The following is a 64,986-nucleotide window of genomic DNA, read 5'->3' on the forward strand; positions in this document are numbered from 1 at the left end:
CAGCATCATAAATTGTTCAGCTGATTTTGTAAAACTTATTGTTAAACCGAAAAAAGAATACATTCTGATTTCGTAACGCTTGTTAATTGCACGCGTAATTACTATAATGATAATTGAAGGGTTGAAAAAACTTGATTTGATTGCATTTACGATTTTTACTTAATTTATTTTGAATCATTTCGGCAATTTCTATTTAAAGCTTTCAGTGACCAACCTTGTTTTTATGACCAACCTTGTTTATTTGTTTCTCATGCCTTGTCATTCAATGGGTTGAACAGAACTGTTGCAGGCAAATGCAGAAGGATGGTTGCAAAAAAACATATAACAGATTTTGACAAGTAATTGAGAACAACAAACACGGACGGCGGTTTTTGATGTCAATGAATTCATTTTGGATTTTTTTTTCAAGATCTGAGTTTTTGTTGAAAGGAATTTATGTTAAGACTACATTTGAGTGCCTGCGAGTGTTCTTTGAGGTATTATAAGTAGGCTGAAAGACCCAACCTATGTCGTAGTAACTTCACAGTCAAAGCGCCTGGTCTTATCAGAGAGAAAAATCAGCTGCAGTGCAAGTGGCACAAAAACCGCAGACATTTATTTTATTTAATATTAAAAAATTGATTATATTTTTTTTCAGAAAAATTGTTGAAGTTATTCGTGCCAAGGAAATTAAAAACTAATCATCAAAAACTATCATCGTGTGCTTAAACTGTAATTTGGGCTACTGAAAAATTTGTAGAATCCAAACGAAACGGCTGTTCAAAAAAGAACAGCTACTCGTTGGTCTTTAGGCCAATCAGCCCTTATTAATCTCGCAACAATTTCAAATTTTCTACGAATTTTTTCCGCGAGAAAAATTCATGATTTACTTCAAACATCTGAGTATAAACATATAATTCATATGCGCTTGTTATTTATTTTCAATTGCCATGACAATGCTAAATGGTCGGGTTGAAGGAGTTGATCATCTGTTTGCACAAGCAAATCTGTGGTGCGAACGAAGCGGTTTAGGAATTGCTAAATTTGAATTTAAAAGGAGGCAATGAAAAAAATGGGTGTCAGTGTACATAATTTGGTAACTAAAGTAATAGATCTTACGTCAACAAACATGAAGCTGAAAAACTATCAGTAGAAAAACCATGTCGAAATGCTTTAATCATACATTTAATTGGTTGAGTTCTAGATAAAGCATATGTAGTAACTAGTACCCTGTAGCTAAGTTCGCATTTTCATGAAAATGATTTTATCAGCAGCATAGCAGCATCATAAATGACTCAGCTGATTTTGTTAAACTAGTTGTTGATCCGAAAAAAGTCTATATTCTGATTTCATAACGCTTGCTACTCCATAACGAATTTATTTAGGTTTTTCAAAAACGTCCTGATGGAGGTGCCACTGTCCTACTGATCTCAAAAGTACTGCAGGACATTTAAGGGAAAAACACCGGGAAATTAGCCATCAGTATCCAAACCGAGATCCAATAAACTGATTAGCAGCCAAAAACCTTGTCAAATAACATATTGGAAAGAATTTCATGTAACTCCCACACAGGATCCACGGTAGCTATATAAATAGCGTATGCAAAGTAGACTAAATAATTTGAAAACTAAAGTGACAAAGCTTGCGTGGATAAGCATGAAGCCGTAAAACTATCAGTAGAAAAACCATGTCAAAACTCTCTTATCATAGATACAAGGATGTGAGTTCTAGGTACAGCATGAGTGGTAACTAGTACCCGGTAGCTTAATTTGAATCTTCAGCAAAAAAGACAGTCAGCAGCATAATAGCATTATAAATGGTTCAGCTAATTTTGTAAAACTTTTTGTCAAACGGAAAAAAGAATACATTTTGATTTCGTAACGCTTGTTAATCTCAAGCGTAATTACTATAATGATAACTGAAGGATTTTAAAAAATTTGATTTGATTGCATTTACAGTTTTTTTATATTTATTTTGAATCGTTTTGGCAATTTTTAATTTAAGCTTTCAGTGACCAACCTTGTTTTGATGACCAACCTTGTCTATTCGTTTCTCTTGCCTTGTCATTCAATGGGTTGAACAGAACTGTTGCGGGCAAATGCAGAAGGATGGTTGCAAAAAAAAACAAAATATAACAGATTAAAGATCCTCATCAGATTTTAGATTTTGATAAGTTATTGAGAACAACAAACACGGACGCCGGTTTTTCATGTCAAATAATTAATTTTTCAATTTTTTTTCAATTTCTGAGTTTTTGTTGAAAGGAATTTATTTTAAGACTACTTTTGAGTGCCTGCGAGTGTTCTTTGAGGTATTATAATTAGGCTGAAAGACCCAACCTATATCATAGTAACTTCACAGTCAAAGCGCCTGGTCTTATCAGAGAGAAAATTCAGCCGCTGTGCAAGTGGTACAAAAAGCGCAGACATTTATTTTATTTAATTTTAAAAAAATTGATAATATATATTTTTTCAGAAACATTGTTGAAGTTGTTCGTGCCAAAGAGATGACAAACTAATCATCAAAACTATCATCACGTGCTTAAACTGTTTTTTTAGAGAAGCCAAAAATTGTTCAATAATTTAATTAATAAACTGCACCCCTAAGCATTAATATTAGATAGCACCCCTATCCCGTAAAAATGCATGGTGACAAAAATATAGTTAAATACGAAGTTTTGTTGGAAGTTTGAAAGAGAGTCTTAGCTACGATCAATTTTCGTCCTGAGCTTTATCCAGGGAGGACGAGAATGGCGCCTCCGGAGGAGTTAAGTGCGAACGGTCCCGAATGAGAGGTCGCCGTTTAGGTGACTGTGACGATGGTTGCGCACTTGTGGTAGGCAATATGTTGGCTTCAATTTCCGGCGACTTTTCTTCTTCTACCCATTTGACAGAGTGGCGTAATGGGTCGCCAAAGAATTTTGGGGCCCTTTTGTTTCGAGATGAAGTACGAGTTCCCTCTGAATCATCCGTAGCCATTTGAGCTGGGATAGAGAGAGATGGGAGCGACGAATATGGGTCTGCTTGAGCACTCTTCCCTGGAAGAACTGGACCCTCGGAGTCGATGACGTCAAGTGGTAGCTGATGTGGAGCCGGAGCCAAAGTTGTAGGACTGTGAAACAGAGTTGTAGGGACAACAGGCTGAGTGGTGGGCGGAAGAGACACACTAGTATCTATTGAAGACTGGCCCGGTGTGAGGAATGAGTTGCCAAACGTGACAGGCAGTGATTCGTTATGCAATCGTATTTGTTTCTCCATTGGAGTAGATATCCGAGTTTCGTGCGAAGCGTGATGGTCGGGAGGACTCTCATTGGACGAATCAACGGTAAGGTCCACCACCGCCGGTAGCGACACTCACGTGTTAGCTGGCCGTTTTTCAAGCAACGTCGGATGAGATGCGCGAGTAACAGGTTTCATCCCTCCACTTTTTGATGACGTGCGGGAAGATTGAAGACGACCACCTAGTGTTGCTGAAAAGGCATTATTGAAGTTAGGCTTAAGGCAGACATGGTTGTTTTGATAAACTTTTCCCTTGTCAGTAACATGGTGTGATCGGTGATGCGAGTAATTTTGAATTTCGCAAGCTTAAAAAGAGGTTTGCCAGACTGACGATCTATAATTTTTCTAAACACTCTCACACAGTTAGGATCGGATAAAAGGAGTTTTTCTAGTTTACTTGTTTTGGACTGCCGACGGGGTTGAAGTGTCGGTAAACGACGAACAGTATCCGGAGCCCCTGGAGGCGTATTAGCTGATCGGTCTTCCGCGAAGCATAGCGTTTTGCGAGAAAGGCCTGTTTTTGATGACTGGGCCAAATCCGAATGGCGACTCGACAGCTCCTGTAGAACCCGCTTTCCCCCATCTGGCGGGAGATTCCTCTTCTGTTGTGTCCAGTTATTAGCCGCCCGGGCGAGATCAGCTAGCGCTTTGTACGGTTCACTCTCAGCAATGTTTCCCTCTAGTGAGAACATTGGGTTGAAGCGCGGAGTAATCTGAGGATTGAGACTGCCCCTTGGCACCACTTTGACACGATCCCGACTATAGTCCTGACTGGCAATTTGGTCCGGCGTTAAGAGATTGCGTTCGAGTCCTTGTGCTGAAGAATCAGAATTAACTATATTAAGAAAAGCTTGTGACCATTCAGTATTGGGCTTACGTCCGAAGTGCATTTCAAATGGTGACTTCTTAAGTGTAGAATGATTATTTTTACGAATATCTTCTATTATTCGATGAAGTACTTCTTTAAAATTACCGAAATTAGGGTCCAGTTGTTCAGTGCCTAACTTGCGTTTTATAGTCTGTATCATACGTTCAACGAGACCGGAGCCTCGATGGTCTCCGACTGGAGAAAGGATATGTTTGATGCCTTTACTAGAACAAAATTGTTGTACCATGTCGTTCTTAAACCCAGAGCCAAGATCAGTCCTGATAGAATGAGGTAACCCATGGATTCGGATATAAGATTCAAGAAATTTTGTAACCTTTTTAGCCCCAGTAGTTTTAGTGATAAGTACAGAAGGAAATTTCGAGAAGCGATCGATGGCTACTAAGAGGAATATTTTCACGAATTTGTCATCCAAAATAGGACCAGCAAAATCTAACTGCAACTCCTGATTTGGCCCCGTCAACTGGGGCAAAGATTGTGCGGAATGGAAAGTTTTAACGGGCTTTAGGTTCTTAGCATACGGTGTGCACTCGCGGCACTTCTCGCAGGTGTCGACTATCTGCCGGTTCAAGAACGGCCACCAAATATACTCTGAGGCTGACATCATGGCCTCTTGGCCAGGGTGCGACCGATGAAGGCGGGCAAGGACGGCTGGTCTCAAAACTTCTGGGATGGCCAGTTTGTTGTCAATTATCACACAGTTGTTGACGACCGCTGCCTTGGGCCAAAATTAGGCCATGTAAGATCCGAGTTTGTTAAAACTGGAAACGTCTTTGCTGTTAATAGCTCGTTTCATCGGGCCCAAAAATCGGTCTTCCTCCGTAAGCTCGGCTAGAAGGTCCGCGTCGAATAAGCCTGGTAGTCCCACAATTTCTTTCCTTGACTTTGATACAATAGGTTTTCCACCATTGATTGCGTACACACCAACTTTATCAGCAAGTTGGATTCTCCGCGGTCTTGATAATCGGCACTTTTTTATAGCTTCTAAAAGCTGGTTGTGTCCCTCCCTTCTAGAGGCAGTTCTAGCAGCCACAAATCGAGTCTTCGCAAAACGCTCTCCTGTCCGATTACGTTGGCGCACCTGGTCCAGGCAATAAATTCGTCCTACTTGACGAGATCTTACTGAAGGGCGCGGGCTAAGCCGACGAAAGTTAGGGGAACTCAAGGTGAAGTTTTCGACAAAAGAGAGAAGTTCTGCTTGATCCTCCATAGAACTGTGTGTTGGATGTGATTTCGTAAGGTTAGTTGATTGAGTTATTGGTTTGTCGTTAGTATGTTGAAGAGCAGAATGTGGTAATGCAGTAGGATGGGAACCAATAGGATCAGATGGATTCATGTTGTAGTTGATAGATGAGTGAGATAAAAGAGATTGATTTGAGTTAGAAAAAGATGAGAAGGAATATTTGCAACTATCTTTGAATAATTCAGGTCGGAGACAATGATTCCAGACAAGCGAATTTGGTTTACGATTATTAATTAGCATACCGGTTTCTGATTGGTCGATTGCGTAACAACATGGCTTAACGCCCTCACTCGGTGAGAGGCCGCACGCGCGAATTTGCATAACGTGATTTGATTGGTCGAGAAAACAGTTTGATTTCAGAGTTTGAGGCACAACGACCTCTTGCGACTGGGAACATATTATACTAGCCGAATCAAGTATATTGAATGTATTAATAAATGATAAGGCCGAATTAAAAGCCTCAATAGACTTTACAACAAAAAGTTCATCATAAATTGATGGCGCTGGAGCTGAAAAGGTTGGATGTCGAGAAAGGTAGTCCACAATGCCTAACGTAACCCCAGGCACGTGAATAACTTCAAAGTCAAAGGGTAGTAACCAGTCCGCCCAACGTGAAAGGCGCGACTGATAGGATTTGTTTTTATAATTTTCGCTTAGCGCCGAAATGATGGCTTTGTGGTCGGTTAATACTTGAAAACGATTTCCCAACAAATAAGTACGAAAATGTTCGCACGCCCAAACGATCGCCAACAATTCAAGTTCATTCGTACTATATTTTGATTCAGCATTATTTAGGAAGCGTGAGGCAAACGCAGTTGGAGCCCAAACCCCTTGCTCGATCTCCTGTTCCAAACAGGCTCCTAACCCGTTATGACTAGCGTCACATTTTACCCGAGATTTTTTTGAAGAATCATAATGGAATAAGTTGGGAATGTTAGCCAACAGGTTTATAATACTCTTGAAGGCATTATCTTGTTCCTCCCCCCAACGGAAAGACTAATTTTTGCATGCCTTTAAAGATTCTCGAAAATGAACGGTATAGGTGTGTAGGTCAGGTAGGAATCGTTGCAAATGATTTAACGTCCCCATAAACGAGCGGAGCTGCTTAAAAGTTTTGGGGGGTTTCAGTGATCGGACCGCATCAATCTTTGAAAATTTCGGAGAGTAACCGTGCTCATTTATAACGTAACCTAACCAAGTTAGCTGGTTTACTGAGAACTCGCACTTACTGAATTTCAATGCCCAGCCTTCTGCGTCGAGTCGCTGCATCACTCTCTCGACCAACTTATTGTGATCTTGGACATCTCCCTTCGTGACTACTAGGATGTCGTCCAAGTAACAGATTACACCTTCTAATCCGTGCAAGGTACAATCGATCGCCTTTTGAAAATCAGTTGGCATGTCAGTCAACCCATAGAACCCTGTCTTAAATCGATAAGTCCCCGTAGCATCTCCACACAAAATAGTGAAATTACAGTGACTGCTGGTAAATGATGACAACGGCAGCTGACTGAAGGCATATTTCAAGTCTAACGAGGTGAACCAGACGGTGCCAGGTACGTCTTTAGTGATTATTTGGGCCACCGAATCAACAAGTTCGTGAATCTTTGGCATCTGGTATTTATTCTTCCAGATTTGCGCGTTCATCGGTTTAGCGTTTAAGGCGAGTTTTATCGAGCCGTCCTTCTTGGCGGTTAGTACGATGGGCGCTATGAAATAATCAGTTGTATATTTATCCAATTTCTCAATGTGACCTTGTTTTACCAATTGTTTGATCTCTTTAGCGACTCTATCCTGGATGTGAATTGGGACTCTACGTCCCTTCACTTGACGCGGTACCAAAAGATACTTGAAATTTGTAAACACTTTGTGGTTCTTTGATCTTCCTAATCGATTAAACACATGCGCGTATTTTTTGGCGAAGAAAGAACTCCAATAATCAGAGATAGGATCTTGGCTCTGAACTTCAAGTTGCTGTACGTGTTCGGCCCTCAGTTGGGTGGTCACTAAACCCAGTTGGTCTTGCAGATCTAGACCCAACAGATTTCTTGTTCGGTTCTCAGAGACAAGGAAACAAGCCTCTTCCACTTTCCAACCACTAGACGAGATCGGGAGACAAACTGAGCCAAGGAGGCGAATCGGTTTTTTATTGTAATCGACATAAAGAGGTACCGTGCCACATCTCGAAATTGGAAAGACGGGTTGCGTTATAATATTAAATCGCAAGTACGTTTATTAATAAATGAGACCGGACTTCCAGTGTCGATAGTTGAATAGAAAAAACTCAATCCCGTACGCAGTTGGATACTGAGACTTCTTGGTTTTCCCTTGTTTGATCTGAGGAGCTCAATGCTATCTATCTGAACAGCACTTTCTAGCTGTAACACACTGTATTCGGGTTGGCTATCATAATCTGCATCTATAAAGTTGCAATCGATTGAGGGGTCTGTCACTGCCTCACTATCATCGACCAAATTGACACGCCGTCTTGATGAATTACAACATTTGGCAAAGTGATCTCGTTTTTTGCAAAGATTGCATGTAACCTCTCGAGCGGGACACGAATTTCTGTGTTCCAGGCTAAAAGGATTGCCACAGAAATAGCATGCTTTGTTGCTTTTGTTACTTTGTGTGTTTTGTCGATTATAGTTGTTCTGAGGAGTATTCCGCTTTCCTCTAGATGACTGTATCGAGAAAGTGGGCTCTTGTTTTACCTTGATGCCGGTAACCTGGTTATGCGGGAGTAGTTTTTGGAACTGGGCCGACGTGCTAGCTCCCTTTTCACACTCCAGGAGCTACTGAAAAAAATGTATAATCCAAACGAAACGGCTCTTCAGAAAAGAACAGCTACTCGTTGGTCTGAAGGACAATCAGCACTTATTAAACTCTCAACAATTTCAAAACTTCTATCAATTTTTTTCCGCAAGAAAAATTCATGACTTACTTTAAACTTCTGTGTATAAATATATAAATCATATGCGCTGGTGATTTTTTTTCAATTGCCATGACAATGCTAAATGGTCGGGTTGAAGGAGTTGATCATCTGTTTGCACAAGCAAATATGTGGTGCGTAGGAAGCGGTTTAAGACATGCTGAATTTGAATTTAAAAAGCTTTCAATAAAAAAAATGGGAGTCAGTGTTTTCTGACGCTGCAGTTTGTTTTCACACAATTTGTCCTCAGCATATTAAAATAATTAATTTTGACCAGAATTGATTACTCCCATGCTGTTGAAATTACTCCCATGCTGACTTATCGATTACTCCCATGCTGAGATCAAACGAGTTCTCCCTGATGCTGTAAACTAGCAAACATTACTTCAAAGTATGTTACAACTGAAGACAGAAATGGAAAAAACAAATGACTTTTTTCGTCTTTGAATTTATTTAGGTTTTTCGAAAAAGTCCTGATGGAGGTTCCACTGTCTTACTGATCTCAAAACTATCAGTAGAAAAACCATGTCAAAACTCTCTTATCATAGATACAAGGAAGTGAGTTCTAGGTACACATGAGTAGTAACTAGTACCCGGTAGCTTAATTTGAATCTTCTATAAAATGAGACAGTCAGCAGCATAGCAGCATCATAAATGGTTCAGCTGATTTTGTAAAAGTTACAGTTAAAACGAAAAAAGAATACATTCTGATTTCGTAACGCTTGCTAAATTCACGCGTAATTACTATAATGATAAATGAAGGGTTTAAAAAACTTGATTTCATTGCATTTACGGTTTTTTAAATTCATTTTGAATCGTTACGGCAATTTTATTTAAAGCTTTCAGTGACCAACCTTGTTTTGATGACCAACCTTGTTTTGATGACCAAACTTGTTTATTCGTTTCTCATGCCTTGTCATTCAATGGGTTGAAAAGGCCTGTTGCAGGCAAATGCAGAAGGTTGGTTGCAAGAAAAAAAAATAAAACAGAATAAAGATTCTTATCAGATTTTAGACTTTGATAAGTTGTCGAGAACAACAAACACGGACGCCGTTTTTCATGTCAATGAATTAAATTTAATTTTTTTTCCAAATTCTGAATTTTTGTTGAAAGCAATATATATCAAGACTACATGTGAGTGCCTGCAAATGTTCTTTGAGGTATTATAAGTAGGCTGAAAGACCCAACCTATGTCATAAATACTTCACAGTCAAAGCGCCTGGTCTTATCAGAGAGAAAATTCAGCTGATGTGCAAGTGACACAAAAAGAGCAGAAATTTATTTTATTTAATTAAAAAAAAATTGATTATATTTTTTTTTCAGAAAAATTATTGAAGTTATTCGTGCCAAAGAAAGGATAAACTAATCATCAAAACTATCATCAAGTGCTTAAACTGTAATTTGCGGTACTGAAAAATTTGTAGAATCCAAACGAAACGGCTGTTCAAAAAAGAACAGCTACTCGTTGGTCTGTAGGACAATCAGCACTTATTAATCTCGCAACAATTTCAAAATTTTTATCGAATTTTTTCCGCAAGAAAAACTAATGATTTACTTTAAACATCTGTGTATAAATATATTATTCATATGCGCTTGTGATTTATTTTTAATTGCCATGACAATGCTAAATGGTCGGGTTAAAGGAGTTGATCATCTGTTTGCACAAGCAAATCTGTGGTGCGTAGGAAGCGGTTTAATAAATGCTGAATTTGAATTTAAAAAGAAGACAATGAAAAAAAGGGAGTCAGTGTTTTCTGACGCTGCAGTTTTTTCATACAATTCGTCCTCAGAATATTAAAACAATTAATATTGACCAGAATTGATTACTCAATGCTGTTTAAAACTCTACAAAAAATAATTTAGAATAAATTCTGCTTTAATTTTTGTATCAGAGGTAAAGCTGAGCTTCACACCACTTGCAATACAACAATTATAAAACGAGTTCTCCCTGACGCTATAAACTAGCAAACATAACTCCAAAGTATGTTACAATTGAAGACAGAAACGGAAAAATAAGCGTATGCAAAATAGATTACATAATTTGGAAACTAAGTTAAACTAAAATTAAGACTACATTTGAGTGCCTGCGAGTGTTCTTTGAGGTACTATAAGTAGGCTGAAAGACCCAACCTATGTCATAGTAACTTCACAGTCAAAGCGCCTGGTCTTATCAGAGAGAATATTTCACTGCTGTGCGGGTGGCACAAAAAGCGCAGCATTTATATTTTTTAATTAAAAAAAATGTTTAAGTTTTTTTTTCGTAAAAATTGTTGAAGTTGTTTGTGCCAAAGAAATGATAAACTAATCATCCAAGCTATCATCATGTGCTTAAACTGTAATTTGGGCTACTGCAAAGTTTGTAGAATCCAAACGAAACGGCTCTTCAAAAAAGAACAGCTACTCGTTGGTCTGTAGGACAATCAGCACTTATTGATCTCGCAACAATTTCAAAATTTCTATCGAATTATTTTCCGCAAGAAAGATTCTTGATTTAATTTTAACATCCCTGTAGAAATATATAATTCATATGCGCTTGTAATTTATTTTCAGTTGCCATGACAATGCTAAATGGTCGGGTTAAAGGAGTTGATCATCTGTTTGCACAAGCAAACCTGTGGTGCGTAGGAAGCGGTTCAAGAAATGCTGAATTCGAATTTAAAGAGGGGCAATGAAAAAAAAAGTGGGAGTCAGTATTTTCTGACGCTGCAGTTTTTTTCATATAATTTGTCCTCAGAATATTAAAATAATTAATATTGACCAGAATTGATTACTCCCATGCTGTTTAAAATTCTACAAAAAAATGTTTTAGAATAATTTCTGCTTCATTTTTTGTATCAGAGGTAAAGCTGAGCTTCACACGATTTGCGATACAACAATTATAGAACGAGTTCTCCCTGAAGCTGTAAACTAGCAAACAAAACTTCAAAGTATGTTACAATTGAAGATAGAAATGGAAAAACAAGTGACTTCATTCGTCTTTGAATTTATTTAGATTTTTCAAAAAAAATCCTGATGGAGGTGCCACTGTCTTACTGATCTCAAAAGTACTGCCGGACATTTAAAGGAAAAATAGCGGAAAATTAGCCATCAGTATCGAAACTGAGATCCAATAAGCTGATTAGCAACCAAAAACCTTGTCAAATAACATATTGGAAAGAAATTAATGTAATTCCCACACATGATCCACGGTAGCTATATGAATAGCGTATGCAAAGTAGACTACATTATTTGGAAACTAAAGTGACAAAGCTTGCGTGGATAAGCATGAATCCGTAAAACTAGCAGTATAAAAACCATGTCAAATCTCTCTTATCATAGATACAAGGATATGAGTTCTAGGTACAGCATGAGTAGTAACTAGTACCCGGTAGCTTATTTTGAATCTTCTGCAAAATGAGACATTCAGCAGCATAGCAGCATCATAAATGGTTCAGCTGATTTTGTAAAACTTATTGTTAATCCGAAAAAAGAATACATTCTGATTTCGTAACGCTTGCTAATCGCAAGCGTAATTACTATAATGATAATTGAAGGGTTTAAAAAACTTGATTTGATTGCAATTATGGTTTTTTAAATTTAATTTGAATTGTTCCGGCAATTTTTATTTAAAGCTTTCAGTGACTAACTTTGTTTTGATGACCAATCTTGTTTATTCGTTTCTCATGCCTTGTCATTCAATGTGTTGAACAGAACTGTTGCAGTCAAATGCAGAAGGATGGTTGCAAAAAAAACAAAATTTAGCAGAATAAAGATCCTCATCAAAAATTAGATTTTGACAAATTATTGAGAATAACAAACACAGACGCCGGTTTTTCCTGTCAATGAATTAATTTTAAGTTTTTTTTTTCAAGTTCTGAATTTTTGGAATTTATATTGAAAGTAATTTATATTAAGACTACATTTGAGTACCTGCGAGTGTTCTTTGAGGTATTATAAGTAGGCTGACAGACCCAAACTATTTCATAGTAACTTCACAGTCAAAGCGCCTGGTCTTATCAGAGAGAAAATTTCGCTGTTGTGCGGGTGGCACAAAAAGCGAAGCATTTTTTTTAATTTAAAAAAAAACTGATTACGTTTTTTTTTCGGAATAATTGTTGAAGTTGTTTGTGCCAAACAAATGATAAACTAATCATCCAAACTATCATCATGTGCCTAAACTGTAATTTGGGCTACTGAAAAATTTGTAGAATCCAAACGAAACGGCTGTTCAAAAAAGAACAGCTACTAGTTGGTCTGTAGGACAATCAGCACTTACTAATCTCGCAACAATTTCAAAATTTCTATCAAATTTTTTCCGCAAGAAAGATTCATGATTTACTTTAAACATCTCTGTAGAAATATATAATTCATATGCGCTTGTGATTTATTTTCAATTGCCATGACAATGCTAAATGGTCGGGTTAAAGGAGTTGATCATCGGTTTGCACAAGGAAATCTGTGGTGCGTAGGAAGCGGTTCAAGAAATGCTGAATTTGAATTCAAATCGGGACAATGAAAAAAAATGGGAGTCAGTGTTTTCTGACGCTGCAGTTTTTTTTTCATACAATTTGTCCTCAGAATATTAAAATAATTAATATTGACCAGAATTGATTACTCCCGTGCTGTTTAAAATTCTACAAAAAAATGTTTTTGAATAATTTCTGCTTTAATTTTTGTATCAGAGGTAAATCTGAGCTTCACACCATTTGCGATACAACAGTTATAGAACTAGTTCTCCCTGACGCTATAAAATAGCAATTATAACTTCAAAGTATGTTACAATTGAAGATAGAAATGGAAAAACAAGTGACTTCATTCGTCTTTGAATTTATTTAGATTTTTCAAAAAAATCCTGATGGAGGTGCCACTGTCTTACTGATCTCAAAAGTACTGCCGGAAGAATCTTACTGATCTCAAAAGTACATTTAAAGGAAAAATAGCGGAAAATTAGCCATCAGTATCGAAACTGAGATCCAATAAGCTGATTAGCAACCAAAAACCTTGTCAAATAACATATTGGAAAGAAATTAATGTAACTCCCACACATGATCCACGGTAGCTATATGAATAGCGTATGCAAAGTAGACTACATTATTTGGAAACTAAAGTGACAAAGCTTGCGTGGATAAGCATGAATCCGTAAAACTAGCAGTATAAAAACCATGTCAAATCTCTCTTATCATAGATACAAGGATGTGAGTTCTAGGTACAGCATGAGTAGTAACTAGTACCCGGTAGCTTAATTTGAATCTTCTGCAAAATGAGACATTCAGCAGCATAGCAGCATCATAAATGGTTGAGCTGATTTTGTAAAACTTATTGTTAAACCGAAAAAAGAATGCATTCTGATTTCGTAACGCTTGCTAATCGCAACCGTAATTACTATATTGATAATTGAAGGGTTTAAAAAACTTGATTTTCAGTTTTCAGTTTTCATTATGGCCATCCTTGTGTATTCGTTTCTCGGAAAATTTTGTGTCTTGCCATTCAATGGATTGAACAGAACTGCAGAAGAATGGTTACAAGAAAGACAAAATATAACAGAATAAAATTTCTCGTGAGAATTCAGATTCTGAATGTTTATAATGAACGACAAACACGAGCGCCGGTTTTTTCACATCAATGAAATAATTGTAAACGTTTCTTCAAATTCCGATTTCTTGTTGAAAGGAATCTTTAAGAATACATTTGACTGCCTACGAGTGTTTTTTGAGGTATTATAAAAAAGCTGAAAAATCCAACCTACGTCATAGTAACTTCCCAGTCTACGCATGTGGTCTTAGCAAAAAGAAATGTCAGCTGCTGTGCAAGTGGCCCAAAAAGCACAGACTACGTCAATTTTGTTTAAATTGAAAAAATTGATCAAATAATTTTTTCAGGAAAATGGTGCAAGTTTTTCGTGCCAACGACATGCTAAGCTAATCATCCAAAAACCGCTTCATGAACTGTAATTCATGGAATATTTTCAAATTTTATTTGGTAAAACAAGCTACTGAATAATTTTTAGAATCCAAATGAAAAGGCTGTTCAAAAAAGAATAGCTACTCGTAGTGATTTTCCTAGTGCTTTTGAATTTAAGTTTTCAAAAATTGGTGCCAGTGTGTTATTGATCTCAAAAGTACTACCGGAAATTTAAAAGAAAAAAGCGGTAAATTAGCCGACAGAGTTGAAGCCGAGATCCAATAAGCTGAAGATCAACCGAAAACATTTAAAATATATAGGAACAGATTTTAGATAACACCCACACAGGATCCACGGTAGCTATATAAATAGCGCATCAAAGCAGACTTCATAATTTGGAAACTAAACTGACAAAGCTTGCGTCGATAACAATGAAGCCATAAAATATCAGGAGAAAATTCGTGTCAAAACTCTCTAATCATACTTCATAGAGTGTGTTCTAGATATAGCATGAGTAGTAACTAGTATCCGATAGCTAATTTCGAATTTTCATGAAAATGAGCATGTCAGCAGCATAGCAGCATCAGAAATGATTCAGCTGGTTTTGTTAAACTAGTTGTTGATCCAAAAAAGTCTATATTCTGATTTCATAACGCTTGCTAATCGCTAGCGTAAATACTATAATAAAATTGAAAAGTTTAAAAAACTTGAGTTTGACTGCATTTATGGTTTTATTTGATTTATCTTGAATAATTTAGGCAATTTTTCATTTCATGCTTTGATGCTCTCAGTATTCACTTTGACCAATCATGTTTATTCATTTTTCTGAAATTTTTATGCCTTGTCATTTAATGGATATAACAAAAATGTTGAAGGCGGATACAAAAGGATGTATGTGAAAAAAGACAAAAATATAACAAAATAAAGATCCTCATCAGAAATCAGATTCTGAAAAAAATTAAGACCTACACACGCGGACATCGGTTTATTTTCAAGTCGTTAAATTTATTTCAAAGTTTATAGGTCGTTAAATTTCAATTGAAAAATTAAATTTATTTTTTACGTCGTTAACTTTATTTTAAAGTTTTCTTCAAAATCCAAACTGCTGCGGAAGGCCCACCCTATATTATAGTAATTTCCCAGTCTATGCGTGTGGTCTTTACAAAAAGAAATTTCAGCTGCTGTGCAAGAGGCACAAAAGGCGCAGACTACATTTGTTTTTGTTTAATTTAGAAAAAAATGATCATTTTTTTCAGATTAATTGTTCAAGGTATTGGTGCCGAAGAAATGCTAAGCTACCATTTAAAAACTATCTGCAAGTGCTCAAACTGTAGCTTAAGAAAACTTTTTTAAAATTTATTTGGTAATAACAAGCTACTCAATGATTTTTAGAATCCAAATGAAACGAATCCTTCGAAAAAGAATGGCTACTCGTAGGCCTGGAGGACGATCAGCTTTTAATGTTCTCGCAACAATCTCAAAATTTCTATCAAAAGTTTTCCGAAAAAAATGCATGAAATATTTTCATAAAAGAACCACATCCCAGTGCAATTCATAAACATCCCGATTTTTTCTCGGTGGCATTTCTTGCTTAAATCATCAAATTTTGATCTAAAGATCTAGCACAGTGCACCTACTCGATCTAAATCCGACCAGTTCATGATGAATTGATCTGAAAATTAGCTTTCGAAAGTCAAAGGCTAAAATCTGATAGAAAGTCAATAACTTGACACCTATAATTTGATAATAAAAGGCAACGAAATTTCAAAAAATAATTTAGACCAAAAATACAGGGGGGATGCTTTGTAACGTTAAGGTTTTTAGTGCCAGGTTGCATTTCCTTTCATTTAAAAGTTAGTTTTCAAACACGATTACTTCAAATCTGAAGGATTTAATATCTATACGATCTTGTTATTTTTCTTGATTATCGAATGCAAGATGATTTCCGATTTCTATCAATCTATTTTTTCCGATATTAATTATTGACTACCTTTTGACTGCAATAAAGCGCGTATAACTTTTGTTTTGGCACCAAAACTAAATATTTTCCTATACTGCGCATGAATAAATTATTCAAGCGATCTTTCTATAAGCTTCAACGTATCGAACAGCTGATTTTGTTTTCACTACAATTAATTTTTCATCAAGTTTTCAATTTCCCATAGTAACCTCCAAAGCAGCAAACATGCATACCTTTACTCGCATAGCTTAAAAATTCATTCCTCTAACTTCCACTGTTTAAACAAGTTGCTTGTACTTCTCAATCAAAATTTTTCAATTGAAATAACCTCAATTTTTCAAAAACTGAACCAAAATGCGTGAATGTATCTCAGTTCATATCGGCCAAGCTGGCAGCCAAATTGGAAACGCTTGCTGGGAGTTGTACTGTCTGGAGCATGGGATCCAGCCGGATGGTCAAATGCCAAGTGACAAGACCATCGGAGGAGGCGATGACTCATTCAACACCTTCTTCAGCGAGACCGGGGCGGGCAAGCATGTTCCTCGGGCTGTCTTCGTCGACTTGGAGCCAACAGTTGTCGACGAAGTCCGAACTGGAACTTACCGACAACTGTTCCACCCGGAACAACTGATCACCGGAAAGGAAGACGCTGCCAACAACTACGCCAGGGGTCACTACACCGTCGGCAAAGAGTTGATTGACATCGTCTTGGATCGGATCCGAAAGACAGCCGACCAGTGCACTGGACTCCAAGGGTTCCTGTTGTTCCACTCTTTTGGAGGTGGAACGGGTTCTGGATTCACTTCGCTGTTAATGGAACGTCTGTCCGTCGACTACGGAAAGAAATCCAAGCTGGAATTCGCTGTCTACCCAGCACCTCAGATCTCGACTGCCGTAGTGGAACCCTACAACTCCATTTTGACAACTCACACGACTCTCGAGCACTCTGACTGTGCGTTCATGGTTGACAACGAAGCAATCTACGACATCTGTCGTCGCAACATGGACATTGACCGACCAACGTACACGAACTTGAACCGACTGATAGCTCAAATCGTGTCTTCAATCACCGCTTCACTGCGATTTGACGGTGCTTTGAACGTCGATTTGACTGAGTTTCAGACAAACTTGGTGCCGTACCCGAGAATCCATTTTCCACTCGCGACCTACGCCCCTGTGATCTCTGCCGAGAAGGCTTATCACGAGCAGCTCTCGGTCGCCGAGATCACGAATGCTTGCTTTGAACCTGCGAACCAAATGGTAAAATGCGACCCGCGCCACGGAAAATACATGGCTTGTTGTCTCCTGTACCGAGGCGATGTCGTGCCCAAAGACGTCAATGCCTCGATTGCGACTATCAAGACTAAGAGGACCATCCAGTTCGTAGACTGGTGTCCCACTGGCTTCAAGGTCGGAATCAACTACCAGCCCCCGACTGTCGTTCCTGGAGGCGACTTGGCCAAGGTGCAGAGAGCCGTCTGAATGTTGAGCAACACCACTGCTATCGCCGAAGCCTGGGCTAGATTGGATCACAAATTCGATCTTATGTATGCGAAGCGAGCGTTCGTCCACTGGTTCGTTGGAGAGGGAATGGAGGAAGGAGAGTTCTCGGAAGCCAGGGAGGATCTGGCAGCTCTGGAGAAGGACTACGAGGAAGTAGGAGTGGACTCGGTTGACGCCGAAGGAGAGGAGGGAGAAGAAGCGGAGGAGTACTGAAGTCCAGCAAGAAATGAGACGATGCTTAACAGAATACCGAAACGAAAAGAGACATACTATGTATACAAGAGACTAAAACTAAATATATATTACACTTATTTAATTATAATAAATATGAAACAAGGATAGTCGGTTAATGTGCACGTGCCACTGAAAGTTCCGCCCACATTAATCAAAAAAATAATTCGACTAACGAGCAAAAAACGAATAAAACTTCACTTTTTTCGAATATTTCTGTAGAAAGTTTTTGATTTTTCAAAACCTGGAGTAAAATGAAGCTTCAAAACCTGGAGTAAAATTAAATTTTTCACGGCTTAAATAATAATTTTTAGTCCTGTAGAAGAAATAAGCGCTGATTTAGCAAGAAAAAGTTAAACACATCCGAAGATGAATTTCTGTGGTCTGGCCAAAAAAATGGACGCTAATCTAAACCCAAGTTCGAATTCCGCCACATTTCAGCCGATCAGGTAAAGTTAAATAAATATTTTGCAGTAAAAAACTGCTTTAAAAGTAGGATCAGCTGAGCAAACACGTGCCAGCAACGGCAGCCACAATGAAAGCTGCAGATAGTTAACTGGTAATAATACATTTATTGTTCGTGCGGGGAGAAAACTGCTTAGCTCAAAACTTCAAACTTTTTCCATCGGTTAAAAACCAAATTAAAACAGAGGCGAAGCGGAGCTTTGCAGCACTAGCGATACAACACAATCATTTAAACATAAAAAATGAAATGTAGAAAAATCTAGGTGAAGTTTAATGTTCGCGTCTTCATAAAAGATAACAAGGGGCCCAACTAAACCTGGAGGTAGCAGTTTGATATTTTTGTAATTTGTTATACTGATGCCGGATGAAACCTTCAAAAGTTCGACTTTGCTTGAAACTTTAGTTCTTTCTCTAGTAAAACAAATTTTTGAGAAATTGCAATCTTCCCAAACATAAAAGGTCGTGACCACTAAAGCAGAGAAGAATTCCAAAAACAGGTTTCTCGATTGAACCCAAACACTTGACCTCAGAACTGGCAGGGTAGTTTTCGAGAAAAGTAAAAAAAATTCCAAAAACGGTCAATAAATAAAAAAAAATTTTTGGACCTTTTCGCTAAACATACCTCTGTTGTTTCGATTGAACGCAAAAACTCAAGGTTTGGGGCAAAAGTTTTCGTGAAAAGTCAAATAATTTCAAAAAACGGTACAGAAACCAATTATTGATTTTTCCGAAGGTCATAATTTTTGAGCCTTAAAAAATGTTCCGAGGTCCATTATGCAGAGGAAAGTCTCACAACCCGCTGTTTCGATTGAACCCAAAATCTAGGACTTCGGAGGGAAGTTCCTAGAAACATCAAAAAGAATAAAAAATATTTGACTATTACAAGGGCCATAACCTAGAAAACTTCGGGAGTAGCCGCTTATGCATGGGAGCTTCCCATATCCATTGAACCAAAAATTTCAGATCTGGGAATATTTTTTGAAAAAAAAAATTCCAAAAATACGGGTCTACAATCCCCCACACCCACAGACTTTTCGAAAGCTGTAGACAGTAGAGTAAAGTGAAAAAGACTACGGGAATATGCAGGCACACGGGATAGTAGACAATCTTCCATTTGATACGCCTTTTTTGAGATTCGGTAGAGTAGTTTTCTACTGAACTAAAAATTCGCCAAAATAACTTTCAGAAAAACTATTTAAAATCCGACTTGATAAAATGACAAATTACAGAACTTTCAATCATAGTACAAAAAGTTTAGATGAAAATAAGAGCTAGACAACCTAAATGATATCTTTTAGAAAACGGAAAGTGAGCCGACAGAAACTAAGCCGAAAACTGCGAGTCCGAAAAAAATCAAGTTTGAAGAAATTTAATTGAAAAATTATTACTGCCAAAACGTACTCCAGTTGTTAAGTCTTAGAAGAGGTAGTTTTTTTTATAAATTTTCAACAAATTGAGTCTGTCTTGAAATTTATCATTCCTCCAAAATTCTGCGAACAAAGTTAATTACGGGAAAATTTTTTTTTACTCGATTGCAAAACTCGTTTATTGCAAGGGTAAATAGAATCCTGTTAATCCAAATTGATCAAACGTTTTTGATAAAAAAAACTGAGCCAAATCATGAAATCAGTCATTTGAAGAATATATTAAAATGTCAACTTTCGAAGTAAAAAAATTTGGCCTAGACAAAACTATGATTGAAACTTTTTTGTACAAAATTAACTCAATTTGCAAAAACTGGATCAATAGATAATTTTTTATTCCGCCGGGAAATCTTGAAATTGAATGTAAATTGAAATTTCGAAATTAGAATTCCCCAACTTTACCAAGCCCAATTTACCCAAGTTTCAGCAGTTGAGTTTAAATTGAGCTCAAAAAAGCGTATATATCTAAAAGGGGTATACGACAACAGGCCGACGGGACTTCAACCTAAATGGACTAGAAGCCAGATTTAAACTTTACAAGCTCCTCAAAACCCTATTTTTCCATATGTGAAATATTAGCTTTCAGAAATTTACGCAAACTTAAGTCCATAATAATCAATATTCATGACAATGCACGTTTTAGGAATGACATCCGGTAGTTACATCAACCAGACTTTGAAATGCATAAAATATGTATATGAAAAACGCGTTCCACGATTTTTAAATATTTTACACAGAGGCGAAGCTCCGCTTTGCAAACACTAGCGAGAACATGACAAAAAAGCAGCTTTATAAGAAAGATAGAAATAAACCTCGAAATAGTAAATCTTTGTTGTATTTACTTCGAACCTGCGACCTTGAGAATTGGAGTCTCACGCCCAGCTCTCTCGGCCACGAACACTAAACAATCGGCAAACACTAGTCATAAATAAAGCAATTACATATGCTAAAAAATTGACAATACGAAGCAGCAAAAATGGCACTTAATACAAACAACCACAATTTTGAAATATAACAAACTAAACCCATCCACACTATTTTTGCAAGTAACAAATTGGACAGCATAAAGGCACGTTATTAATTATGCATTTCAAAAAATGCGAGATAAATTGAGTTGGAAAAATTCTGAAATCGAGTTTTTTCATTGTTATGTTGTTTGAAACAAATAGTTTTTTCGGTTCATTTGATGATTTTAAAATGCATCAACTGTGCGATTTTATTATTATGTGAATGTCAAAGCACATGCTATCAAAAAGCCGTAAGGCTGCCACCAAAATTTGCGACTTAGGTAAGAAAAAAAAGAAGTCGTACTATTTCCCAGACGCTCACTAAAGTTCGCTGGTGTAAGCAATCCTTAACATTAATTGGATTATCAAAACGTATGAACAAACCAATGTCTGGTAAAAATTCATCAAATAGAAAAAGTCGTCGAAGCAGTTTTGAAATTAATCGTATTTCCTAAGTTTTTGAGAAAATGTTCAGCTTGAAGTCGCTAATTTTACGGTTCGGCTTGAAGTCCTTTCGTCCTGTAGTCCGGCACTCACTCAAGTGAAATTATAAATGCATTAAAATGTATGAATGCACATCTGTAGTTGTTTGCATTTTAAGAATTTTTTCTACAAGCACTAAGACCTATATAAGAGTCTTCAATACGTTCATCGACTCTTAAACATCAGTGATTAGACGGGCAATTATGTTAGAAATTTTCAACCGAGTAATTTGTCGATTTCTTAGCCTAATATCAAAAGGCATTCGTTCACATATCATTTTTTTTGCCTCCGTCAGAAACCACCTACTTCAACTAATTGCGTTTAACGTTTTCTAGTGTTTCCAAATTACTTCGTGGAGTTTTGATGTTTTCTTGAGATGTACATTATGATGTTTACTTGCCTGTTAACTTTGCTTTCGTAATAAGTTTTGCAAGGTGTTTTTTTCCAATTATTCCAAGGAGAGCTTCGCGTCACTTGTGATACTCACAAAAACAGCATGGAAGTAGACCGACAAAAAATTGTTGAGTAAATATGGAAAACTAGGTCTAACACAATTTTCATACAATTACCCGATTTAAAACAATTTCGTGGAAAAGGATGTCAAAAACACATTGGCAAAAAAACTTCGAACCAGTTACCTAGAGGTTAAGAGTCTCACACACTAACCACTCAGCCACAGACGCTTAATAGGCACCAAACACAAGTAAAGCAGAGAATAAATGCTATGCAATTTACAAGTCTACCGTGAAATTTCCTAATAAGTAAACAGTTAATGACCACTTTTATTTGCGAGTTAGGTTAGTGCAATTTTTGTCCTATTGTATGAAACAAATAATTCGTAATTTATAACAAATAAAAAAATTATAACAAATAAATTGTTATTCATCAATTGAAACGAAATAGCTTTGCTGCAAAAATTCCACCAACCCAAAGTAGCACTAATTTTGGAGACGTAGTTACAAAAAGATTGGACTGTTGAAGAGAAACGATTCAGCGATTTTGTTTAACTGATTAACCTGAAGAAAAATCTATGCGGATCACAAGCGTAGTGAGATGTTCTTCTGCAAACGATACCTGCGAAAAATACTGTTAGCTTTATATTCGTGATTAAGGAACTTTCATCTTTTTTATCACTTCCTTAAATTTTCCCTGCTCATAAATTTTTGCTAGCTAGCCTACAAATGTGCGACTGGGTATGGCAAACCCCATATCAATCACGATGCAGCTTACATTGTTTTGAGTTAAAAATTGATTTTGACTTATAACTTCGTCTAATCAAAAAAACAAATCACTTCGTTATGACTTAGAGGCCTGTTTTCTCGAGATGCCTTTAACTAATGATAATTATTTTCGTTGGAATCTCGACTGTTTTAACGTAACATGAGAAATCATCCATCAACTGAGCTTAAATGTCAAAACCTCATTAGACAAAAATGTTAATTTATGATCACTATAAACACTTGTATGTAACTTAACAGAGATCTGATTTTGAACAATTTAATAGAAGTAAATGCGAAGAAGTTTATAAAGTCAATTAATTAAGCTATAAATTATACCTAACACCAATTTCCTCCATAAATTTAATAGTAACACCACGTTTATCTCATTAATAGTCTGTCACAGAACAACTGCCTCAAATGTACACAAAACTTAAGTATCAATACTCTACACTAACATTCTGATTTTGACAAAATTGTAAAAAAAAACATCGTTTCTTTCATTGATTTAACTATCTGCACTGGTTTGCTTTTGGAGCAAGTTTGAAATCATTGCATCTAGTCCTTTTTTTGCTTTCTTCTTTGGCGGACCCACTGAGCTTTGTTCATGTGACGATGGGGGTACAGAACTAAGACAAGAGGCCAAGAAACCCCCTACTACAGTACGTTTTGTTGTTGGCAAAACTTCAGGCGTCGGCTCTTCCTTCTGCTCATTTTGCTGTGCATTTGTCTCCTGAATCATAGCGACCAAAGAATTCTTTTCCTTGTCACTTTTGTCTGAATTTTGAGAAACTTCCTTTTCCTTTTCTATCGTTTCGGGTTTTCCGTTTTCCAAACTCGTCTGCAGATCTTTCTCTAATGATTGCACATCATTTGATTTCTCCGGTTTAGTCTTCTTCTCGTAACTCGGTTTGTCTGGGGTGAACGTATCGCACACTGCAATTCTCAGCTCAGCTGGCAGAACTGAAACTGCGTCGAAAAGAGGCGACACTTCGTGAACTACTTCGATGTCATCCTGTGAGTCCGGGCTCAGAGCTACAGTTCCGCACTCCTGGTCACGTGAGTTGTTTGGAGAATCATCTTCTTGTCGAGCAGGGACCATGAACATATCCATTGGATAGATCGGTTGTTCCTCTTTTCCTGTAAGAACATTTACATTCAAAGGCGCTGCTTCTGGAACAATGATTGCAAACTCATTGGAGTCCATTCCATCTCCAGGCACTGGCAGTAAGTCATCATAAGAAGCCTCCAGCTGATTCTCACAAGTTTCCTCCGAAGGCTGCGTTGTATTATGTACAGTTTTTGAGGAGCTTACATCGACTTGTTTACTTAGTCGAGTAAACTCAGATGTCGTAATCGCTTCTATATCTGGATCTTTAACTGATGGTATTCTGGGCTTAGTTTTCGTTGCCTTTGCAACTTCAACACGTGTGTTACTTTTCCATGTAGCTTGAGACTCGTATTTACTGAACCCTGGAGTTTCCAAGGAATGATTACCACGCATTTGTAATGCATTATACTCCGCAACGACATTTGGCACTTCTGGTAACACTGACTTACTGGGACTGGGTTGAATCTGCACCGAAGAATTACAGTTGCTTCTGACGTAGCCTGCCTTAATCCTTTTCTTGGGACGTTCCGTGTACGACTTCCCTAGAGAGCTGATCGCAACAGCACAAGAAGGCAAGCATTTAATAGTGAACTTTTCATTGTTGTGTTTCATAGTTCCGCCGTCTGGAAGCGAAATTGTTTTGTCTTTTTGAGGCAAATCACACTCTCCGAATCTGCAGAAATAGACATGAGAGGCAAATTTAGTTCCCGATTCGCTTTCAAATCCACAAAAACATTTCATTTTTTCTCCGTCGTCTAATTTACAATCAAGATCCGTAAACATACTGTCAGGCTGAGTGCTTAAATTAGTTGTCCATTTTGGTAGTCCATGTTTTGTGCCAAAATGATTAATTGCTGCTCTGGGACAATATGTTGAGTACGGACACAACTTACAGTCCATCAACTTCGTGAAATGTCTGTTCGGTTCATTCACATACGATCCGCACTCTAAACATCGTTCGAGCAATCCTGCTCTCCATAGATTCATTTTACCGCGCACTTTTGCGAAGCCTCCGTCAAACTTGAGAAACAAGGTCCAGCCTGGTTTGACAGTAACCATGATATCTGGTGTCGATTTAGCGTACTTGGTATTATTCAGCCCCTTAGTTTGATTCGTAGGTTGCACAACATTACTAGGTCGGCCAGTTCTTGGAAGCTGCGCAACACCCGTAAATTGTTGTTGTGGTTGATTTTGCAGCTGCAGCGACTGATAAGGCTGTTGCCGCGGCGGCCGATAAGCTTGTTGCGAAACTGGTGTTGGCATCTGCGGCAAAGCATGCATAGGTCTGACAGGAACCGAAGGCCTTTCAAAGCGCGTGGGGTTATACGGAACTGGCGCCCTAGCGAACTGATTCCGTCTTGCGTACCCATGCTTCTCATAGCGATCCATTAGGTTATTGGCTACAATCTGAGCTCTTTCTTTACTTTGGCTGTTCTGGAAATGATTGTAGCCTTGACTTGCGACTCTGTTCACCGTTTGGGCGATAGAATTCGGTTCCCACGTACTTGCAGGCAGAGACGGACGTCGATTCTGGTTTCCAAATAGCTGTCCTGGAATTCTTTGGATGTTCGGTTGTGTAGGCGGTCTTGATATAGAATTTTGAAATCCTAGACTAATTCCCTGATTCGTTGGCAATTGCTCTCGCGGCTGCTGACTTCTGGCAACACTATTTTGCGAGAATGTGCTGTTGTTCATAATCATTTGAGGAGCAGCATTGGAATTCATCACTGAGTACATGTCTTCTTGGGTTAGCTTTGCTAGTCCTTGATGATGGTAGCGCAAATGGTCGGCTTGGTTGCCAGCCTCTGAAAGACTATCCCCTGTTGTCGGTAAAGACGATTGCTTCACAAAAATCAATCGACACTTGGTGCATTTTACATTGTTTTTCCTCGGCAAATGATCTCTCATATGCTCACAAAACAACTCAGGTGTTGTGAAGACTCCAAAACAGAAGCGGCACAAGAAGTACTTGCTGTTCTGATGTTCGTTTCTGAAATGCGACACTAACTGCGCGTAGAAACTTGTCGCAAAGTTGCAGATGCGACATTTATAAGGCGTCTCGCAAACTTCATGCAACTCAAACATGTGTCGCATGTAAATCTCAGACTTACTGAAGGTGTAGTCGCATATTTGACACGCATGTGAGTTCCCCTTTTGATCAACTACATTTGAATGGAAAAAATCAACATGGGTTCTCAGAGTTTCGTGGTTTGGGAAGCGCATGAAACAAGATTTGCACGTGGTGGTATGTATGTCGGGTTGCAGAAATTCGGATTTCCAAAAATGGGAATCTATGTGGTTCATGTAGAGCATGTTCACAGAGAAGTTCTCGTCACAGAAACGAGAGTCTGAGGTTTCAAAGAAGCAGCACTTGAAGAGGTTCATCACATCATTGTTCTGACCATTCTTGTAAGGGGATTGTATAGCGGTTCGATCGTTTCGCACGGCGTAGAAACAATTTAAACCTAAACAGTATATTATATTTATCGTAATATGATGATAACACATAGAACCATTATGATCCCATCTCATTGTACAGAGGCGAAGCTACGCACCTTTGCTGACTCAGGCAACGAAAATATAAAAATATTTAAGAAAAAACAGTTTAAGACGCTATGAAAAAAAGAAGTTGCTCCAAAAAAGCTATTGAAGCGTTGTATTCGAACCTCTGAACTCCTAGTCCTAAGTATACGAGTAAGGCAAGTCAATAATCTCCACATTCAAATAAGTTAAAAACCTTAAGTCTATAATCAAAATTGTAAGTCAAAAAGTAATTTAATTTATTAGGTGAAGCAACAAATAATTAAAACGATAAATTGTCGAAAACATTTGTATTTATAAGGAAGCTCCAGTTCGTCGAGTGTAATTCACCATGCTAAATTGAACGTTACGTTACGTGGGAAATGCATTCCAACCAAAAAATCATGTCATAGCATATAACAAATCGGTATGGATTTCACAGCTACAGAAAGTTGGAAAAAAGTCAATGAAATCAAAAAACATAAATTTTCGAACATTTTTCAATTTTCGAATTCCGATGAGAAATATAACGTTAAAGCTTGGAATTTTAAAAGTCCTCTATGATTGGCACTTCATAAAACCAACCTAATCAGAAAAAAACTGGGTCAAAATTTTTTTATTCAGTTGAGAGTTCTAATACTATCGCCATTTTTGAAGATGAAAGCCATTCATGTTTTTGCACCATTTACACTTTCGTAACTCAAGAACGTAATATGCCTTCCATTAAAGTCAACTGGACGTAAAAAGAAATCATAAGTCATTCGGTAAAAAAAATTAAAATTGAGGATGAACAACTTTTATGACTTCTTCCAAAAAAACTTACACGATCTAAATAAATGTCTTCACTTCATTCATTTACACTTAATCGGCTATTTAATCCTATTTTAGACCTGGGCGGATCTAAATTTTTCTCGAGGGGAGGGGCGCATTTTCAAAAATTTTGTCGAACTTTTTTTAGGTCCACCAAATCGATTTTTCGAACGCTCCCAGAACACTATTGGAACCTGATCTAAACTACATTTTATGATTGGATAAACTAGATATTTTACCACTGTAAAGTATTTAATATTAACCAATCATGATCCATCTAACTAACAACCCACTTATTTGTAAGTGCTGGAATTACTTGTAATTTCAGCACCAGAGAGATTTGAATTTAACTTAGAAATTAGTTGACTCTCCAAGAAGACTTCAGCAGCCGCAATAAACCAGTATACCCTAGATCTATTGAGCCTAGCAGAGACTAGTTAAACACCCTGAGACTAGATAGTATAAGAGTAAGATTAGGATCGGTATTAGACTAAGAAGTTGCACGAATCTATCCGGCCGAAAATAAGATAGCGTGACGAGCAGACGGTGTACCCTATCCGAAATTACTCTATGAGTTAACCACATCGGTCCTAACTCATCTGGTGCGACCATAAGTCTCGAACAAGACCTTAATAGCTTAGAATTAACCAAACATAGATTAGAATTTAGACAAAACATTTTTAAAATGTTACACGACGATAATTTAATCGAAATGTCTCTACGACTCAATAGATCAAAGCCAATATTCCGAACGATAAGAGAACTGCCCGGAATTGGAAGAAGACCTCGAACCAGAGACGACATACGACAAAGTAGAAACTTACCAAATAGTTATATGATAGTACGGCAAAAGCCAACACAAACTTTTATATTTAGAATCTTATTAGCAATGAATTTAGATTTTCATTTGCAAACTTAAATCTTGAAGACAATTTTCATAATCATTTCAGGCGCTAAACAAAATATTAATATACAATAACGATTGATAAAAAGATCTCAGATCGTTTTCCTAAAATTCTGCAGTATTATATAAAACATGTTTGGAAAATATTTATTGAAAATCAAAACAAAAATTAGTAGCATGACAATAAACTGTTAGTAATAATAAATCATCCAATTGTCCCAGCTTCATCACCTAAAACATAACAGCAATCATAAACTCACTAATATCATTAAAACACTAAATCTTTTCCTTAAACAAATTTAAACCATTTTAAACTTCAATTCACTTAATTTTCAAATCAGATCATCAAGGCTTATCCTTGGATCTTAATTCATTTTCTATTCAATTAAAATTTAGAACTTGATCATCAAGGCCTATCCTTGGATCAAAAAGAACAATTTTGTTCTCCCCCACCCACTTAGCTAGTGTCTAACGACCTCAAACGTCGATTCACTATCCAACCCTTTCAAAAAACCCAAGACTAATAGAAATTTTTCAACAAAACTAACCATTCAAATTAGGATAAACAGTGAAGAACTTCGGTTATTCATCCTTCACTTGAACCCTCCTCTTATCAAGACCCAGGATAAATCTTAGACTTAGTAAGTTTAAAATAGTATCTAACGAACTACTCGCGTTCTAATTATACCTGAACCTTGTGGATCGATTTACTATTCTCCAACCCTTGAACACAATCACTACCCTTAAGTAAGATTAAGTAAGTTAACACCTTAGCTTATACTAGCCACGAGAAAGTAAAAAATCATTCTTCGGAATCGATATACTTTTCTCTCCAACCCTGAACAAATAGACCCAGGTTAAGCTAACCAAAAAATCGTAAGGACTAACAATTTAAGAAAATAGAAATCATCTAACAACTTTTTGCATCCGTCATCCTAAACCTTATGTCATTTAAAAATCTAGGAAACAAACAAACAATCGTTTTGCACAACTGTGAAATAGAAAACAAAAAATACGACCTTGTAATCACACTAACACGAAAGAATTTTTAGCAATCACCTTACCTTCATTTCCACAGTATACTTTGAACACCCCTACAGATACTAACGATACACGTAGCTTTGTAGATGAACAAGTTTTAATGCCTACACTTCATTGGACATCATATTATCATTTTACTAACCCACTTTGCCTACCTTTATCTAATACTCACATCGATATAGAACGAAATCAAGATATGCTATATCGACTCACTACACCACTAACACATAGACAATTTACTTACATCGGATATAAAAAATCACTAAAAACATACACTGCACCCCGAGCTAACGAATATACGCTAGAATATTACGATCATAACATCATCCGAACTAACCAAGACCAATTTTTAGATGATGATCGCTTCGCTAACCCACAAATCACAGAAAAATTTTTCATCAAAACACCATATGTTTTTACACTCATTATATTTGATCGCAAATTCGACCACATCATTTCTGAAGCACTAACCGACACACAAGCTTACGAAAGTTTTAAAGAAAGATTTCAATTATTTTCACTAACCTTTCATTTCCTTGCACCACATGAACGAGATTTGCACTGCTCACACGACATTATGTTACGCACTAAACAAACCCACACATATACATATTACCGCTTTATACAAAATCACTTTGACCTACACACTCCATCAAGACAACCACACCATCGTTTTCAATTTATTAACTCTAAATACACATCACCATTTTTTCTTAACTTCACATATTGCATCAAAGATACTAACCTTCACGGTATTCTTCGCAATTATGATCCCATAACCCAAATGTATATTTTTTGTCCCATCACAAAGACCTTCAACGCAGAAGAATCCAGACCCTTCCTTATCCCACATGAATTTGTTCAACCTATAGAAATCCCAATATTAGAATTCATCCACAACACTAAATACAACCACAAATTATATAATCTCATCCAAAACACACCTTATGATTTTGCAGTTGGCACCGAAGAACTAAAAACCATTAGAGCACTTCAATTGCTTTGGCCACTGCTTCAAACTAAAAACATCATTCGCATACTAGCAAAGTTACTAACAAATTCCGACATAATCCACGACATCTTCCCCCACGGTTTTTTCCCCGACGACTAACAGGTAAGTATAATTTATACATATTCTTAACTAATAAATTTAAAATAAAACACTAACCATTCTTTATCCATGTTTTATTTAGATTTTTAGTCTTCATCTCACGATCATCTGCAAAATACAATAAAGAAAAATACAAAATCAAAAACTTCTTCAAATTCTTAAAAACTCTATTAATATTTTACACTAGAAAATTCAATAAAATTCATACCAATGTAGTAAGTTAATTTATAAATTATTTCCCTAAAAGCAGTAATTCTAATAATGATGAAAATTTGTAACTTAATTTTTCCCCAAAACTAGCAGTAAAATTGAAATTCTATGTAGTAAATTGATAAAACGCAAATGCAGTACTAACCTTTTGATATTTTCATTCACTCGCACAAGAATTCTATCCAAACTCGCACAGCTCGCCCACGAAGAATTGTTTAAATAAAGAATTTCAGTTTCAAGCTTTCACACTCAACAACTCTAACACACGATAACAAGTTTCGAACTTTCCTTTTTATATACTAAACAAAGGAATTATATACTAAACAAAACTAACCAACGCAGCTTACTAAACACCACAACACATAGAATAACAGCATGACTAAGAAAAGGAAACAAACGGTACCCAAACCGAATTAACCCAGTTTAAAACTGGATAATTTATTCTTTTGAAGACTATTATAAAGTCTAAGAAAGAAATAGTAAAACACAAAAAAGTCGAAAGACAAACCCATACCAAAAACAATTTGATTTTTGAAAAAAGGACACAACCAACGAAACATAAGAAAAACCACAATAAACCCAACATAAAACGTTATCACATAACAGGACCTCTCACAGAAACCGCACGAAATCATACTCCCACTCCTGGCCTAACCCACCAGAGAGGACGTCCTGAGCATGCTCTATAGCCGGCCTAACCCACCGCGCTACATCCACGCTTTGTGACCACACTCCTATTTTTAATAAGAGGTACTCAAGGGTGAGTAACTCTTCAAAATAACCGAACTAAAACAAAAAGCTTTTGTGAAAACAACTAACCAAAATCATAATTAAAACACCAAACTAATAAAAATTTTATAAAATGTAAATTATACCTTGCAGTATATAGATCAGCATACAACACCAAAGACGAACATCCAAAGACAAAATGACCCCAATACACTCGAAAAAGAATGGCCAACCACAATCAATATGCCGCCCACAATCACAACTCAAAGGATTTAGAGTACGACTTGACTTCGCAGAAAAGGACTTCATTGAACTAGACCAATGACCACCTCGATGTTCAAGTATACGTACAGATCCGAGTAACCAGGCATCACCTCCACGCACAATCTCCACGCCATTCCCAGACAAGGTCAAACACAAAGAAGTTCTCTACATGAAACGAAAAAACCTGTCATAGCCAACCATTCTGAAATCAGATTTGAGTTTGTTGCGAAAACCCAGTCGTTGTCATGAGAAGACACAACGATTGAACCTGGAACTTCTCTAACAAGAGAACCCAGACGAAATATGATGTTCGCCAAATACCAACGTCCATCATCCATCATTTGAATTGCAGAAAGACTATTCTAAAAAACTCTGTAAAACCCGGATGGGTGGAACCTGATCTAAACTACATTTTATGATTGGATAAATTAGATATTTTACCACTGTAAAGTATTTAATATTAACCAATCATGATCCATCTAACTAACAACCCACTTATTTGTAAGTGCTGGAATTACTTGTAATTTCAGCACCAGAGAGATTTGAATTTAACTTAGAAATTAGTTGTCTCTCCAAGAGAACTTCAGCAGCCGCAACAAACCAGTATACCCTAGATCTATTGAGCCTAGCAGAGACTAGTTAAACACCCTGAGACTAGAAAGTATAAGAGTAAGATTAGGATCGGTATTAGACTAAGAAGTTGCACGAATCTATCCGGCCGAAAATAAGATAGCGTGACGAGCAGACGGTGTACCCTATCCGAAATTACTCTATGAGTTAACCACATCGGTCCTAACTCACTATAAAGACCCTATTTTAACCAAAAATTTTGCGCTGCAGGCAATATTTTGAAACAGGTCAAAAATGCGATTTTCAGTGCGCGCTGCCCTTCAAATCTAGTAAAAATTGGCGCCACAAGCGCCTTAAGAAAAAATTTAGGGTTGGTTGGCCTTAAATGGATGTCAAAAAACAATACCAAGGCAGAACCATGTAGTTGGTAAGGACCACCTACCCTCCACCCAATCCGCCCCCTGATTTAGACGCCTTTCGTTGGATTCTCACTTCATCAAATTTCACCGATTTGATGTCTCGCTCTCAAATCACTACTTTTTGTTTTCGGAAAAAGGCAGCTTCGTAAAGGCACACCTGAATCTTAATCTGCTTGTGCAAAGAACCTACTATATTTTTTCAAAGGCGATAAAAAGATTTTAGAGCAGATCCGAAGACTATGCTAAAACGCTCAATTACCTTTCTCCTTAACAATGGATAGCACAGTTTCTCTGGTGTAGCGACCGGAGGCCAAAAGCTTGTGTACTTTACTCCACAGAGCAGTCTGATCACTCGAGCTATTCGCCTGTTTCTCCTGCTGTCTTTGAACTTGAACCGCTGATGATGATGATGATGAGTTTGCAGATTTGTTGTTGGTTTGATTGCACTGATATGTTTCATTGCTCAAGGAATTTCGACTGAAAAAAAAAAACACATCTACTTGGAACTCTGGAAAAACAAAATGTTCTTAAATCTACAATCACATAACTTCCGACAAGCAGATATTTTTCGACTACCAGTCCATAGTATTTATGCATATCGACATAAGATGCTACTCAAAAATTTTAAACCATAAAATTTTAAAACAATTCGCTCAACTGATTACGTGAGCAAAAAAAAGCAACAGTCGAAACTGAGCTTCGCAACACTTGCCATACAAACATAGCCAACAGACAGTTGGAAAAGAGTCAATGAACGCTAGTAAACAGAAAATAAAACTGACTTGTTTTTTGAAAAAATCTCGATTTATGAAATTTCCATGCAAAAAACAGATGCCCTTAAAGCTCTTTGAATTTCTAAAACAATTTATGATTGTCACTTTTTGATAAAAGTAACCCCATTTGAGAAAATGAATTAATAGGAAAACTTTCAATTCGCTGGAAAATTCGATAATTAAATTCCAATTTCGAAACTAGAAGTCGATCACGTTTTTCGTGACCTTTATACTTTAGCTGTTTGATAGTGGATTTTGCCTGCGTTTTAACAAATTAAATAGAATGCACTCAAAAAGAAATCAGGAGTCAAACCGCTAAAAAAAGTAAGTCAGCGCGAGTAATATAAAATTCTGAACTGCGTTCATCGACTCGTAAAAACATTGCATTACAAGACAATGAATAGAAAGAGACAAAAAGCGGATTTTTTGAAAAAGTTAGTTGAAAAAATACTTGAAGTCTTTTACCGAGCAGCAATTAAGGCGACAAAATTTGGGTAGACCATTGTTGAGCCAAAAACAAAACTATAGACATAAAAATTTCTAATTACAAAAACTTTTCCAACTCGTCTGTGATGAAACACACAAGAGCATATATTGCCATAAAAACTACGCAATATAAGTTGAATTAGCCGATATAACATAAGCCAAACTCGTTTTATTTAAAAAACGGTTTAATAAAAAAAATCAAAACCAGACCTAGTTACTTAACCAAACTACAGAATTTTCAGTTATACTTAAAACTGTTTAATTTAAAATAAAACACATGCTTTAGAAAACAAGCCGATTAAAAACTACCAGATAATCAATATGTCATTAAAAATGTTATTTAAAAAAGCCATTAAATATAAATGTCATTTTTTCAAGAAGTTTATTACTAACTGAAACAAACCCCACCTATTTATTACCTAAATGATGGTAATTTTAATTAAAATTTCAAGAAATTGAGCGTGTCAGCCATCGAGCGCGGAATTTACCTTCCTCTTAAATTGACCATTATGCGATCAAAGTTAATTAATGAGGAAAAAACCTAATACAGGGTTGCAATACCCTTGCTAATCGCAAGGATAATAAAGCTGCATCAGACATAGAAAGAATATTGCTAAGCAAGCAGCACAGATGTTCCGGCCACTGCACTAGTCTCAATGAAAATGTGGTCGGAATAAAAGGCCATAGTTTAGAAAAAATATAACCACCTTTGGTTTTGTTTGAATTGCACGTTGTTCGCAGCAGCCGTAGAGTGGGTGGCATGACTCTGACTGTAGTAGGTTGAGGCGTTGGGTGAGGGGAGGTTCTTCCCCCTCGGAGGCTGTTGCATCATGTGCATGTTTCCGGCAGAAGAGGGGGGCGACCGAAGCTGCTGCTGCTGGTTGAGAATGATGGGAGTCATCTGGATGTTCACTTGAGTCGCTGGTTGACTACTGCTGAAGCAAAATGGAAAAACATTGAAAATTCGAATTTCAAAGAAAAAATATATGGCTTTTATGAACTTCGAGATCAATTTATTATGGTTGACAATTTTTTTATTAATTACAAAGCCAATTGGAAAATTAAACCCACATCTTCGTTCACTAGACGTCGTTCTCGTTTTGCGCCATTTTAGCCTTCGTAATAGGCGAGCAAAAAAGGGTAACTTTCCTTCATTTTATCAAATAGATTTAAATTGAACTTAAATAAACCAAAAAGCAACAAAAAAGTTTGCCTTTTTTCAAAACAAAACAAATAAGACTTTTCTTAATTTCGTTCATTGACACTTGATACTTAGCATTCGTGACGTAACAAAGCAGCTGAAAACAGGCCGGTCTATGAGCCGTTGGACAGAATTTTCTGACTACAATAAACTTCACAAAAAAAAGAGAAAACATAACAACTGACAGTTGGAGGAAAAGAGTAATGAACACAAGGAAACAGAAAAAAAATGACTTGTTTTTTAAAAGAAGTTCAACTTCCAAATTTAATGAAACAATATATTCCCTTGAAGCTCTTTGAATTTCACAAACAATTTATGGACCAAGTTAACATCCTCCCCCCTAAACACGTTTAGATTTTCAGCCAATCAGAATCGAGCATTTTACATGCAGCGCTAGACAAATTTAAGGGTGGAGGATGTTAACGCTGGGGTGGAGGATGTTAACTTGGTCTATTAGGGGGGAGGGGGGGGAGGATGTTAACTTGATCCCAATTTATGATTTGTGCTTTTTTGATAAATCAACCCGATGCTAAATAATTAAGCATGGCGAAAACACTGACAACTAAATTTCACTATACAAATTAGTTTTTGCACAGATAAAACGCTACATCTAAAAAGTCAAAACTTGAAACCGCATTGACGAAACCTAAAAAACTCATAAACTTCAATATTTGGGACAGTTTTCACGATGCAAATCTTTCATCATGAACTACATTCATAAACCAAAACTTCAACAATATTCGTAAAAACTAAAGCTTAAGAACCTTTTTTAACTATTCGAAATAGCGACAGAATTTAAGACAAAACAAAAAGGCCGAAGCATCGATAAATTTGAAATGTTTTGAAACCAACATCATAGCACATACGTCCAAATTTGCCACATACATACAAATGCACCACACGTGAAAGAAGGATCCAGTTGAGCAGATTTGATTTTGTTAAATTAAGTGTATACAAGAAAAAAAAGTCTAGCACCTGATTTGACAATTTATGGACCAAGTTAACATCCTCCCCCCTAAACACGTTTAGATTTTCAGCCAATCAGAATCGAGCATTTTACATGCAGCGCTAGACAAATTTAAGGGTGGAGGATGTTAACGCTGGGGTGGAGGATGTTAACTTGGTCTATTAGGGGGGAGGGGGGGAGGATGTTAACTTGATCCCAATTTATGATTTGTGCTTTTTTGATAAATCAACCCGATTTGAGAAAACTGGTTCAATGAGTAAAACTTTTATTTCGCTGGGGAATCTGATAATTAAACTCCATCTTCAAAATTACGAGCCCATCAGGTTTTTCATGACCTTTACATTTTTTGTTGTTCACTAGTGGAGTTTGCTTTCCTTTTAACAAAGGAAATGAAGTAACTTAAATAGAAATAAAATTTATAATTATCTTTTTCCCAAAAAAAAACACAAAAAATCACCAAGATGTTTATGAGTACTCACTACGCTCATTACTCTGAATAGTTTTTTTTTATCATATGGAGCGAGCGTGCCGGGAGTTCAGCATCTTACAGTTTTGTTAATATAAGCAACTGAACAGAAGGTTCTTTCACACCTTTTGTCGGAACAAATCTACTAAAAACTTTTTCGGTTTTTAAAAAAAGATGAAAAAAAGTAGGCGGTAGATGTGCAAGGTGTGCATAACTTTCTAAACAGAACGGTTCAGGAAAAGTAATTTAAAAAAATTGAAAAACATGTAAATCAATTAAAAAAAACTTCGCCAATTTTTCTGTTAATTGCCTTTTAATCAAGCGTCAATTGAACAAGCTCAAAAATTTCGTGTCATTAGGAGTGAAAAACACAAAAACACAGAGAATGTTTTCGACCATTTTTTAAAATTTGAATCACGGCAATAATTAAGCATGGCGAAAACACTGACAACTAAATTTCACTATACAAATTAGTTTTTGCACAGATAAAACGCTACATCTAAAAAGTCAAAACTTGAAACCGCATTGACGAAACCTAAAAAACTCATAAACTTCAATATTTGGGACAGTTTTCACGATGCAAATCTTTCATCATGAACTACATTCATAAACCAAAACTTCAACAATATTCGTAAAAACTAAAGCTTAAGAACCTTTTTTAACTATTCGAAATAGCGACAGAATTTAAGACAAAACAAAAAGGCCGAAGCATCGATAAATTTGAAATGTTTTGAAACCAACATCATAGCACATACGTCCAAATTTACCACATACATACAAATGCACCACACGTGAAAGAAGGATCCAGTTGAGCAGATTTGATTTTGTTAAATTAAGTGTATACAAGAAAAAAAAGTCTAGCACCTGATTTGACAACTTGCTACGTAAATCGCCTATATCAAAGCCCTCACAATTCTAAGAAAAATAGCCGCAACTGAAATATTACAAAAAAATGGCCGCAACTGAAACATAGCCAACAGACACTTGGAAATTTCGAATTTCTAAGAAAAAACAGATGCCCTAAAAGCTCTTCGAATTTCAGGAGAAAGTTATGATTGGCTCTTTTTCGATTAAATTAACGTAAATTGAGACACAGCGACGAAGCTGTCATTTCGCAAACAAGAGCGAGAAATCGGCAAAAATTCAGATGCATAAAAACTTTAAAATGCACATAAACTCAATTTTTGCATACGATAAATTGAAGTGTAATAAACTAAATGACACCAAACTAATTTTACAGGTATTTCAAAAATCTCGCGAAATATATCAAGTTGGAAGACTTCCTAAATGGGATTTTAACACAGAAGCGAGGCTGCGCTTCGCAAACACTTGCGAGAACACGATCAAAAAGCAGATCTATCAAGTCAAATAAGAAAAAATAGAAATAAGCCTCGAATAAGCAAAAACTCGGCTACGTGTAAGATTCGAATCTGCGACCTACTGCAATCAAGAGTTTTTGAGTCTCACGCATTATCCACTCAGCCACGGAAGCTTAACAACCCACAAACACTAGTCACGAATAAAGCAGCTACATATTCTAAAAAACTGCCATTAGGTTATTAGGTTTCAGCAAAAGTGGCACCAAATACAAATAGACTTATTTTTGCAAAAAATATATTAAAATACAAACAAACTGAAGGCATCCATACTAACTTTACTTATTATGTTTTTTGAAACAAATCACTGTCTTCGGTTCATTTGAGGAATTAAAAATGCATCGACTTTGTTAACTTATTACTTTTCGAATGTCAAAGCACATGCTATGAAAAAGCTGAAAAGGTGCCGTAAAGTGGCACCAACAATTGCGACTAAGGTTGGGTAAAAATAAGGTTCATACTAATACACTCGCTTCGCAAGTGTAATTATCATACTATTGTATGAACCAATATGCTTTTTCCGTTTCACTTATAGAATTAAAAAAGCATCTTTCAAAGCACAGGTTTTTATACTGCTGATGGTGCCATCTACTTCAAAAGGGCCAGCAAAAGTAGCATTTTTTTTGCGTCTTAGGTTGGAAAAAAATTGCATCGTACTATCACACTACGCTCGTGTAAAAACTGGATCAATAAGTAAAATATTTATTTCGCTTGGAAGTCGTGAAAATTAAATTCTACTTTCGAAACTGTAAGTCACGTATTTTGAGATATTTACACTTTTGCTGTTCGATAGTTGAGTTTGCCATTCGTTTAACAAAGGAAACGAACTGAAATTAAAACGAATTCAAAAGTCAAACCGCGAAAAAGTAAAATTGATCCTAAAAAAATCACGACCTATATAAGAGTCTGGACTACGTTCATTGACTCTTAAAAACGTCTAAACTGTCTTATGTCTACTCATCCTAAGAGACCACCCAAGCATTACTATTCTATGAAACTCTTCAAAAGTCTGAACATGAAATTCAGCAGAAACTAACCCGACAAAACGCTGACTCATGGTCGTGTTCAAAGAGGCAACCTCAGCCTTTTAATAACTTCTCACCCCTAATGGCAAAACTCTCGTTCAACTTTGATTAATTGTGGAATTTTGATGCTTGAAGGAATTTGTTTCGCTCATCAAAATATCTAATTCAAGAATGCAAGAAAAAATACAAAAAGAACTATACTCATTGGCAGAAAAAAACGAATTGTGACAATTTTGTTTAAAAACAGCCAATGTATTTACACTGCCGGGTTCCGTTGTTTCTTTATGGGAGGGTTAATAGTACGTTTTGAATGAAATAAGTTGAAACCACAAAATCTTTCTTCAATTATTTTGAATTTTCGCGCGGCTTACCTTTCGTACGATCCATTGAGTATTTGTATCGTGGGAGTTCCACGGCTAGCACCAGTGTAGAATGAATAGCTGTTCGCCCCTACCGGCGAAACCCTCGTTGCGTTCGGATTACTCGAGGGATTTTGGTATCTCGGCTTTCCGCTCGAACAATGGTGAGGTCTTATAGCACCGGACTGGTTAGTCGGTTTGGGGGCGATTTGAGGGTTCTTTCTCGATTCTCGAGAGGCGACAGGCATGAATTCTTTGAGAACCTCAATGTCACTGTCGCTGTCGTCGCCTCCTTGACCATGGCCCTGATTTTGCGCCACCGCGGGCGCGTTCATCTGATGATTTATTGAGCTTCCATTTTGACTGGCGAATGAAGCATTAGAATTGAAACCCAAACGGACAGAATTCATTCATCCAATCTGAATTTAAACCAACCAAATTTCCGAACTTAATCCAAACTGGGACATTTAAACCAAGACAAACGTAGCCCAAATTGCACAACGTTTTAACTCGCACTTCGCTTACATAAAAAAAAATTTCAACAAAACACTCTTGTCTCAAAAACAATTTAGAAGTCTAATATGTTTGTCTGGTCTTGCAACCATAGAGAGTGGTCTTAGAAAAGACGGATCGACCACTGCTTAAACGTCGAAAAACCCTCTCGTAAAAAATGAAAGAAAAAAACGTTGAAAAAGTTCACTCAGGATCGTGAAACCCACAATTAAAACTTCATTTATTCCTATTTGACGTTTAATAGAAAATGCAACACAGAAGCGAAGCTTGATCTTCGAACCATTCGCAATAAAAAAACGAATACCTGTGATTAAAATCAAATGAAAAAAAAAAACTTCAAAAATCTTTTTGACAATAAAAAATGCAACAAATGCGCAAAATATCCGCAAAATACACGCACCATTATAAACTCTACAATGAGTTTCAGAATACTAGAAAGAAGCCAATTTGTTTTTAAAAAGTCCTTTCTGCGGAACTAAGCCGACAAAAATAAGCAGACAGACTATAATCTAAAATAATCGAAAAATCAACGTTGCCAAAAAAACAGGTCTCGACAGGAATCAAACTCCTGGGCTTTTTCGTCTCAAGCAGTGTTACAGCACCTTGGAAGAAACCTGAAGCTTCGACAAATTGGGCTATGGGAACTAAGCTGGCAAAAATAAACAGACGGACGATAGTAAGAAAAAGCACAAAAATTCTTAATTACAAAAAACAGGTCGCGTTCGGATTCCAACAACCAGTATTTGCTGTCTCAAGCAATTGTGTTAAGTCGCCAGATGGTTGATTGAATTTAATTTATAATTACCAAGCGGTAACCAAGCCGAAAAAATCTGAGCAGAAGTCTTTCATACGAAAAAAAAATCAAAAAAGTTGTTAACTAAAAAAAATTTAAAACCCCTTCTCCTGAAAAACACACATATTTTTTTCGGTCATGACGCAATGAAAGGCCACCAAAATGACGCAATGAAAGGCCACCAAGTCGATATAAAATAAGTCGAAACCTACTAAGCCAAAAAAAAGTAAAATTTCAACAAATCGAGTTGGAAAAATATACAACCAACATAAATAATAAATTTCAAAGAAGACGGATACTTAAAACGCTAGCATGCGCAAAATATGCCTATTGCAGTAAAGTTGTAATAGAGATGAGTCGTGCGATAGTGCGAGTCCGGTGAGAGTTTTTTTCGGGAAAAAAGTCTAGTACACGATAACAAGATGTTTTCTTATCGCAAGTGTAGAAGCACCTTAATCCAAAGGTTTACGGGAAAACTATTTATAGTAAGCTCATTTCAAGCACACAGATTGAGAACCTCAGACAGGTGGGTCTAGGCTCTAGCCCCATGGTCTCAAAGATCCAAAAGACTATTTGATAGGACAAAAAACCACGCTAAGTAATCAATTTTTTTGCCAACTTTCAATAAACTACTGTGCTGAATAGTAGTTAAAAGAAGGAACAGATGATATTTCGTTTGAACTGGATGAGCCACAAGAAATTTAAAGGACAACTTTCCGACACCGATAAAATGTTTATCTGTCAATTTTTATTCATCAGTACATATGTTTCAGCTTTCAGGCAAATATGAATAAAACATAGAAAACAGACAGTTGGAATAGAGTTAATGAACAAAGTAAACAAAATACTCACTTGTTTTTCTTTTTTATTTACGAATAAAAAGATAGATTCCCTAAACACTCTTTGAGTTTCTGGAACAATTTAGAATTAGCACTTTTGATTCAATTCACGCAATTTGAAAAAACTGGATCAATAGATAAAGTTTTAATTCCGCTGGGAAATCTGAACAGTTGTATCCACTTTCGAAACTAGAAGTCGATCACGTTTTTTGTGCCCTTTACAATTTCGCTGTTCGATAGGACAGTTTGCCTCAAGAAAATCAAAAGTCAAACCACGAAACAGTAAAATTGAGCCTGAACAAATGTTTTAGACTTTTCTTGCAAGAAAACAATAAAATCATCAGGACTTCTATAAGAGTCTGAACTACGTTCATCGACCCTTAAAAACAAAACTCAAAAAATCGATAGATCAATCTTTGGATAAAAATCTTCCAACCAAAAACAACCAGATAGAATTTTCTTCATTATTGCCTTCGGAATATGCGACAAAACATACTACATTTTGATGGCATAAAACATTGCTCATTTAGTAAAAACACCGTTTTGAAAAGCAAAAGCCGTCAGTTTTTTTTCGCGGCTGTAAAATCAAAAAAATTTGCTGCAGAAAAAAATATTGGTTAATGTTTTATATGAAGTTTGACGCAATATGGATTTTTATAATATTAAAAATTTCGGACAATTCAAGAAATCGATAGATCAATCTTTGAATAAAAGTCTTCGAACCAAAAACAACCAGATGAAATTTTTTCATTATTGCCTTCGGAATATGCGACAAAACATACTACATTTTGATGGCATAAAACATTGCTGATTTAGTAAAAAACACCGTTTTGAAACTTAAAAGCCGTGTTTTTTTTTCGCGGCTGTAAAATCAAAAATTAGCTGCAGAAAAAAATATTGGTTTATCTTTTATATGAAGTTTGACGCAATATGGATTTTTATAATAGTAAAATTTCGGACAATTTTATTTTTTTGCGTTAGTTTGAAAATTTGACGTGAGGAAAACTGGCTTTTTTAAAATATTCGAGGAGCTGGCTTCAATTTAAATTATTTTCCACGCTTGTTTGATTTAATTCAGAATTTTTATCATCACTGATGATGAAATTTTTGATACAGCCTAATTTACTTGATTACTTGCTGTTTGATATTAGAAGCGTGTTGTAATTAGTAGAAAAAAAAATTAGTCAAACTCAACGTGCTTCTTCTTTAAAAGAGGCAAACGAATTCATGGACACTCTTGACGAGGATAAGGTACGTGAAATTAACACTACCTATCACCCAAATAATTATTTTCACGTACTTTATCCTCGTCAAGAGTGTCCATGAATTCGTTTACCTCTTTTAAAGAAGAAGCGCGTCCAACAGGTTAAAAGGTTTTGAATGATAAGAATTACGGCTTCACTATTCAGGTGGCCATTGCACGTCTAAGAGTTGAGCAATTACTAGCAGGACTTGGTTTTGGTCCAGCCGCAGTGCATTACGGAGACGTGCAACCGGAATAGCGAAACATTGCAGGGGAAGCAAAAAAAGGACAAAAAGAAGCGACCTCTAAAGAGCAAGGTAAAAAACGAGTTTTCAAAATTTGCGAGGGCAGCCCATATCAAAACTTTACAAAGTCTAGTGTGCCTAACGGTTCGTAGTGAAAAATGATAACAGGAATCTTAAGGGTGTAAAGTGAAGATACCGTGATGATTCGTGGCTCTGGGAGTTGCTTTGTTAAAATGGGTGAATGAGCCCTTTTTATATTTTACAAGCCGAAGAAGGAACAATACGGGTCTGTATTATGTCATAAATTTGCTATCTATGTCCAGGTTAAGACAGGGGGATGTTTTCACCTTCTGAAGGATTATTTTTAAGAAGGAAGTATTCTTGCAGGCTGTGCAGGACCAGAGGTCCAAGATGTTGAGAGTATATTGATTCAGGCATTTCAGACCGAGTGCTTCTGAAAGTTTGGTATCGGCGATGTCTTGGTTGGTTTATTGAGGGGTAAAAAAGGACTATCAGACAAAAAAATTTGGCAAAATTTCATAATGAAAACGTAAATTACACCAGAAGTTGGGAACAATTGCATAGCAACAGTGACAATATGTTGTTGTTGAATAACAAAACAAATTTTCGGCTTTTTGGAATGGTAATCCTTTTTTTGACTTGTCGGTCCTTCGGCTTGTTGGCCTACCACCGATGTATGTGTCCTCTTAAAATTGGGCTTTTTATTGACCGCTTTGGTTATTTCCACGAATAACTATTTTAAAAATAATTTGGATGGGTTGCCGAAACGTCACAGTCCTGGATCCATTAAAGTAGCATAGCACTTTCCAGAACTTCACAGAAGCGATAAAGTACATACAGGTCCCGAGAAATTGACGCCATATTTTCATTAAAACTTTGTTGTTTCTTGATTTGAGAAATTAATTGAGATAATTTGTTACTCTAGAGAAACAGCTGGTGTGAAATTGTGGTAACAATTGTGCTTGCTGGCATGCCCCGATCACTATGGAAGAATAAGGAACCGCTGCAAGAGATGATCCATAAAGAACCAAACAGGTTCCATAAAGAACCGCATTTCCCTTCTTCCTCGACCCAATGTTGAATCTACCCCAGGCATTTTATTTTATAAATTTGTCAATTGGTATTGCGTACAAAATGTATTACAGAAAAGAATAGGTGGTACTGAATCAATTTTTTAATTAAAAATTCAGAAAACGCCCTCCCAGAATACTTTACTCTCAACAACGAAAAAAATTAATAACCAAGTTTGAAATGTCTGTTTCTTTTCATAATCCCTAATGTAATGAAAAAGAGTGTAAATAAACAACCAGCCGAAGTGAAAACTAACTAAAAAAGGGTAGAGCTTAAAAATCAACCAAAAGTTAAAACACTTTAGTTGAAAATTGTCTGATTTTCGAAGCTGATGCTTATTTACTCATTATTTTTGGCTAGTTTATATGCTCAGCTGATTCACACTGGAACTGGTTTGTTTTCGTCCAGTAAAATAGCTCCAAATTAAAAAGACTGCATTTTCAAAGCCAAAAAAGGTAGCGCAATAAATTATTAAAACTTCAGGATAACTTTAATGTTCAAGGAAACTTTTGGCTCAATTTTGGCATAATATTAATCAGAACTGATCCGCAGTTGAAGGAAAACTGATAATTTTGAAAACCCAGCCAAGCAAAACCTTTTTTTTCCAAAACCCACCGTTATTTTTCGATCCCCAGCGAATCAAGTACTTCAAAGCATTCAGACTACTTTACCACCAAGCTGATAATCAGGCCGATTAGAGAAAGAAGGCGATTTCTGATTTTAAGTAGTTTAGGGCATATCTAGCTATTTCTGAAAGAATAGAAATTCTCCCAACACGCATGAAAAAAAACACTTGAAATTTTGAAAAAAAATATATGTTTGATGGACTTTTTGCAGTGAATTTCTGGTCACAGCATTCTCTGCTTTTGCACAGCAACCATGTGAGATTTTCTAAATTTACTGTTTTGAAAATCAGCCGACTTAAAGAACTAAAAACTTACTAATTGAGATACATAATACTTCCAGGCAATTACCAATCTCCGGGTCATCCCATCGATCACTTCAGCCAGCATTGTTTGGCTTTAATCAGATCCAACTGTCCTGGAATGGGCAATTATCTTCTCTATTTGGACTCAAAACCAGAAAAACTTTGTGACGTTGATTAGAAACTTCCATATCAATTTATCTTTTCAGTACCTGTATTGCAAACTTCTCAAGTTCATTGTAATTCAGAGCAGAAAAACCTGAAGAACTTGTAAAATTTCGTGTCCTAAAAATTTGAACTTTCCAAATATTTTAGATGAATTCTTTTAGCAACCTAATCAGATTGGCTTTACTCTCTCATTCTAATTCTATTAGAACTCTAACTTCAGCTGAAAAGATTCCATTGCGAGTTTAAATTGAAAAGTTTTTGCGTCATCAGAAGTCTCAGTCAGAATTGCTTTTTCAAAATGAAGGATACCGAATTAATTCTCCTCAGCAAATGCCCTTGCTTTTAATCCATTACTTAGCGTCAAAATCAGGGCGGGTCGTGATTTCTTAATTCAATGCAAGCTTTGTACTTACTTTAAGCTCCGAATCATACAAAACAATTGTGGCGCTTGCGGATCTTGCTCAACTAATATTTTTTTTCTGATACAAAAGATTTCACATTCAGTCTTACGTTGAGCTGAAAAACTGCCAGAGGCTTAAAAAATACCTTCAGATTTCAGATATAGGAGGATAACGTATTATCAATTATCGCGGTTCTATTGAATACTAGAACCCGCACTTTATAAATCTCTTCGCCTATTTTCCCTAAAGATCAGTTTGGTATAAACCCAACTTAATGAGCTCACTTTTTACCACCTCTGAATGGCGCCAAACAATCGTCTCCAGGGGAAAGTACGCGGCATTTGTTCAACTTTAGAAATTGAAATTCATTATTTCAAAGTTTAGTTTGCAGTTCCTAGCAATAAAGCAAATTTCTCCTTCAAATTTTACCCCGAATAGCCAACTGCAGCTCGTTTAATTCCCAAACGCTTCCTGTTAACAATTCAAAATCCAACAACTTTGACTTAAATTTAATATATGCACGTTCAGATACCAAGAGACCTATAATGCAATTGAGCAAAGCACTTTAGTCAATTCAAGGAAACTACTAACTTGTGCTGTTAAAAGAAAAACGAGATATAACGTTACTCCTAGCCGGCAAACAACCAGGCATTCCATATTAATAATTCAAACTTGCAACTGGAATATTCGCCACAAAACACTCACTAAATCTAGGTAAGAAGTTGACATTTTACACTTCATAGAAAGGTCACTTTTCCTCCAACAAACCGTGATTGCATAGGTATTCTTTCAACTCGTACACAAACGGAGATTTGAAACAAATGATGAAACTTTTTCAACATTTTCAACACAGCCTTTTCTGCAATCAGTAAAAAATCACAAAAAAACTTCAACAATATTCAAATTTCAGATCTTGCAAACCATAATCAACTACTAAAATGGCCAAACCTGAAGCAAACGACAGCCCTACTTCACCAAACCCACCGGGAACTAGAGAACAGGAAGAGGAGCTGCGAGATGTGTTCACAGTGTTTGACAAAGACGGCGACGACCGCATCACGACACTCGAGATCAAGCAAGTTCTGTCTGCTCTAGGACGAAAAGTGAGTGAGCAGCAAATCATGGAAATGATCTCGTCTGTTGACCTGGACAGTAATGGGTCAATCGATTTCGAGGAGTTCCGCGAAATGATGTCTCAAAGGCGTTCTGCCACTGACTTCGAAACTAAACTTCAAAATGCATTCAGGTAATTTTAATATCTATAAAATATTCATTTTTGACATTAGGCAAGCTTTACCTTTTTCACATAATTGATCTTAATCTAAAGTAACACACAGAGGCGAAGCAGAGCTCTGTATCATTTGCGACACAACAATAACATGCCAGCAAAAAATGAGATTGAATCCAATGCGTTAACAAAAACATTTCAAAAAAATGCCGAAGTATTAACGAAAAAATTTCCCACGTTTGTCACGAATTATGTTCAAGCATGTCGAGAGCATAACCGCCAACGTTAAATAAGCATTCAGAAACATTTATCGAGCGGCAACTAGGCCGACAATACTTGAATAGACGTCTATTGCGCCCAAAAGCTTTGAGTTATTGAAATTTTTTTTAGCTATTAAGCCATTTAACTCTATGCTTTGGAAAGTAAGCTGAAAAAGATAAGAAAAATGATTGGCACAGAATTCGGTTTACCAGTAAAAAAAATTCAATTTCCAAACAACTTTGGACCCCAAGACTCTCATTGTACCACTAGACCAAATGAAAACGGGCCGAGAACAAATTCAGGTTTTATAATGAAGCAAAGTATTTTTGTTAGATTTCTAAGAAAAATTATATAATACAAAGAGTTCCCTATTACACGTACACTTGCTATCGCAAACATGAACTCAGCAAAAGAGTTATTAGATGAAGTTGGGTTGCTCTGGCCTTTTCTAGGGGGATGAAACTTAGGATTGACTTTTTGCCAGTCAAACTATGACACCTTGTGCTTGATCATGTCAGGTACATTTGTAATCATTATGATTCTTTTCATAGACTCAAATAAGGATACAATTCATGCTACGAGCCTAACTATAGGGGCCTCAGCTTGTTAAAAATAGCACAAGTAAAGCTTAAACACTATTAAAATGTAGATGGATAAAAATGTTTAAACCATGAAAAAAACCGGTTTTGTTCAAAAACTTTTTACTTGTTTTCGACTATTTTATGCACAGCGAAAGATTTCGTCCTCCGCTTCAAAACATAATGAAGTTGACAGAGAGGGTAAAGGTCAGATACACAGAGCCTCCTTTTCGAATCAGCCTTCTAAACAACCACTTAGCGGTAAATAAGTTTTCAGCTAAAATCCGAAGACTTGTGTTTCTCACCACATCCAGGCATTCATATTGTTCCAATGGAATTATGGTCCAAAGTTTCTTCGCCTGATTTTGGGTACCTCAAAAAGCTCGTAAGAGTTCAACTAATATAATATAAAAGTTCTCTTGATCGAGATTTGGAATCCCAAAATAGTCCAAAATTTCTCCCAGCGTAGAGAAAAAAACTATTTGAAACTTTGAAGCATTTTCGAGACTGAAAATTACAAAATTATCCATTTCTTTGGTTAAATTAACTTGATACCTCAAAACTTGTTTCTTTCTGCAAAAAAAACGACCAAAATTTTTTTAAAAATTCTGAACATCCGAAAAAATTGTAAAGCATTTCTATTTCTACTTCATGTTTCTTTTTTGCAAAAATGACCAAAATCTGAGCCCAATGCAATTCTAGTACAGAAGCCTAACCGGCTAGACTACTTCAACACAGAGGCGCAGCTGACCGTAAAGATACTAGACAAGAAAGACGCTCTGTCGAAAGAATTCAAAAATGCCAAAAAAATAGATCTATCAAAATGAAAAAATAGATGCCCTTTTAGCTCTTTAAATTTCTAGAACGATTTACGATTGGAGCTTTTTTGATAACATTAACCTAAATTGAGAAAATTGGATCAAAAGGTGAAGTTTTCATTCCGCTAGAAATTTAAAAATTAAATTCCACTTTCGAAACTAGAAATCGTTCACGTCTTTTTTGCGTCATTTCCACGTTCGTATTTGGAGAGTGCTATTCACGTCACCTTCAGCAGATCAATATGAATTGAACTCAAAAAGTGCATATAAACTTATGTGCATTCATAAATGCATCAATATGTATCTATGCGCATATGTAGTTAATAGAGCATTAAGACTTTTTCGTGAAAAAAAAAACAAAAAAATCAGCAAGACCTATATAAGAGTCTTCACTAAGTTAATTACTCTTGAATAAAACTAGCCAAGACAATAGAATGTAAAATTAGCATGGAAAGAAAATTTACGAAGCGGTAACAAAGCCGAAAATATCTTAGCAGAAACCCTTTAAGCTGAAAAACATTTAAGACAAAAATTTATTGATTCCCCTCACCCTCAGCAAACAAACATTTTTTGCTTGTCGAACAACGAAATATGAGGCCAATAAACCGACATAATAAAGGCCGAAATCTACCAAGCCAAAAAAAAAGAAAAAAAATGAATTTTTAACAAATCGATTTGGTAAAAATACAAACGACATGGAAAAAATTTCGAACAGTACAGATCTTTAAAAATATATCTGTAGCGGTAAATTGGTTGCTAAGAAGCTTCCAGAAAATTAGTCCATATGAAAATAGTCATGTGAAAAAAGTTATTTACGGAAAACAGTCTAGTACCCGATTGCAATATCCTTGCTTATCGCCTAAGTGAACAACCCTTTGAGAAAAATTGTACTGATGTAGCATATTGTAATTCAAACAATATTTTTCGCTTTCAGACTGTTCGATCAAAATTCAGACGGAGTGATTGATGAAGATGAGTTGAAATGCGTACTGAACAAGCTTGGAATAGAAGCGAATGACGAAGAAATCCACGAGATGATTGTAGTGGCTGACCTCAACAAGGACGGAAAAGTGGACTTCAGTGAATTCAAAGCAATTTTATCGACAAAGTGAAGAATGCTTCCTGACAAACTATTGCCAACTTTTAATTATATATAATATACGGCTTCTTGTATGAAATATTTGAATAACTAACTTTTGTAGCAACTCACTCGCTTAGCTAAACTGTTAGACAACAATCCTAATCTTTAACACAAAAAAGAGGGACCATTCCTTTATACCACCACTATTGCACAGGATAGACGGGGTACCAACAACGCTGAACAAAAGTATTTAGAAAACAACCCATGACAAAAAATCCACGGCTTACCTGGTCATCTAAAATCAACCTTCTCTACACTTCTCTACAATTCCGAAATGACATGCCAATGAAAAAAAATTACAAGATTAAATCAATGCACAGAGCAAAACAAAAAGAAGTTTAAGTGCTTGTCTGTGGCGTGTGTGAAGTGCTATGAGCTATTTGCTTTTATGAGTTTCGCCCAATTTTCCAAAAATGCTACAAAAGGGTGGAAAAGGTAAAGTTACGTGAATTATAAGTATATTTTGCAGAAAATTTCTATCAGATGGGTAATTTGATGTGAATTAATAATTTGATTCACTTTAATTTTCAATTAGGGCTCCCCTATATTCAGGTTTATTAAGTTTCTATAATAATTTTTTCACAACACACAGTTGAACACAGCGTGCATTTGTAAGAAGATTTGAGCTTTTCACATTTAAAACCAATAACTTAAATATCAAAACTTATTTGAACATGAAGTTTATTAGATACCGGGTCGCAAATGACGAAAAACCGCAAGCACAACAGCAAAACAGCTAAACAAAATGTGCAACAATGTCCATGATTGAAATGGTTAATAGTTTTTGATCGATTCGAATGCTCAATTTTATTAAATAGTTAAACTTATTAAATTGTTTCTTATTAAATGATGGTTGGAAAGAGGTCTAACATTACCTCTATTGATGTGGATTTTGACTAGTAATACCTCTATTGATGTGATTTCTGAAAAAACTAATGGCCCAGATGGTGTTCCATCGATCTTCTACAAAATGTGCGCAAAGACAATCAGCAAGTCCTTGAGGCAAACCTTCGAGAAGATTAAACAAATTGCCACTTATCATTAAGTCTGGAAGCAATCGCATGTGAGTCCAGACTACAAGAAAGGCAATAGATCAAATGTGAAAAACTGTAGACCAGTCTCTCTTTTATGTATTGTCCCCTAAGTTTTCGAACGATGTATATTTATTCACTAAAATTCAACTATACCAACACTTGGAGCCATTTTTCAGTCGTTATCAATATGGTTTTCGTAAAAAGCGTTCATCGGTGAGTCAATTGGTTGTCTATCTGGAGAAGGTTTATAGGGCTTTAGAACAAGGGACTAAAGTAGATCTGGTAAATACAGACTACGAAAAGTCATTGTTGATCACGGTCAGTTACTTGATGAATTATCTTACCTTGAAGTTACCGGAAGACTCCTGCTGCTTACTGAATCGTATTTAACCGACAGGTCAGAACACGTAAAAACTGGGGGATATCATCTTCTCCGAAAGATGTAACAAGTAGAGTTCCTCAGGGATCCATAATTATGAGTTTATTTTTTAATGCTTTTTTCAACTACCGGCCGTACTGCTGTGGAAAGTGTTTGTCACTCTTCTGTACAGATGAAGCCAAACTTATTATTTTTGTGACATTCGACCACAATGTACGAAAATGCAGTTTCGCAATCGAATTTTTATCGATCAGAGAATGAACATCTAACCGGGAAGATTGATGGTTTTAGTGAACTAGCGACGTTAGTTGAACGATTGGACAAATCGGGAAGGGTTAGTTTTAACTGAGATGCTTATTTTTCAAATTTCGATTTGGACGTGAACGACACGTAACCTTTTTATATTTCGCACACACTGAACCGGCGAAAACACAACAATAGCCGCAGTGGAAACAACTACCAAAAAACGGCAACAGATTGAAATTGTAATTGGAGCTTGTCAGGAACCATTCCGAGTTGTAACAATTGTGCTGTTACAATCGTTACAACGTAGAACCCTAGAGAAAAAGGAAGGGTTGTAACATTCGCCCGGAAGATACATATCAACGGAAAACAAAACTAAGTCTTAAGACGACTGGCTAACGTCTGAACAGAGCTTTGCATGCTTTTCACCGTCTCTACCAAGCCAGTACTTTCGGTGGTCTTTCTAACATCGGGTCGACAAAAACGTTACTGTTCTCCGGCTCCGACCAGAACGCTCAAATTAACTTAATTACATGCAAATAGTGAGCTCATGGCTGGGTCTCAGTATCCCCAGACCACGAGGTCACTCCTAAATACAGGGTTACTACTTATTATATTACTATTGTTTTTGTTCAGTAGATAAAAATCATCATCTCCATCGAAGATGGATCAACCCTTTCCCCCAACTCCTAGCACCTCATCCTTGTCAAAACTAATCCAAATATCAGTTAAATTCAAGTCAGGACATGACCGGATACTAAAAGTTTATATAACAGGCTAAAAGTTTCAGTCCCGAAACCCTTCCGGATCCTTGAATCCACTGAATCAAGCTCCTTAAGTTCGATTTCACGGTAACACGGAAGGCTGGTTTTCACCCTTCACCGTTGTTCGCAACGGCCTTGCAACTATTGTAGCAGCACAATAGTTGCAACTCGGAACGTTCTCTGTAATTCGTTGTCGTTTTCTTTAATCTCGATTTTCGTTCTGTTCGCAATCACAGATAAAGTTGTTCTCGTCAGCGCAACTAATGTTGTTGTGTTTTCTCTCTCGTTTTTTGTTAAAATGGCCGTTTCAGCATTTCTCAGAAATGTGACGTCATCATTCGAATTTTTGAAATTTTAAAATACTAGAATATTCCAGCCCTCACCGTCTGGCCAAACGTTCCAATAACGCTCTTAGTTCTTAAAAACCACCAATCCGGAAGGCTTACTGCTAAAATTCCGAATTCTGCAGAGATTGCATTTTTGACATTCTGGTCGAATGTCACATACTCCCCGGACAGTCCGGTCAATGTCCTCATTGAATCGCGCAATGTTCATAAAATGGTTACAGTGTCATCGAACAGAATTTACAAAATGCAGGAAATTACTCTTATCCACGTCACCTCGACTCACTGCAGAATATAAATGGCATCATACTACATCATTATAGCCTTCAAATTCTCTCATTAATCTGCACATTGAGGATATGTCTTAAGATAAAACATATTTTCTGACTCCCAGTGTCAATGTCCCGATTAAAACTTTTTCTCTTAGATTTAAAAGGTGTCGGCTTGCAGGACAGTCCTGCCAACCAACAAGCTAAAATTATCCTACTATGCTTCTTCCCTTCGGAAATCTTGCTTGTTATTGTCCTGCAATATTAAAACTAAGAAACTTTGTGGTTAGAAAGAACAATGAAACAATCTCCCTCTTCGAGAGATTACTCAAGCCTTCCACGTCACCACAAAGTGATCAGTCTTCCTAAGTGATTAAAAACAATCATGCAGGCTGGAATATTTAAATATACTCTTCCCTTAAGCCTTTCCAAATAAATAATAAGTGAGTGTCTCTAAAGCCACTTCAACTAAAATCAAAATGCAAATTTATAAATGCAACAACTTCAAAACTCAACTAAATGTTTCAGTTTTCAATTACAACTTGGTTGCTTGGTTTCTCACTTGAGTTTTTCAAACACATAAAACAATTCTGAGTTTTAACTTTTCTTCATCACTCCTTTGTTCTCTTCTTTTTTCGTCGTTTAGAAGTTCTAAAACTTCTAAATTTTTCTAATTTTCTTTCTCGTTGCCTCTTGTTTCCTCGACCATTCATCAATGTTCCATTTCTTCCTCCTGTGATACTGACTCCGCACTTTCAGTTTCCGTATCTTGTAACACGTCGTTAGCTATCCTGACGCTGTTGGAAGCCGTCCTCCAACACTTCTGCTCTTCTACCCTCTGTTTACAGCAAGGTAGGGGATCCACGTTGGATTCTCTGTTTCTGCAGAAACTGTTGTGGAGACACAACGTCACGTTTATCTCCAAATCTTCTCTCAGCATCTCTGCCTTCTCATTTCCACTACGCTCACTCGTCCTGGAAATTCTTTTCACGGCGGTGGTCACTCAAGGTGTCACTAGGATCCGGGATTGTTACTCGATTTGTCTCTGCTGGAAGCCGTGTCTCCGTTGTTTGACTCATTTCTCGAGGTGTCAAGAGCTCCATCGGGGACTGCCCACGAGGAATATCCCTTGCAGGTATCACTTTCTCCACGGCCGTTGTCAACGCCACCTGCTCCGATCGCTCTTTGTATTCCTGCCTTAAGCGCTCGATCTCTTGACCCTGCTTTTTGTTGCAGTCTTCAAACAACTTTCTCCACATGTCCCGATCTTCCTCCATTTGGAGCATGCTTCTGGTCATCTCGTCCAGCTCCTTCTTTGTACTTTTCAGCTCATCGTTCATCTCGTCCAGATCTTGTATGGTTTGGTTCGTCTGAACCTTCTGTGTTACTTTCGCCCTTTTTGGTGGCACAGCTGCTCTCAGTGGTGAACCAGACGAGGTCGCCTCGCTGTTCATCTCCCGATGCATTCTCGTCAACCCAGGTTTAGGCTTAGAGGGCATTGGCATCTCACCTGGTTGGTAAGTCCTAGAACTTCCCAACCCAGGCTCATTCGCCAAGTCACTCCCTGAGAGAGCCCCGTTTCTCCACCTCATCACTCTCATGTTCGGGCGGTCTAGTACTCCTCTTTCTCCATATGATGCCATCAACAGGACTTCCGTGGGGCGGTCCCCACGGTTGTCGTGCCCCAAGATGTTGATCAGGGCGGTCAGCAACATGACCACCTCTGGGTCCTCCAGAGCGAAGTCTCGTTCGATCAGCCGACGATAGATCGCATCTACCATCGGTCCTACATATGCCTCTGCCAGGTCCATCAATTCATCCAAGTTGAAGTTATCCATTCTATTCTTTCAAGTTTGATTCGGTTTTGATTCCAAGATTTCGACTCAAGTGAGTAGTTAAATGATCAATCAGGATCTAGAAAAGAAGTCGCAAATATCACACTTGTCAGTTTCACCTTAACATATATCGTTAAAATTTGCTTATAAACAGTTCAGATAAAAAGATATTTATCCTAAAATTTATTAAAATCAATTGGTTTCTAAAATTTTGGAATTCGACCTAAGATTGGACAATCCAAACTTTGGATCTATTCCAAAGATCGTCATTTAGTTGTTCATGGTCACTAACCCCTACTTACCCATGATCTTAATAACCTAACACATAACATAACATAACACACATATCATACATTACACACAACTTGATCTTTGGCCTAACACTCTCTCGCACATCACTCAGCCTATACCTAAGTAATACTTCTTATGTAGATACACTCGTATGTTCGTATCAGAGAATATCACGTGTACAAGCGCGTACAATTCCCGAGGATGCAGTCTTCCTCTGTTTGGATCGTACACTGGAAGCGAGAGCTCCTTCACGTCCATTTCTACAAGGAAGTCCCTCAGCCTCGTCAAAGACAAGACTAGGTTTTCTGGGTCCACGTGCTGCTTCTCTGTCGCCCTCGTTACCAAGAAGCATAAGTATTTTCCCGGTATCTGCGACGCCGCCGGAGGTAAGGCTGCTACGCCCCCTATCCCTGGTCTTTGCTTCCAAAGGAAATCCACGTTTTTGTATTCTCTCTTAAAATCTGCCGCTAACGCTGTCCTAAAACTCATGTCTGCGGTGATTGCTATCGCACATGTTCTGTTTGTGAGTATGAAATCACTGTCTGTTAGTATTATGTTACTTGAATATTCATTTGGTAAGTTAAAATATGACTCAACTACCCTGCCTATGTCAGGTTTCTTAGGTTCTTCGCCTGTTTCTGCTTCTAAGTCTCCTGTTTCTCTTGCTATTCTCAATTTTTTTATTATCAGGTTTTCAGTGTGGGTAAGTCCTACCCTCACTCCCCGGACAAAAATATCCATCGGCGTCCCCGTCGATCGCATACCGGATATCAAATCAAGGTTAGAAGCTGGAATGAGGAGTTGTCCTTCCTGGGCAGCCCAGAAGGATCATCTCGTTCGGTCTTAATGTATTTCGCGCTTTCACGATCTACGTCTTGAATCGTAACGCTGGTCTCTTTAGGGTTTGATGTCATTTCGTTCAGCCACTCTAAGACACGCAGGTTCGTCAGGTCTTGTTCATATGACTGCTGTTGCTCATCGTCGAATTCTACCTCTGGTTTCGACCAGTCGTCAACCCACTCATCGGCGTGATCATCGACTATGTCAATGTCTTGTGACACAGTTATTTCCTCTAAACCCACTACTTCCTCCACTATTTTCTTTAGATCTATCCTATCCACTACAAAGTCGTCACCGTAAGGATTGTATTTCTTTCTTGGTCTCGTCCCGTTCTTCTGACGAGTCTGCATGGTGAGCGGAAGATCCGGTTCCAAGTTCTTGGGAACCTCTATCTGTTCTGGATCCTGCCAATCTTCCTCTGCGTAGGGTAAGGTTTCATCGTCCGCTTCGATCCGTTCGTTTGGATCCAGGTCCAGCGGTGTATCTGTACCTTCCTCTACGATTTCGTTTCCATCGTTCTTCTCCCTGGTGCCTTTTTCATTGACCTCACAAGCAGGATTCATCATTAGATAATCCCCTTCTTTCATGTCTGCAGGTATACACCAGTCTTCTGTCGATGGATTGTGTGGCTTGATGTTCTCGTAGTGGGCGGCTCGGCCAGTACTCAGTCTATAAAAGCGTCCCTCCTGGTGCACCTCTGTAATCATGAAGGGTCCCCTCCATTTTGTTAGGAGCTTTTTTGTCCCTTTCGGTGGTATAACGTTCTGAAATACCCATACGTAGTCTCCCACCGAGTAAACTTTTGCACCAGCTGCTTTCTTGTCGAATCTTTTCCTCTGCCTTGCCTGTGCCTGCTGAGTGTTTCGTCTACACAAATCGTTCAACTCCTGTTGGCGTCTGATCACATCCCTCACGTAAACCTGTGGAGATGTTTTCTTTCCCTCATACTCTGGGTAGAAGAATGTCAAAGGTAAAGACTTCTCGTGTCCCGTCAGCATCATGTGTGGACTGACTACAGTGGTGGAGTGTTGCGTGCTATCATAAGCTCCCATCACCTGTGGAAGGTATCTGTCCCAATCGGTCATGTACCTGGAACAATCTACCCTCAGCATCGACACTAACGTCCTATTCTGTCTTTCCACTAGGCCATTCGTTTGAGGGTGGTATGTCGTGGAGTGAGCCTGAGCGACCTGTGAGCGTCTCATAAGCTCTTTCGTAAGCTCTCCTACGAAAGCTGTTCCATTATCCGATTGAAACGTCATCGGACAACCATGTCTTGCTATCCACGTATTGATAAGGTGGTCGCATGTCTCTTCCGCCGAGGCAGTTATGCAGGGCACGGCCTCTGCATACTTCGTGAAGTGATCTATCATGACCAAGACTTGGTTATAACCGCTGTCTGTCATGCATATCTTCTGGTGATCTATCTGCACCACCTCGTTGAATTCAGACGACTCAATCGATTGTAAAGGAAATCGTAATTTCCTTGGATCCTTGACCTGTTGGCATGACAGGCACGCTGTTACCCATTTCTCACATGCCTTTTTCATTCCAGGCCACTCAAAACGCTTCAGGATCCTCTGATACACTTTGTCGGTCCCTTGATGGCCCATCTGATCATGTGACCTGAATAATAGTTCTGTCTGATAGAGTTGCGGTAACACTATCGCGTTATACTTGTATAGGACTCTGTCTTCCTCCCTTCTTTTGCAAGCCACAATCCCGTCCTTGTTCAAATATAACCTCCCTTCCTTTTGCATGAAGTATTGTCTCAGGATGCGATAACTATCTTCCTCGAGGTCCCCTTTATCCGGAGAACCATTCTCAATCCATCTTTTCAGGTTGCTTGTCATGCGATCATTTCTCTGCGCTCTTAGAAGGTCCGAGAGTCTGTATCTCGCCTTCAAGTACGTCTTCATGACCCTCATCTGACTATTCAGCTCGTTGGGTTGATGTGTGTCTTCTTCCATCTTAACGCACCAAATCTTCGCCAACGGTTGTGTTTCTTGTTCAAACGGCTGAAGATCAGTCCTGACTACCTCTTTCTGCGGCAACAGGCTTATCGAGCGTTTCGATACCGCTATTGTCTCCAAGTCATCCGCTGCGTTGTCGAAGATTCTTTTGCTCGGTATAAGGTAGCGATCACTGTCAGGATCCTGGTACACCTCTCTGTCCAGATCCCTCGCCCGAGTTTCCACTAGTAGCGTGTGAATCGCCAGTTCTGACACATCTGATCCCGAGTTCGAATTCCTGTCTGAATAGGTGTCCATTCCTGAGTTTCCTGAATTATCCTCCGTCGAAGAGGTTGTGCTGGAGACTGCACGCTCCTCCAGATCATGTCTGAGCCTTCTTCGCATCCATCTGAACTCCCCGGACAAAACCTTGTTCTCTGGGTCCTGTTTCTCATCAGGAATTTTCTCGTCTATCTCAGACTCCCCGGACAAATTTTCTTGTCCCGGGTGTTGATCTTGTGATCGCTGGTTCTTTTCATCATCCTTCTCCCCGGACAAATAGTCTTGCAGCAGATTTTGTTCTACCTCTTCACCCTCTTTATCCCGGTCTACAAAGGTGACGGTTTTCTTTCGCTTGCTGCTCCCCTGTTCTTTCTGTCCGTAAGAAGTACTGGTTAAAATCTCTTGGGGTATTGAGGATACTAGTTGCTGAACTATTGTCCTACAATCCCTCTCGTTCTCTTCGTGTTGTCGTCTGGACGGCATGATCTTCACCTTCTCCCTGACTGTTAGCGATGCCACTGCTGTTGTCCACTCGGGGTCATCTCTGGTCACTTCTCTTTCTAACAATCCACCCAGCATCCGCATCACTTGTGGTGTGACTTGCACCGTTTTATCCAATAATGAGAGGCTGTTTATATTCATGTGAGAGAGTTCTTGCTGGACCAGGTTCGAGCGCAGCAACAAATCCAAGGGGACCGGGTCCCCCTTGGACAGGATCTTTATCTCGGCTGCTTTCTCCACAGGTAACTCAGGATGCCCTGGAATTGGATGTCCAGACTTATCCAACCATCTCGTTAGGGGAAGCGCTTCATAAGTTTCTTTGTCCAGAAACGAGAATCCCTCCTTCATTTCCGCCTGATTGGCCTGCTTCTGCTCCAATCTTTCATAGAACTCAGTTTTCTTGCTGAGACTGTCAGCATTCTGGTGTTTATCACGCATCCTATTTTCGATTATCATATGGTAGCCATCCAATCTTACTATCCATCTACCAATATAACTCTGATCCATCGAGTAGGCCTTCAACCAGGATAACGCTCTGTTGTCCACGCGTAACTTGAAGGGAGCGCTCCCCAAGTATGCACGGTACTTCTCCACAAAGGTGACTACTGCAAACATTTCTGCTTTTGGTGCGCCATATTTCATCTCTGTGTCACTCAAGACTTTGCTGCCGTATGCAATGGGACGGAGAACTGTTCTTCCGTTCCATTCTTGCTCTTGATGCAAGATTCCTGAGATGGCCACCACCGATGCGTCTGTGTCGAGAACATACATGCCCTTTTCTGTAGGCATGCCCAGCACTGGCGCTTCGCACAGTTCCCGCTTTATGTTCTCGAAAGCAACCTGTGCCTCATCGTTCCATTCGAACTTTTTCCTTTTGTTGCGCATCAGCTTCTGCATCGGGTACACCTTGTCCGCATATCCTTTTATGAATTCTCGGTAGTAATTGGCAAACCCTAGGAAGCTCATGAGCTGTGTGTCCGTTCTTGGAGCTTTCTATGTCAACACTGCTTCCACTGCTTCCGGGTCCGGCCTCACACCATGCCTATCCACCATTCGTCCTAGGTACTTAATCGAGTCCCTAAGGATTTCACATTTCGATGGTTTGCATTTCAAGCCTGCTCTTTTCATACATCCGAAGACCTCATCGAGCCGATCAATGTGATCCTCCAGGGTCGGTGTCGCTATGACTACGTCATCCACGTAACACATCACGAGATTCCCGTACTTCTTGGTCACTCTCGTCAAAGCCTGAGCCATCAGTCTTCGAAAAGTGGCCGTTGCATTGCACAAGCCGAAGGGCATCCTCTTCCACTGGTACAATCCCAATTCGCACGCGAATCCGGTTTTCTCTCTGTCCTTCTTTCGCAGAGGGACCTGCCAGAAGGCAGAACCTAAGTCCAATGTGGTGAAGAACTTGGCATCACCAAGTTTAGATAGGCTCTCGTCTATTCGCGGTATCGGGTACGCATCTTTAATCGTTACCGCGTTCAAGTAACGAAAGTCGCAACAAAATCTAAGCTGCCCCCCTTTCTTTTTCGCCATTACTACCCCGCAAGCCCATGGCGATTTCGAGGGTTCTATCATGTCGTATTCAAGCAACATTTCTATTTCCGCTCGGCACGCTTCCGATTTATGTGGCGTCATTCGCCGTGCGCCTTCCCTATGGGGAACGGCGCCCTCTTCCAGTTCGATTTCGTGTTCGACGAAATTACAGCAACCGATATCCGCCTAATGTTTTGAAAATACATCTGCGTTCCGATTTAGGAGGTCCCGCAATTTTTTGAAATCTCCCTCACCTATTTTCCCTTTTAAATGTTCTATCTCTGGCAAAACCGGTTTGTCAGATTCTAATTCATATGACGAGGGGCGTTCCGGAAAATTCGAGCAGCTTGACAATCCGTCGTCCGTTTCGGATTTCATTGAAAACAATTTATGAATAGATTTTAATTCATTAATCCTCTTTAAAATTTTATCTTTATTGGCATGATAAGGGCAGTTTTTCACACTATATTTCTTCAAGTTTTGTGTCTCCTCATAGTCGGTCCTCATCGGCAAAGCGTAGCCAAGCTTCTTTCCACGCTGGATTGAAACCGTGGTGTCCAGTGTGTTCAACAACACACTGACACACAGTCCGTTTCGCGTTACCGAGAAGCTCCGGCCTAAAATCACCGAACTCTGACTATTTGGATTCGGTACTAAGCAAACCTGTTTACTATCACTCAACGAATTTAAATTTCTCATTCTAAAAATTGTTACTACAGCTTGTCCTGGTTTTAATTTTACTTTTCTATCCAAAAAAATTGGTACCTTGCTTTTGTCTCTTATTATCCTATTAATTGGTCTCTTAACGTACTTTCGGTCCGGGTTTCTAATCCGTATCAGACCGTTGTTCAAGTCGATCATCACGTCAAAATTCCTGACAAAATCTCTGCCCAAGATGAATTGGTCGGTGTCGTCCAGATTCTCTACCACCAGGAAGCTCATCCAAAGATCCCGTCCCCCCATATGGAGGACCGTTATTGGTGTTCTTCCGGCTACGTGGATAGCCCCTCGATTGGCTGCGGCCAGTCGGAGATTCGTTGGAATTAGATCTTCCCGCGTGAAGCCCATTCTTTCCCAAGTTTTTATCGGCATCACACTCACCACCGCTCCTGTGTCCAGAAGCCCTGTGACTCCGATTTTTGTTCCGTTGGTGTCGAGCAGATGTGCGGTCACATCTGCTTCATACCCAATGTGTATTGCGTCTTGTTCCATCATGGCGTCATGGCCTATCCTGCGGACTTTGAGTTCCTCTTCTTTCAAATAGATCTGCCCCATTTGGTCATCATCTGTTGTTACATAAGTCCTGGTATAAATACTGATTCCATCCACAATCAGCATTACTTGATACGGCCCATAGACCTCTAGGTAGCGTCCATGAAGTTTCTTCATGCGAGGGCCACCCGTCGTTAGTAGTGCTCGCACAGCTCTCGACTTGGTGCGTGACTCCACCTGCCTCAGATAATCTGCATATGTGTCCAAATGCATCAAAGTGAACTCGGATGGTTCACTCAGATTTCTGATCACCTGATGTCCAGCCACTGAGATTATCGATTGTATCTTGCTTCCCTGCGGCACCATGCCGAACCTCTTACCGGAGATCACTTTAAGTTTCATGTCTAAACTGCTTGGTGTTTTCGTCTCTTCGAACTCCGTTGCTTCGAAGGTGTTCAATTTCTCCTGAAGCTTTTCATTTTCCAGTTCAAGTTTCACTTTTTGTTCGATCTCTTTCGTCACCAATTCCTGTTGTACTCTATTTAGAGCATCCCTTGCGGCTGCCTTATAATCGATCTTGAAGTCCTCAGCCGCGGTTGCCGGTTCCGGCTCACGTGTCTCCCCTGTTACCGCTTGCATTTTCTTTGCCGCCAGCTCTTGAGGTTTATCCTTTCTGCGTGCCTCCGCTTCACTCAAAAGTCGAGCCTTGCTGGCTTTCACTCCTGACAAAGCTTCTTCATGTCTTGGATGCTTGATGTCTGCCACTGCATCCCAGAATTGCGGACAATCTGATTTAAAATGACCTTCCAAGTTGCAAAAGAAACACCTCGGGCCGAATTTTGCAATTACTCCTCTCATGAAATCCTCATGGTCCAACTGTGACGCATCTTCGTCCTCGAGGCTAAAGCCTATTGCTTTCATGCCTTGTTTGTAAGCTGGGCATGCTGACACATGATGGTCCGTTGAACTGCAATTAGCACAAGAGCGTCTCTTGTCCATATCATCCCTCGGTTTGTACCAATTGTTCCCTTGGTTTGCTGGTCCGTTGTTAAAATTTCCATAATTGTTCTTGTAATATCCAGATCTCGAAGGAGGTTTCAACAAAAGATACTCCTTTGATTTGAGCCTTAACTCCTCCGGTGTTGGCGCATTAGTTGATAGTGGTGTGTAATGCGTTGCTAGCATCGTACGAAGTTCATCATTTTTCACACCATCGATGAATTTTGAGGCTACGGCCAGGTTCATCCTTCGGTTTGACTCATCCGGTTGGCTGCGTCTTCTCAGCATTTCCAAATCATCGAGAAACTTGTCTATGGTTTCATCCTCTCGTTGCCTCCGTTTCTCGAAGCGCATCATCGCCTGGTGCCCCTGCACCCTGATCCGAAACGGTTTAACAAGATTTCGAAGATTTTCTCAGCAGTGTAACGTTGATACTGTTTCTTGGCCATGACACAGTTCAGGGCTGTCCCTTCTAAGTTGCTGGTGAGCGCGCTGCATTCCTGTCTCTCCGACAAGTCCTCTTCCTCGAAATGCAGCTTCATTACCTCTATCCAGGTATCAATACAGCCATCAGATTCGTCCTTGTAGCATCTTGGCTTCTTAAAGACTCTTCTGGACTTCTCACTGCGTTCATTGATTCTAGATAACCTCGTCAGGAATGTCTCCAAAGACCTGTTCAGGGGTTCAAATGCTGTGGCCATTGCCGTAGCATCCCTTGAGTGTCCCGCTTGAGTGTCCTCACACCTCATCGAAGGCTCTGTGTGCGGTGCATCCCTGCAATCCGAATCACCGTGAGCGCTTCCGCTTGGCCCACATGACTCCTCCTCGGGCTTGCATGCCCCCTGTTGCCGGAATCACTTCTCCCAGTCGCATGTGTGCTTTGCGTTGGTCGTTCGTTAGAGGTTTGTCTGTTCCCCGTTGAACTTGCTCTACTGTTCGGGCCCCATGCTGTATTACCCCTTGTGGCATAGCCTGATGAACTGCCCCTGCCTCTAGTGGGATCCATACGTCTTCCTCCTTTGATGTTCATTGAAGTACACCCTCGGTTCCCTGCTGGGACCTCCCGAGTTCGGCTCTCCTTCTTTTGGTCCACTCTTGCTGTCTAGTAGCCCGTCCAACCTATCCATGATAGCCTGAGTTCGCCTCTCCATCATCGCGTCTATCTTTGTGTCAAGAGTCCCAAGAGACTGCTCTTGCTGAATTCTTAACTTCTTCATGTCGGCTCTTAAGCGTAACTCCCTCTGTTCCGTTTCTCTTGTCATTCGCGACAAGTTCCTCGTCATATGTTCATCCGTTCTTTCTTTCAGGCGTTTTTCGCTCCTGACAACTTCTTGTCTGTTGCGGTTTATTTCTTCCCGCAGACTTTCTCTTTCAATGTGAACCGCTCTTTCTAGTTCACTCATCCTTATTGACATCTGCTCGTTTTGTTCTCCTAAGCTGTCCACTATGTTGTTTAAGGCTTCCTCTAGTGCTGCGCCGTTATCCACGAGTGGCGTCACTAGTGGTGGTGTAACCCTGTCGGTCCCACGTAACTTCGTGCTTGTCGAGATCCGGGCCTTGACTCTCTGCTTCAACGTCTTTTCATTATTTTTTTCTGGATCCATTAACGCGTTGCGAGCCTCTGGTTCTACCCTCTCCAGGTTGTGGCTCTGAACTTGTCCTAATCGCGAAGTCTTTTGACTGGCCCGGTGTGTTCGCCTCTTTGCTTATCGTTGTCACTACACAAATTTGTCCATGGTTCCAGTCTCTCTTCCGACGTGTGCCTCACTCTCCTGGATCGAACTATTGAGGCTGACTTGAGATCCAAAGTCCCCTTGCTCTTCTTCATCCTCTTCCTCCTGGGATTCACCGTCGTTTCCTGCTCCTCCTCCCATGCTGAATGGAAAGATGTTTCCGAAGGTGTTCTTCATTCTTTCTGAGAATGATGATGACGTTGTTTGTTTCCAGTTCGCCTACCATCATAGTGTTGTCTGTCGGAGATCTTCTACTTGCCGTTACTTCAGTTGAGATGTCGGACAGTTCCGACATCTCCTCTCGATCCATTGTCCCGGTGGAAGTGGCAAAATCATGGCCTTGTTCTACCGGAGTAGATTCACTCGCCAGCCTTCTGCCTCTCCCTTCCAGTCCAGTTACTTCCTGGTTGTCGTTCATGGTATGGTCTGTATTGACCTCCACTTCTAACAGTTCTCTTCGCTCTTCTGAGGTCTTCTGACTTCTCGTTTCAACATTTTGACTGAAACCGTCCCCTTTTTATCAGACCGGGATCGCTTGATCCTATCCACAAAAGGGTCGGTCAACGTTTTTCTCTGCTCTTCAGGTATGAATTTCCTAGAGCTATTACCTCGTTTTGGTATCCTTGACTTGTCTAGACTCATTCTCTATTTGTCACTTTCTAATGCCTACACTCTTAACCCAAAGCCTTATAGTTTTATTGACAATAATAATGGCACAACACAATAAATTTCACCAGATTACTAAATAGTGACCACGAATCCCTGTATGTTATCAGAGTACAGTTCGTATAAAATTTATTCACACTAATCGATTATCGGTGGTAAGATTTGAAAACTAGCACAATATGATGTTATCAGTCAATTTAAATGATAGTGTACTCACTACCCAATCAAGCACAGTTTACGTTGATTTAAAATCAAAAACAAAAATTTTATTTTGACACACTATGAATGTATATATATAAAAAAAACGTATGTGTCTTGTACTCTTAGTCGGTCGCAGTACAATAGTCGAACCTGTCTTTAAAGAAAAAGCTTTCCCTGCTCGGTGCTGCACCAAACAGACAAACTTTGAAGGCAGTAATTTTCTCAAGTGGGCGTCTATTGCACCCACCGGAGTACTGTGTTACCTATCTGCCTTCGGACTGCCCGAGCTAGACCTACTAAAATCCTCAGGGCAGTCACTTTTCCCAAAAACGTACTATGTTTCAATCCACACCAACGAATCACGCTCTTTTAATTTAGACTTAGTGTCGCGAATATCCGAGTTCGGACCTGTTTTGTATTAGTCTGGTTCTTATTGAAAGGCAAGTTACCAGTGCGGTCACTGATACCTAGCCTGTGTGTTAATAACCTAATACCTCTCACTTTTAGTCTTTCTTTCGTCTACCTAAGTCTTTAATAAATAAAAAAATATATATCCCTCCGGATTGGCACAAATAGGACCCTTCCGGATTGATAGAATCTAGACCCCTCCGGATTTGGACCCCTCTGAGTTGGTTAATACAAGACCCCTCCGGATTTGGACCCCTCCGAATAAGCAACTATAAGACCCCTCCGGATTCGGACCCCTCCTAACTTGAAAAATCTTTGACCCCTCCGGATTGGGAGCCCTCCGGTTTTGTAAAAGTGGCTTTAGTTGACCCGGAGATTTCCTTTTTTCAACCTATACCCCTCCGGATACGTTCTCC

At 38.3% G+C, this 64,986-nt stretch overlaps 2 protein-coding genes and 1 pseudogene across 3 annotated transcripts; 2 read left to right on the plus strand and 1 right to left on the minus strand.

Annotated features, from left to right (window-relative positions):
- Positions 1-16,348: 16,348 nt before the first annotated feature.
- Positions 16,349-18,063, plus strand: LOC134855934 (tubulin alpha-1 chain-like; annotated as a pseudogene).
- A 4,668-nt stretch (positions 18,064-22,731) lies between these two features.
- Positions 22,732-39,245, minus strand: LOC134855936 (uncharacterized). Of its 2 annotated transcripts, none has more exons than XM_063872318.1 (4): positions 38,843-39,245; positions 34,144-34,368; positions 32,437-32,654; positions 22,732-26,064 (listed from the first exon to the last, which is right to left on the minus strand). In XM_063872318.1, exons 1-4 carry the CDS (start codon positions 39,238-39,240, stop codon positions 22,997-22,999), a joined length of 3,909 nt encoding a protein of 1,302 aa, XP_063728388.1. In that variant the 5' UTR covers positions 39,241-39,245; the 3' UTR covers positions 22,732-22,996. The 2 variants fall into 2 exon arrangements, with proteins under 2 accessions (XP_063728388.1, XP_063728387.1); XM_063872317.1 differs by having other exon boundaries at positions 34,144-34,371.
- Positions 39,246-44,695: 5,450 nt separating this feature from the next.
- LOC134855935 (neo-calmodulin-like) lies at positions 44,696-49,073 on the plus strand. The gene is made up of 3 exons (XM_063872316.1): positions 44,696-45,763; positions 45,960-46,295; positions 48,869-49,073. Exons 2-3 carry the CDS (start codon positions 45,988-45,990, stop codon positions 49,044-49,046), a joined length of 486 nt encoding a protein of 161 aa, XP_063728386.1. The 5' UTR covers positions 44,696-45,763; positions 45,960-45,987; the 3' UTR covers positions 49,047-49,073.
- Positions 49,074-64,986: the final 15,913 nt, after the last annotated feature.

Source organism: Symsagittifera roscoffensis, unplaced genomic scaffold (assembly GCF_963678635.1).
Source record: "Symsagittifera roscoffensis unplaced genomic scaffold, txSymRosc1.1 SCAFFOLD_309, whole genome shotgun sequence".
Lineage (NCBI taxonomy): Eukaryota > Metazoa > Xenacoelomorpha > Acoela > Convolutidae > Symsagittifera > Symsagittifera roscoffensis.

Bases quoted from the DNA above. Each gene is read 5' to 3' on its own strand.
- LOC134855936 (XM_063872317.1), bottom strand. From the start codon at position 39,240: ATGAATTCTGTCCGTTTGGGTTTCAATTCTAATGCTTCATTCGCCAGT. The intron at 34,372-38,842 runs GTAAGCCGCGCG...ATTTTGCTTCAG, and splicing joins CTCAATGGATCGTACGAAAG to CAGTAGTCAACCAGCGACTC. The intron at 26,065-32,436 runs GTAATTGAGCGT...TATACTGTTTAG, and splicing joins ATCCATTGTTAAGGAGAAAG to GTTTAAATTGTTTCTACGCC.
- LOC134855935 (XM_063872316.1), top strand. From the start codon at position 45,988: ATGGCCAAACCTGAAGCAAACGACAGCCCTACTTCACCAAACCCACCG. The intron at 46,296-48,868 runs GTAATTTTAATA...TTTCGCTTTCAG, and splicing joins AAACTTCAAAATGCATTCAG to ACTGTTCGATCAAAATTCAG.